Here is a 61877-nt window from a genome sequence, read left to right on the forward strand (position 1 = left end):
CCTACATCCATCCATCCATCCACCTACACATCCATCCATCCATCCATCTACACAGCCATCCAGCCATCCATTCATCCATCCAAACATCCACCTACACATCCATCCATCCATCCACCTAAACATCCATCCATCCATCCATCCATCCATCCATCCATCCATCCATCCACCTACACATCCAGTCATCCATCCCTCCAGCCATCTACGCATCCATCAATCCATCCATCCATCCATCCACCTACGCATCCATCCATCCATCCACCTACACATCCATCCATCATCCATCCATCCATCCATCCATCCATCCACCTACACCATCCATTCATCCATCCATCCATCCATCCATCCATCCATCCATCCATCCATCCACCTACCCATCCATCCAACCATCCATCCATCCATCCATCCATCCACCTACACATCCATTCATCCATCCATCCATCCATCTACGCATCCATCCATCCATCCATCCATCCATCCACCTACGCATCCATCCATCCATCCACCTACACATCCATCCATCCATCCATCCATCCATCCACCTACGCATCCATCCATCCATCCACCTACACATCCATTCATCCATCCATCCATCCATCTACGCATCCATCCATCCATCCATCCATCCATCCACCTACACATCCATTCATCCATCCATCCATCCATCCATCCATCCACCTACACATCCATCCATCAACCTACACATCCATCCATCCATCCATCCATCCATCCATCCACCTACACATCCATTCATCCATCCATCCATCCATCTACGCATCCATCCATCCATCCATCCATCCATCCACCTACGCATCCATCCATCCATCCACCTACACATCCATCCATCCATCCATCCATCCATCCACCTACGCATCCATCCATCCATCCACCTACACATCCATTCATCCATCCATCCATCTACGCATCCATCCATCCATCCATCCATCCATCCATCCACCTACACATCCATTCATCCATCCATCCATCCATCCACCTACACATCCATCCATCCACGTACACATCCATCTATCCATCCATCCACTTACTCATCCATCCATCCACCTACACATCCATCCATCCATCCACCTACACATCCATCCATCCATCCACCTACACATCCTTCCATCCATCCATCCATCCATCCATCCACCAAAACATCCATCCACCTACACATCCATCCACCTACACATCCATCCATCCATCTATCCATCCATCTACACATCCATCCATCCATCCATCCATCCACCTACACATCCATCCATCCATCCATCCATCTACACATTCATCCATCCATCCACCTACACATCCATCCGTCCATCCATCCATCCATCCATCCACCTACACATCCATCTACCTACACATCCATCCATCCATCCATCCATCCATCCATCTACACATCCAACCATCCATCCACCTACACATCCATCCATCCACCTACACATCCATCCATCCATCCATCCATCCATCCACCTACACATCCTTCCATTCATCCATCCATCCACCTACACATCCATTCATCCATCCATCCATCCATCCATCCACCTACACATCCATCTACACATCCATCCATCCATCCATCCATCTACCTACACATCCATCCATCCATCCATCCACCTACACATCCATCCATCCATCTACCTACACATCCATCCATCCATCCATCCACCTACACATCCATCCATCTATCCATCCATCTACACATCCATCCATCCATTCATCCATCCATCCATCCACCTACACATCCATCCATCCATCCACCTACACATCCATCCATCCATCCATCCATCCACTTACACATCCATCCATCCACCTACACATCCATCCATCCATCCATCCATATACACATCCATCCATTCATCCATCCATCCATCCATCCATCCACCTACACATCCATCCATCCATCCACCTACACATCCATCCATCCATCCATCCATCCACTTACACATCCATCCACCCACCTACACATCCATCCATCCACCTACACATCCATCCATCCATCCACCTACACATCCATCCATCCATCCATCCACCTACACATCCATCCGTCCATCCATCCATCCATCCATCCACCTACACATCCATCTACCTACACATCCATCCATCCATCCATCCATCCATCCATCTACACATCCAACCATCCATCCACCTACACATCCATCCATCCACCTACACATCCATCCATCCATCCATCCATCCATCCACCTACACATCCTTCCATTCATCCATCCATCCACCTACACATCCATTCATCCATCCATCCATCCATCCATCCACCTACACATCCATCTACACATCCATCCATCCATCCATCCATCTACCTACACATCCATCCATCCATCCATCCACCTACACATCCATCCATCCATCTACCTACACATCCATCCATCCATCCATCCACCTACACATCCATCCATCTATCCATCCATCTACACATCCATCCATCCATTCATCCATCCATCCATCCACCTACACATCCATCCATCCATCCACCTACACATCCATCCATCCATCCATCCATCCATCCATCCACTTACACATCCATCCATCCACCTACACATCCATCCATCCATCCATCCATATACACATCCATCCATTCATCCATCCATCCATCCATCCATCCACCTACACATCCATCCATCCATCCACCTACACATCCATCCATCCATCCATCCATCCACTTACACATCCATCCACCCACGTACACATCCATCCATCCACCTACACATCCATCCATCCATCCACCTACACATCCATCCATCCATCCATCCATCCATCCACCTACACATCCTTCCATTCATCCATCCATCCACCTACACATCCATTCATCCATCCATCCATCCATCCATCCACCTACACATCCATCTACACATCCATCCATCCATCCATCCATCTACCTTCACATCCATCCATCCATCCATCCACCTACACATCCATCCATCCATCTACCTACACATCCATCCATCCATCCATCCACCTACACATCCATCCATCTATCCATTCATCTACACATCCATCCATCCATTCATCCATCCATCCATCCACCTACACATCCATCCATCCATCCACCTACACATCCATCCATCCATCCATCCATCCATCCATCCACTTACACATCCATCCATCCACCTACACATCCATCCATCCATCTATCCATATACACATCCATCCATTCATCCATCCATCCATCCATCCATCCACCTACACATCCATCCATCCTTCCACCTACACATCCATCCATCCATCCATCCATCCATCCACTGACACATCCACCCACCCACCTACACATCCATACATCCATCCATCCATTCATGATCCTTCTTCATCTTCTCCCAGAAGATCCCAGGGCCACCTCTTGTTTTAGGATATTCCATAGACTCCATCTTACATTAGAAATGGTGAAGGATCAGCTTCTCGCTTCTGGATTTCTGCAGATCCTAATGTTTTTTTCATAATTTATAATCTGATGCTGACAACATATTGATAACATTCTACAGTACATCCTTCATGTAATGTTTGTTTTTTCAGTTTATCAGGATGAAATGAGCAGCAATATGGATTGATACTTTAGGTTTTATTTCCTGATCTAATCTAAGCTTCCCTTACTTTCCTATGTGGCAGCTTCTTCCTCTTTCCTCTGCTTCCATCCTCTCCTCTCTCATGAATCCAGTCTTCTAGCTTGTGCCTGTTTTTCTCTAAATCGTTTTATCCATGCAGCATGACTCACTCACACACAGTCACACACTCTCTCCGGCAGCAGAAGGACACATTAGCCCCTGTATGAACCGCCTGAGCACTGCCAGGATCAAGGGGCTGCACAACGCTGATAACACATTCTGTCTCAGGAGGCCTCAGTCAGTCCTCTCTGCTTTCAGGGTGCAGCGGCTCAATCGATCAGCCTGAAATATAGTTCTGTCAGAGCAGACGCCGGCTGAAAGGCACGGTCAGCGATGGGATGTTGCCAATGCCGTCAGAGACCCGAATCTCCCTAAAATAAAGTCAAATATAAATCTGAAGGATAAGCTTGAGAAACATCACTTCTAGCTGGTGTGACTTTATCAGACAGATCAGACCAGAATGTGAAAGCCTGGCAGTGCACTCAACAGGCTGCAGGGTGTACTGCAGCTTCACGCAGCTGCCGGATCTTTTGCTGTTTTCTGTATATCTGCTTACCTCTCATCCTCCTCGGTCCCACTAACCTATTGCAGATCCATTGTACATACTTCCCACAGCTACAGGGCCAACACTGTCTGATATCTTCATCCTCCCTCCTCTGCATCCAACAATCTCAGCCTCACCTCTAACTTTGTCTCCAACTTGACCAGTCCTTCTGCCAAACGCATTTCTAATCCTCTCTAGTTGGCCAGTGGTAACCTGATCCCTGGCAGGGGATTTGTGCTGCTACCTTATCACCCATCCTGTTTTTTTCTTGGGTTGTAGGATGATGAACTCTGTTGGCATGGGAGGAATACCTGGCAGTGCCATGCCTCCCATTGCTGTTCCCCGGGGTTGCTGCTCCCCTGCTTCACTGACAAATGTGGTTGACCCCATTGCTAGGTGTGACGCTGTCTTTAAAGAGCTGTGATTGGGTGAACAAAACAAATGGGCTCCCAGTAATCAATGGAGGGAAATAAACCAATGATAGAAATTAAAATGGATTCGGAAATGTTTAAATCATGATGATAAAACGTAGCAAAATGAAATTAACTGTGCCACAGCATCAACATTTTTGAACCTTATTTACATGCTCATCATTATATGATTATTATGTTTAGTCACCATGCTGGTCATTTTCCTACCTCATCTATTTGATATTAATGTGAATCTCCTTCTTTTTTAATGAGGTTTAGTTTGGTCAAATGTCCAAAACAAAACAGAGGAAAAAAGGTGGAGAAACGTGAAGTGAACAGAGGAGCAGAGCCTGCTGGTGGAGGAGAAGAGAGGAGTGTTAAAGGTAGATTTGGTTCTGGGATCACGGTGGGAACCAACAGACATTCCCAGTAGATCAATGCGTCGTTCCCTCTGCTTTCAGCACCAGCCTGGAATGTGAGCAGCTCTGGTTCCTGCTGCATTCAGAAGCTAGAGAGGAGATAGCAGCACCAGAGAACTTCTCCACAGACGGGGAGCGTTGGAGATGACCATTTAGACTGAGGCTGCTGACATCATGAACAATACAGCAGATATGATTCACCTCATTTACATCTTCCTACTCTGGATATAGACCTCAGATTATTGGACTGTTGGACACACTTTCTATTTATTTGTTATGTATATATACAGTACAGACCAAAGGTTTGGACACACCTTCTCATTCAAAGAGTTTTCTTTATTTTCATGACTATGAATATTGTAGCTTCACACTGAAGGCATCAAAACTATGAATTAACTCATGTGGAATTATATACTGAACAAAAAAGTGTGAAACAACTGAAAATATGTCTTATATTCTAGGTTCTTCAAAGTAGCCACCTTTTGCTTTGATTACTGCTCCACACACTCTTGGCATTCTGTTGATGAGCTTCAAGAGGTACTCGCCTGAAATGGTTTTCCAACAGTCTTGAAGGAGTTCCCAGAGATGCTTAGCACTTGTTGGCCCTTTTGCCTTCACTCTGCAGTCCAGCTCACCCCAAACCATCTCGATTGGGTCCAGGTCCGGTGACTGTGGAGGCCAGGTCATCTGGCGCAGCACCCCATCACTCTCCTTCTTGGTCAAATAGCCCTTACACAGCCTGGAGGTGTGTTTGGGGTCATTGTCCTGTTGAAAAATAAATGATGGTCCAACTAAACTCAAACCGGATGGAATAGCATGCCGCTGCAAGATGCTGTGGTAGCCATGCTGGTTCACTATGCCTTCAATTTTGAATAAATCCCCAACAGTGTCACCATCAAAGCACCCCTACTCCATCACACCTCCTCCTCCATGCTTCACGGTGGGAACCAGGCGTGTAGAGTCCATCCGTTCACCTCTTCTGCGCCGCACAAAGACACGGTGGTTGGAACCAAAGATCTCAAACTTGGAAACATCAGACCAAAGCACAGATTTCCACTGGTCTAATGTCCATTCCTTGTGTTCTTTAGCCCAAACAAGTCTCTTCTGCTTGTTGCCTGTCCTCAGCAGTGGTTTCTTAGCAGCTATTTTACCATGAAGGCCTGATTCACACAGTCTCCTCTTAACAGTTGTTCTAGAGATGTGTCTGCTGCTAGAACTCTGTGTGGCATTGACCTGTTCTCTAATCTGAGCTGCTGTTAACCTGCGATTTCTGAGGCTGGTGACTCGGATGAACTTATCGTCCGCAGCAGAGGTGACTCTTGGTCTTCCTTTCCTGGGGCGGTCCTCATGTGAGCCAGTTTCTTTGTAGCGCTTGATGGTTTTTGCGACTGCACTTGGGGACACTTTCAAAGTTTTCCCAATTGTTCGGACTGACTGACCTTCATTTCTTAAAGTAATGATGGCCACTCGTTTTTCTTTACTTAGCTGCTTTTTTCTTGCCATAATACAAATTCTAGCAGTCTATTCAGTAGGACTACCAGCTGTGTACTGTATCCACCTCCTGCACAACACAACTGATGGTCCCAACCCCATTTATAAGGCTTGAAATCCCACTTATTAAACCTGACAGGGCACACCTTTGAAGTGAAAACCATTTCAGGTGACGACCTCTTGAAGCTCATCAACAGAATACCAAGAGTGTGTGGAGCAGTAATCAAAGCAAAAGGTGGCTGCTTTGAAGAACCTAGAATATAAGACATATTTTCAGTTGTTTCACACTTTTTTGTTCAGTATATAATTCCACATGTGTTAATTCATAGTTTTGATGCCTTCAGTGTGAAGCTACAATATTCATAGTCATGAAAATAAAGAAAACTCTTTGAATGAGAAGGTGTGTCCAAACCTTTGGTCTGTACTGTATATATATATATATACTGTAGCCAACAGTCCAATAATTTTTCCAAATTAATCTTTTGAAAGCCTTTCACAGTCTGTAAATATTTAAATAATTTTGTTCTATATTGTTTGTAATGTTGTTCACTTTTTATTCATACTTTCATGCAGCTCAGCCATAGCTAAAGATTAGGGTGATGTTAAGGATGCCTTTACACCTTCAAGACCCGGAGCTCATCATCTTCTCATCTGAGGCAGCTGTGCAGCAATAAAAAGAGGCTCACAGCAGTGTGGACCGGGCCCTGTATTAGCAGGCCAGTCACAAATTGACCAAGGAGATCAAAGCAGCAAAGAGAAGCTACAGTGAGAAGCTAAAGAAAAGCTTCTCAGATGAAGATGCTTCTACTGTTTGGAAAGGTTTGAAAAACCTGATTGCCTACAGGAGACCTTCCCCCAATCCTGAGCAGAATCCTCACCTGGCAAATTAGTTGAATGGCTTCTACTGCAGATATGAAAAGCAGCAGTTCATACCTCAACCCAACTCCTCCACATTCAGACACTAATTCTTGCTGTACACCAACCACCCCGCTACCTTCAGACCCCCTGCCTGCACTTAGGATCTCAGAGGAAGATGTGAACAGGCTCTTTCAGCGCCTAAAAACAAGGAAGGCCTCAGGACCTGATGATGTCTCCCCATCATGCCTGAGAGCCTGCGCCAACCAACTGGCCCCATCTTCACCGAGATCTTCAACAAGTCACTGGAGCTGTGTGAGGTTCCCTCCTGCTTCAAACGCCAGGACATACACAGGTCAAGGGTCAGGAAAAGGGCAGCTAACATCTCTGCAGACCCCACACACCCTGCACATAAACTGTTTAGGCTTCGACCTTCAGGTGACGCTACAAAGCGCTATCTGCTAAAACCAGCCGCCACAGAGACAGTTTCTTCCTCCAGGCTGTTTCACTGATGAACTCTTGACAGTCAGAACTCCAGAACACCACCATGCATACTTGGACTGATCTCATGTTATATTCTATTGTAAAGTCAATTGTGTTTATATGTACATTTAAAAAGATATTATTTATTATTCAGAGCGAAGTGTACCAGAGTCAAATTTGTCTGAACAAACTTGACAATAAAGCTGGTTCTGATTCTGACCGAAGATAAATGGTCAAAATACCAGAAGAAGCATACAAATGTTTTTGTTGCTGTAATAAAAAATACAGTTTTTTTTATTATTTAAAGAGGTTATTATGGAGATGTGAATTAAATTCAAATGTGAAAAAAGAGGGAATTCGTTCATTGTACATTGTTTTATTATATTTTTCATCATGTCCAATCAGAAAACACTTTTCTGGTCGAATGAAAGTAAACATAACTCTACCAGGGGTATGAATAATTCTGGGTTTAACTGTACCCTAACATGCATGTTTTAAATGTAGGACACAGTCAGAGTATCCATATTTGCACATGGAGAACATCCCTCCTCCACACAGAAAGAACCTCATTTCACCGGCATGTAGTTCAACTCTTGACATTGTCCGAGTTAAAGTTATTCAATTTGCTGCTGGTCACAAATCCAGGTTTGAAGAAATCTGGGCTTTCTAACAGCAGTGATGTTCCTGGTGTTTAGACCTGTAGACTTCCTGTAGATGCTGATTCCTCTTCCTGTTTTTTCTTGTTGTGGTCTATGAGAAGCTTCGTTTCTGTTTTTGTGCAGAAAATTATTCTTTTTTTCTCCTACACTTTCAATACCAGGATCATGTGGTACACTAGCTTAAAGTGCCTGCCATGTGAACAAGAGATCCCCACAGAGCTCTTCATCTTTGAAGAGTTTCCTTGGAGACTTTCCTCTGGGTAGGATATCTCTGTATGGTGTTCAGTTTGAGGATTTGGGGTTCTGTGACTGGGTTAAGGAAAACAAACTGGCTATAAAACATCTCTTCTTTTCACTGTCTCAGTTCTATGATTATTACAGCAAAGATGACAATTCATCAGTGTCCTCAGGTGTTATAGCCTAATGTAAAACCAAGCATCAGATGATAACCTTGAAATTATACACCTCTTACCTCTTTTGGATGCCTGACATTGAAATATTTCATAATTAACATTTTTCTTTCATATAAAAGTGTATTTAGTGACATCTGTGCAACCCCGGGACCACAAAAAGAACCACAGTGTTATCATGTGGCCGGATTAGGACACTACAAAGTCATTTAACCCTCTGTGGTATCAATTATGATGTCTCAAGGGAAAGAGATCTGGGATCTTTTTGGATTAGTTGCCTTTGGGCCATATGGTACCATACAGGCGAAAAAGGGGAAAATAGAGAAACTTGTTTTCATGTTGAACTCATTTATTTCATAAATACATTCATTTGACCAGTTGTATGTTTGAGGATTAACCTTAATATTGAACAGCTCCAGATCTCTATGTCAGCCTAACATGATTATAAACTTTAGACATAAATATTTAAGACAGTGAAAAACTTGCTGTGTTCACAATTATTAAAGCAACTATCAGTCTGCAACTAAATGACAGATGGTATATCTCACTTGTTTATTTTTATCTGTCAAAAAACAATAAACTATTTAACAAATAAGCATTGCTGGCCTCAGTGACCAATATGACCACCCTCAGTCACAAGCCTCTGTTCATGGAGTTTTTGTGTTGCAGGATTCACGGCCTCCCACACTCTTCAGGGAGGTTGACTGGTTTCTTGTACTCGTACTAATCGTCTTCCGCTTTATCCAGGACCGGGTCGCGAGGGCAGCAGACTCAGTAGAGACACCCAGACGTCCCTCTCCCCAGACACCTCCAGCTCCTCCGGGGGAAACCCAAGGCATTCCCAGAGAGCGGAGAGACATAGTCCCTCCAAGATGTCCTGGACTGTCCCCTCGGCCTCCTCTCGATGGGACCTGCCTGGAACACCTCCCGAGGGAGGCGTCCAGGAGGCATCCGGTATAGATGCCCGAGCCACTTCAACTGGCTCCTCTTGATGTGGAGGAGCAGCGGCTCTACTCCGAGCCCCTCCCGGATGGCCGAGCTCCTCACCCTATCTCTAAGAGAGTGCCCGGCCACCCTACGGAGGAAGCTCATTTCAGCCGCTTGTATCCGGGATCTCGTTCTTTTGGTCATGACCCAAAGTTCATGGCCATAGGTGAGGTAGGAATGTAGGCCGACCGGTAAGTCGAGAGCTTCACTTTTTGGATCAGTTCTCTCTTCACCACAACGGACCGGCACAGCGTCCCAATTACTGTGGCAGCCGCACCGATCCGTCTGTCGATCTCCCGCTCCATTCTCCCCTCACTCGTGTACAAGACCCCAAGATACTTAAACTCCTCCACTTGAGGCAGGAACTCCCCTATAACCTGAAGAGGACAAGCCACCATTTTCAGGTCGAGAACCATGGCCTCGGACTTGGACGAGCTGATCTTCATCCCAGCCACTTCACACTCAGCTGCGAACCCCAGTGTGTGCTGTAGGTTTGGCTAGAGGGGGCCAGCAGGACCACGTCATCTGCAAAAAGAAGAGACGAAATCCTCTGGTCCCCAAACCAGACCCCCTCCGGCCCTTGGCTGCGTCTAGAAATCCTGTCCATAAAAGTTATGAACAGGACCGGTGACAAAGGGCAGCCCTGCCGGAGTCCAACATGCACCGGGAAGAGGTCCGACTTAGTGACAAAGGGCAGCCCTGCCGGAGTTAATGCCGGCAATGCAGACCAAACTCCTGCTCCACTTGTACAGAGACCGGATGGCCCCTAATAAAGGGCCCCCGACTCCATACTCCTGGAGCAACCCCAAAGGGCACCACAAGGGACACAGTCGAATGCCTTCTCCAGGTCCACAAAACACATGTGGACCGGTTGGGCAAACTCCCATGAACCCTGGAGTACCCTGTAGAGGGTGTAGAGTTGGTCCAGTGTTCCACGGCCGGGACGAAAACCACACTGCTCCTCCTGAAGCCGAGGTTTGACTATCGGCCGGAGTCTCCTTTCAAATACCCTGGCATGGGCCTTACCAGAGAGGCTGAAGAGTGGGATCTCCCTATAGTTGGAACACACCCTCCAGTCACCCTTCTTATGAAGTGGGACCACCACCCCAGTCTGCCAGTCCAGAGGCACTGTCCCCAACCGCCACACAATGTTGAAGAGGCGTGTCAACCATGACAACCCCACAACATCCAGAGATCCTGAAACCCTGCCACTATGGAGCTTTTTAACCACCTCAGTGACTTCAGCCTGGGTGATGAAAGAGTCCAACCCCGAGTCCCCAGCCTCTGCTTCCACCAGGGAATGCGTGACAGCAGGATTGTGGAGATTCTCGAAGTACTCCTTTCACTGCCCGATAATGTCCCCTGTCGAGGTCAGCAGCCTCCCACCCCCACTGTAAACAGTGTTGGCGAAGCACTGCTTCCCCCTCCTGAGGCGCTGGACAGTTTGCCAGAATCGCTTCGCGGCCAACTGGTAGTCCTTCCCCATGACCTCAACAAACTCCTCCCAGGCTCGAGTTTTTGCCTCTGCAACAGTCCTGGCCGCGGCACGTTTGGCCACACAGTACTGATCAGCTGCCTCAGGAGTCCCACAAGCCAACCACAGCCAATAGGACTCTTTCTTCAGCTTGACAGCGTCCCTTACTGCCAGTGTACACCACCAGGTTCGGGGATTGCCGCCACGACAAGCACCACAGACCTTACGGCCACAGCTATGGGCGGCAGCATTGACAATAGATGTTGAGAACATGGTGCACTCAGACTCTATGTTTCCAACCTCCCCCTTCAATCTGGTCAAAGCTCTCCCGGAGGTGGGAGTTGAATACATTCCTGGTTGAGCGCTCCGAGCGCAAGACGTTCCCAGCAGATCCTCACAATATGCTTGGGCCTGCCAAGTCTGTCTGGCTTTCTCCTCTTTCAGCAGATCCATATCACCACCAGGTGGTGATCAGTGGACCGCTCAGCCCCTCTCTTCACCAGAGTGTCCAAAACATGCAGCTGAAGGTCTGAAGATACTATAACAAAGTTGATCATCAACCTCCTGTCTAGGGTGTCCTGGCGCCAAGTGCGCTGATGGACACCCTTATGCTTGAACATGGTGTTCATTATGGACAATCCCTGATTAGCACAGAAGTCCAATAATGAAACACCACTTGGATTTAGATTGGGGAGGCAATTCCTTCTCGATTGCCTCTCAAAGTGTCACAGTCGTTTCCCACGTGGGTTTGAAGTCCCCCAACAGAATAATGGCATCCCCAGGAGGGGCAGTACGCGGCACAACCGACAGGGAAGCTAAGAAGGCCAGGTACTCCTCTCTACCGCTTGGCCCGTAGGCCGAAACGACAGTCAGAGACCTGTCCCCAACCCGAAGGCACAGGGATGCGACCCTCTCATCCACTGGGGTGAAACCCCAACACGAGACAGCTGAGGGGGTTAACAGGTTTCATTTACCTTAAATCCCCAGCTTAAGATGGAGCCACAAGTTCTCAAAAGGTCAGATGAGGAAAGTTATTACTTCTTCATTTTTACTGACAAGACACACAGTGGACTAATTCCCTGCATAAGGAGAGTATAAAAATATACTGACGTTTACCACTGCCAACATCAGATTAATCTTTGTTAGATTATGATAAATGGGATGCCTTTGAACAAAACACACATTAACAAAATTTCAAGCTGCCAGGATGATACTATTATTGTTCACTTTTGCCTCAGGGCAAGTTGTTTTTTAAAAAGCTTCTGTTACTTAATTTGGAAGCAAATTTTTTCTGAAATATTAGTGTGAGTTTATCTTTTAAAAATGAAAAAGGTCTGGAATTTGTTCATTTCTTTTACAATATCTGTTCTTAGGCCACATATGGTGGCCGGGATGTGCAAACCAACATTACAATATCTGAAACACTTTTATAGGTCCTGAAACAAATGCACATTTGAGAAAACACATTTACATTTTGGGGCTGCATGGTGGCACAGTTGGTAGCACTGTTGCCTTGCAGCAAGAAGGTCCTGGGTTTGACTCCCAGCCAGGGATCATGCTGCATGGAGTTTGCATGTTTTCCCCGTGCATGCGTGGGTTCTCACCGGCTCCCTCTCACTCCAGCTTCCTCCCACAGTCCAAAGACATGCCTGTTAGGGTAATTGGTCTCTTTAAATTGCCCTTAGGCGTGAATGAGTGTGTGCATGGTTGTTTGGGTCTTCCCCTGTGATGGATTGGCAACCTTTCCATAAACTGCTCGAGATGCACCAGCTTCCCTGCAACCCACTGTAGAAGAAGTGGTATAGAAAATGACTGACTGACATTTTAATTTCAAAACACAAATTTACACTTGAGAAAACACACAAGTCCTGAAACACATTTACAAATGACAGAATCTTACGGAGAGGGAACTTACCAACTCCGCTGCTGATCCGAAGGTGGTAATGGGTACGCTCATGGTGACCCAAGATGGACATCGAGTGGCGTTTTGCCCGTTTCCGGAACTACTCCTTCAGTTGTTTAGAGACTGGACTGCACTAGGTGTGGCAGTTGCATTTAGTCATCTTTAAAACATATTTCAAGTGCTAAGAGATAAACAATAAAACATGATGAATATATTCGGCAACATCGTAAAAGATAGATCGAAATGTCTAATGGGCTTTAATTTTGAAATTCCACATCACTCTCTTACAGCTGGTCTGGCACCCTCTGGCATCCTACCGGGTGCCAGCGTGTTTCTAAATAATTTATTTTATTTTCTGTGAGTAACATCACAGCAACCATTCATGATCCATAATAAACTGACTGTTTATGAAATGTCTCTTCATCATCCTTTCAGCACGTTATACATACACATAAATGAGTTTTAACGAAAATTCAAACTGAAAGACTCACCTCCACCCCCCGGCTGTCCTATGACTCCACCGTGCGTCTCTCCTCCATCCAATAAGCGTCAGATCCACATGTCTTCAATCAATCATCCTCCGAGGCTTCGCTTTTAAGGACTCCAGTCATGGATTTCCCGCTCTTCAGCTGATCTTTGACCCTCCCCCGCCTCACCTCCACCATCTCCCTTTCATACTCCACCACCAGTATCTGATCCCAAGGGGGGAAGACTTATCTAATTCTAAGCCTAAAACGTTAATTCAAGCTCATGTCATTCTCAGCATTCTTGCCTTCCTCCGGGGTCCGAGTGCCAAAGATATTAACTTTTATCAATAAACTTCTCTAATCGCCATCTTGTTTCTTATTGTGAGTCTTTTCAGGTTGAAATATTTAGAACATAGCTTCCATCTCAAGTAAATACAGCCACCTTATATTATGGGTCTATGGTACATTTTATTAAATAATAATGAATATGGACATCCTCACTTGAAAGTAATTACGGAATAACAGTCAATAGCTAATAACTATAATGGCAATCCCTTTGTCGATAATCAGCATTTGCTTTGGCAAAAAAAGCAGCAGCGGGCGTGGCAGCATCTTAAAGGCTATTACTGCTTGTCTGGCACCCTGTGGTGCCCTCTGGTGGCGGAAGGACCATTTCTGGTTGCTACTGTCACAAATTGAGCTGCTGTCTCTCAGACTCTAATGGTGCGTTCTTACCAAACGCGATTTCTGCAAATTTTTCGCCTCATTTGTGTGCTTTTGCCTGCTTCACATTCCGCGTGAACTCCGCGTTGGCATTCGGCAACAAGCGGCAACGCTTTGCCGCGTCATCAAATAGGAGGAGTTTCCATCTGCTGCTTGCTGGTTTCAACTGAACATGGCGGACATGGATTTCACGGATAATCACGGTGTTTTACCTGTGGAGAGCCAAAAAACGCCGCCGACGTCGACGTCCCTGGGTTCACCAGATTCTTCAGGGACGGGAACAGTTCAGAGAATACCACCACCTACTCCAGGAGCTGCGTCTGGATGACGGTCGATTTCAGCGGTACTTCCGTCTATCCAGGACCCAGTTTGACTATCTGCTGCCCCGCGTTGGGAGACGAATCGGCCTCCGGGACGCCAACTACCGGCGACCGCAGTGAAGCCAGCCCGAAGCCGGACACCGGACACTCAAGCTCCGCGGAGCCAGCGGCATCCAGCCCACGGCCGATCCGAGTCAGGCACCCAGATTTTGGCTAGCTGCTCTCTGTTGCTCCCTCTTCTGACGCGCGGTGGTTCACTAAGGACCGTCAATAAGTTTCCGAACCAAACAATCGTGAAAAATCTGAGTGCCTGAATCGGATCAACCGTGAGCTAGATGCCGCTAACTCCGCGGAGCTTGAACATCCAACTTCAAACTAACTTCACCGCGGTTTACCGGCACTGTATCCCCGCTGCTGAACGCCTGTCCATCTGTCTTCAGTAAGTAAATAAATCTCAGCTCAGTAAAAAAACAGCCAATTTTTAATGTCCACATCTCCTAAATTTAAGATATTTGTGCCTAAACATAACCAGGCCAGGTCCTTTCCGTACTTGTCTCAGTAAAAGTAATTAGTTGAGTCATACAACTCTGGCTTGCCGCACACCGCCACTATGATCTGGTCCTCCATCTTCACTGACAACCGCTTCTTCTCCGCTTTGGTCCTTCACCCTACGTCACAGCCACATCCAGTCCCTGATTGGTTGACCCGACGCGAATTTAGGAAAAAGTTCAGATTTTTCAACTCGTCCATGGTGCCGCTCCTCTCCCGCTTCGCGCGCCTCACCCTCCGCGCTGCACCCTCCGCGTCCTTCGCACCGCGCCGCGCCGCCCCGCTCCTGAACGCGCCTCTACATAGGGATAACATGTAAATTGGCCACTCCTTTCGCAGAAATCGCGTTTGGTGTGAACGCACCATGAGGACTGACCACACGAAAAACAAAACTACTCATATGTGTGCCACAAAACGGGCAAAACACTACTTAATTGCTGTCTATCTTGGGTCAATGTGAACGCTCCCATTATCACTTCCGGGTCAGGGTCGGAGTTGGTACATTCCCCTCTGTAAGATTTTGTCATTTGTAAATGTGTTTTGTGTATTGTTAAAGTGTTTTTTCAAATGAAAATTTGTCTCAGGCTTTGTAAAAGTGTTTCAGATTTTGTAACATTGATTTTTACCTCCCGGCCACCGTAACAAACTCCAGTTTTGAACACTGGCCCCTCTAGCGCCATCTTCTCTGTATAACACACCAAGAACGGATTTTGGACTAATATGCTTCAGTACAGTAATTCAAACTCTTTAATAAAGCAGTAGTATGATAATCCAACATTCACTTAGTTGTTTAACAACCTTAACATGCTGAAGACTTAAGTGAATGAAAGGTTTTAAACTCATACTGAGGTATGTTGCTCTGCAGGCCAGCACCTCAGAGCTGCTGTGTCCCTAGGGCAAACAAAACCGCTGCATTTCATCAAAACACACACAGCAACAGCACCATCTATTGGCACATTTATGTCACTGCCCTACATTTAAAGGGATGCGCTATGAAGATTTGACTGGCCAGAAGATGGTACCGTACAGAGTTAAAATGATTCAAATGTATTATAATTTGTTAATTTTGGTAATTATGTGACACCTGATAAAACTGTTGGTGGTTTATTGACTATATCATATCATGTTTATAAGACTAGACCTTAAGTTAGTTATGAGGACAGTAAAATTACGATGTTAGTGTAGATTAAATGGATAGAATGAGCTGCCAGTGATCATATAACTCAGAACTCTATTATTATAAGAGCCTCTGATTGGAGTAGAATCAGCCCAGACCAACAACAATAATAAACTAGGAATGTTTACCTGTCACCCGCCAACATTAAAGCACAAAGAAATTGTAACAGTTTAAAAAGTTCACAGTCTTTGATTTTTTAGTGGACATAGATGCTTTCTGGTGTTAGTGTCTCCCTTTGCCAATTGTGGTAAAGAGGAGCAAGCAGGAAATGATAACGAATCTACGGTTTTACACAGCTAGTGTTTATGACCCAGTTCACCTTATTCGGAACAACCTAAACAGCTTTTTAGTGACAGCAGCTCGGTTGCCATTCAGCTGTGCAAAATCAGCATATTAGAGGTGCCGAGGGCCTTTTCTAACACCAATGAAGTTAATTTCTAATCTAAAATAAATTTTATATTAATTAATAACGTAGTCTATAACAAACAAGCAAAATAGAGTAACATGTTACGTTTACTATTTTAAATTGACCCCTCCCATTGTCTCAGTTTGTCCAATCAGCGCTCCGGATGAGCTGGCATTAACTTGCCCGGAAATGCTTGTCAGAGCAGGCTAAGCTAAGCTAAACTAAGCTAGGGCTAGCAGAGTAGTCAACGGAGGTTTTCAGTTTAGCGGTCTGTTTGTTTCTTCTCTGATCCCGGCTCTGTGCTGTAAGGTGAGTCCGAGCTGCTGGAAGAGGACAGCTGAAAATAACATTAACCATTATTGTAGTTATCTGGGTCAGAGACCATTTCAGTTTTGCTGGTAATGTTTAAGGGCCCAGCGATGAGATTTAGCCTAAAATTGGTTGGTTAAAGTATTAAACAGGGGTTTGTCCTTATTTTTTCAGTAAATACACGGAGCCCAATCAAGATTTAGACTGGCTTTAAAGCCACTACGTTCGTTAGAGAATTAGTCTGGCTTCTGAATCAGAGTCGGAACAATCCAGAAACCTCTTGCTGGTGGGCTGTGGTTCTGGAGCTGAGGAAGGCTTTCAGGTTCCTGAGTGAGGTGCATTATCAGTCGGTCTTGGTTTAGGTTTATTAAAGTAACCCAGGGCTCTGGATCTTTCCCTGGTGATTACATTTGAACAGGGTGGTTCTGGAGTTGAGAGAAGCCTTCGGGCTCCTGAATGAGCTGCCACACCTCCCGTGAAATTCCCCTGAACCCACTCATAATCAAAGAACCGTTGACATCCCTGAAGAACAGGAACCCAGTTGTCTCAGTCTTACTGATTCTTCAGAACCGCATAACGATTTCATTTTGTGTCACACAGTTCTGCCTTTAGTCGGTGAGCGTTTCTACATGTTCATGTTTTTAGATGATCCAGACAGCTGCATTAACCATTTAACACTTTTTATTTCCAGTCGTTGAAAAAGTATTTGCCCCTTACAGATTTCTTCAGTTTTTGCCTTTTGTCCTACCTAAATGTTTCAGATCATCAAGCAAATTGTGATGTCAAGGAGCCACAACCTGCGTTAAAAACAAAAAGTTTTCTAACAATAATTTAATTTATTAAGGAAATTATCTCTCCAAACCAACCCGGCGCTCTGGGAAAAAGTAATTACCCCCCTGAACCCAATAACCTGTTGTTCCTCCCCTGACATTGTAGCTGGTACTGAGTCTTTAACATGACTGTAGAGGAATTTGGACCCACTCTGCTTTGTGGAATTGTTTTAATTCAGACACATTGCAGGGTTTTCCTGCATGAACGGCCAGTTTCAGGTCAGGGCACATCATCTCAATCAGAATTAAGTCCAGACTTTGACTAGGCTACTCTGACACGTTCATTTTGGATTTTATTAGCCATTTATAGATGGACTTGCCATTGAAGAGAAATGAAAATCATCATTCTGATGATCCCGTACTGATGTCATCGCCTTCCATCCTTTGCTGTCAGCAAGTAAAAATCTTCTGTTTTACTTTCCAACGATCGGGAGTCGCGTGTTAAGTTAGTGGTGCTGCACACGTCCATTAACCAGAGAATCGTCTTGGAGTGGATATACCACAGACCTTCTCTGCATACGTTCTGGCTCGCTGTTATCCAACATCAGTCAGCATCTACTGCTGTCTTCTAGATGAGTCAAGAGTTCTGAGACGATCATCTCTACTGAAAATAGCACTGAGCTGCTAACTGCTAGATGCAGTGTTTGGGAGGAATCTGGATTTAAAGTTGCCTCTTAGTTTTTGGCTTCAGTGAACTAGATGGGACTTAGCATTGTGGGTGATGGACATTTGCATAAGCACTTGAGTACATCTTAAAATTATTGTTAGGTTTCTTATTTGTGCTACTTAAGTTTTTGCTTTATTTTTGTGACTAGATGAACTAACATCTAGATATCTGGTTATGGTTGGTTTTAAGGACTCATAAAGTCAAGAAAATTGTAAGAGGTGTAAATACACTTTCACAGTTTTGGTATTCATATGGTCTGGGCATTAGCTTAGTTTTATGCAGCACGTTATAAATTCAATCAACAACTTTTATGTGGGTCAGGTCACAGGTGAGAGTCAGAATGTTCCTGAGACTGAACCCAAGATAGTTGAACATCCTCAAAGATCTAAACATCTGGAGAAGACGACAGTTAGAACCAGAGTCTGATGACCCAGTCCAGAAAAACTGCAGAGAATCGGAAGGTTTTCCACAGCTTCTCCTAAAGGAGGAATTGGTTCTGGTTGGAAATAACATGGTGCTTCTTTAGGTTCAGAGAGAAGCTGGTCTGCAACTAAGGATGCAGGGTAGATTCTGAAGTCATCGGATCAGGAATGGTTCCAAGCAAACTGGAATGAGAGAAAAATTTCAATATCTTTTTGATTTGCTCCTAAACTCAGCGATGGAGCCCTGGTGGATCCTGTCTCTAAGTCCATTTTCTCCCCGGTTCAGGAGTTGAGATGAGTCTGCAGTGGACGGCTGTCGCCACCTTTCTATATGTGGAGGTCTTCCTGGTTCTTCTTCTCTGCATCCCATTCATCTCGCCAAAAAGGTCAGTGCTTACCTGTCCTGCAGGTGAATTTTGTTTATATCGAAGCTTTCACAGATAAAAATCTCATAGTGAATAAACATTAAAGCAAGATTTTAATAAAAAGCAAATTAAACCATGCTAATAGTTCAAAACAAATACAGTAATGTTTAAAAGATCTTGAGAAGGACAACATTTGAATAGGAAAGTCTTCAGCTGCTTTTTAGATGGGTCCGAACCCTGAAGGCCACATTACAATAAAGGCTGCTTGTGCCACAGTAGAGGTCCAACAGCCTGGACAGATCTGCACCTTGGCACTACGGGAGGATTTTTGCTTTGAGGACCTGGGGCCTCCAGGTAGAGGGTGTGTATTTTAATTATTCAGTAATATAGGAAGGAACTGGACCATGCAGAACTCTGAAAGTTAGTCAGGATTTTAAAATGGGTTCTGAAATGATCAGGGAGTCAGTGCAAAGACATTCAATTCAATTCAGTTTATTTATATAGCGCCAATTCACAACACATGTCGTCTCAAGGTTCTTCACAACAGTCAGGTTCATACATTCCTATTAATCGTAACCATTGAACAGTTCAGTCAGATTCAGTTATTTTTTCAAATTGGATAAAAAGTTTTTCTATCTAAGGAAACCCAGCAGATTGCATCCAGTCAGTGACTTGCAGCATTCACTCCTCCTGGATGAGCATGTAGAGACAGTGGACAGTCACTGGTGTTGACTTTGCAGTAATCTCATACTGAGCATGCATGTAGCGACAGTGGAGAGGAAAAACTCCCTTTTAACAGGAAGAAACCTTCAGCAGAACCAGAACCAGGCTCAGTGTGAGCGGCCATCTGCCACGACCAACTGGGGGTTTGAGAGAACAGAGCAGAGACACAAAGAGAACAAAGAAGCACTGATCCAGGAGTACTTTCTATGGGAAGGAAAAGTAAATGTTAATGGATGTAGCTCCTTTAGTCGTTTCATCTAGAAAGAAAGAACAGATAAACTCTGAGCCAGTTTTCAAGGTTAGAGTCTGAAAGAGAGAACATAGAGTTAGTTACAGTAGAAGCTCAGTCAGTAGCCATGTCTAGGAGAGAGAAAGGGTTAAACACTGAAAGACAGGGCCATGTGGATCATCTGTAGAAGGTGAGCATTAAGTTGTTGCCAGCAGAAGCTTGGATGATGCCCCTCTCCAGAAAGGTGTCACAGGTAGACAGAGTCAGGCCAGGTGTAGCTTCTAGGAAGAGAAAAGAGAGAACATAAAGTTAAAAGCTGAAATAACAACAAATAATGCAGAATTAGAGAGTAGTATGAGAATGTAGAAGAGGGTGAAAGTGGTCATTATGTCCTCCAGCAGCCTAAGCCTATAGCAGCATAACTACAGAGATAACTCAGGATAACCTAAGCCACTCTAACTATAAGCTTTATCAAAAAGGAAAGTTTTAAGCCTAGCCTTAAAAGTAGACAGGGTGTCTGCCTCACGGACTAAAACTGGGAGCTGGTTCCACAGGCTTTAAAACCAGCAGTCTGTGGAACATTGACAGAAGAGTCAGTTGTACTAGAAAGCACAAGAGGGTTTTCACTGTGAGATAAAATTAAGTTAGAGAGGTGTTCCCTTTTGGACCCTTTACCTGTGTCCTGGTAACTGCGCCAACTGTCTTTAAATCTGGAGACACTTGCTGCTTGTCTCTTCTCCACCTGCGTTCTGCTCTGCGACATTCCTGTCTGAAAGCTCGAGTCCTGTCGTTCAACCAAGGTTCAGGTTTAGCTCGAGGCTGTTTGGTCTTTAAGGGAACCACAGTGTCCAGTACAGTTTGGCAGGATGAGTGGAGCAAAGAACTAAGCTCCTCGGCATCAGATGACCAGGTGGACAGAGGTGATGAAAAACCTTCAAAAACCGGCTTTCCATGGAGGGGTTAATGACCCGACATCTCCGAGCAGAAGTGCCAGTTTTACCAGCAGCATAAGCGAGAACAGTCTGGAATGTTACCGACATATGATCAGAAATGACAGAGTCACAAATTTCCAGCTTATACACAGGTGAACCAACAAACACCACAAGATCTAATGTGTGACCTTTTCACATGAGTGGAACAAAACCCACACTGCACCAAATTAACAGAATCGTTAAGGGTTAAAAAAATCTGTTACCAGAGGTTTATCTGGGCAACAAACATGTAATGTTAAAACGACCAACAATAAGGAAATGTTCATAACCAATTAAAAGTCAGAAAAGTCCCTAAACTGGCTCCCTGTAGCTCAGAGAATAGACTTTAAAATACTTCTGTTAGTCTATAAATCACTGAATGGCTTAACACCAAAATATATTACAGACTTGTTGTCAGTGGATCAACCACCCAGACCTCTCAGGTCTTCTGGCTCAAATCTACTCTGCAGAACCAGAACCAGAACCAAACATGGAGAAGCAGCTTTTAGTTCTTATGCTCCACTAATCTGGAATAAACTCCCAGAAAACTGTAAAAGCGCAGAAACCCTAAGTTGCTTCAAATCAAGACTAAAAACTTATTTGTTTAAAATGGCCTTTGACTGGGCCATCTAAACATTAAGTATTCAGTCCAATTTTCCTTTCGTTTTCTTATCCATCATTCTATTCTGTTTATTTTTTTAATTACCTCTGTTTGATTTTCTGTATCATTGTAATGTTTTTCCTCATGTACAGCGCCTTGATGCCTTGTTGCTGAAAAGCGCTAAATAAATAAACTTGACTTGACTTAATAGAATCCTTATTGTACTTAGATGGACGGTAGATGACAGGACACAGTAACTGGTCACAATGGTCCACCTCGAAGCCAAATTGGACCTGAATTGAACAAAATTCTAAGAATCCTCATGAATCCAACAATTTCTGGCGATTTGCATTATTCTTGGTCTGTGTGGAATTGTAGCATTGGTTTGGCTTGGCGACCAGGTCCAAGTCTGTTGCCTGATCAGAGGAACCATGTTCTCTGGGGCAAAAGATCAGACACTTGATCTTCTCGGAAGTCGGCCATTTTGGATTGAGTTCAATTCATGGCCGTTATTTCTTAACCAGTTTGTAATTGTTTTAGGAACTGAGGTAAATCAGACAGTTTTCAGAACTCTGAATTCTGATGAGATATTACAAAATGTATTAATGATTTGTCAAAGTGGCTAAATGTATGGCGGAAAAAGAAGTGGGTCCAAATCAGAGCCTTGGGTTTCCCCGTATATTGGATGAATCTGTTGGATGAATGTTGTGGTTTATATGCACACTGAAGCTTCTTTTTGAAAGGTAAAACCCTAAGTCCTGTTTGGCATGGGCAGTTTATTCATGTAGGACTGTTCAAACACAAAGCATTGCATAGTTGTTTGCAGAATATTGGAGGAATTAAATTAAAAATTTTGTTTCAGAAAGCTTTTTATGTTGTGAAATAACGATTGGTTTGGATTTTTGCAACCATTAATAATTAGTATTAATAATTATTAACAAAATCATCAAAAAAGTATGAATATCATTTTGAATACATTATATTTTAGCCAAACAAGTTTCGGACTGTCAGGGATTATTCTGTGAAAACCGGCCCAGTGCGGCGGTTTTATAGAACAATCGGTGAAAGAGTGAATTGGAGCTCCTGCTAGGCGGCATTAAGTTAAATCAAAGGTTCAACAGTGAGTGCAAATAACCCAACGTGAAGGTCTACCAGCTTCATCGGCAGTTATTTCTAGCCATTGGAACTTTTCTTTCCTTGCTGGATCGATGCCAGACCTCAGTTTCTTCTGTTTGTGAAGCCCTCCAACAGCAGAAATGACGTCCTTGTCTATAACTGATGCAGTGTTAGCAGTGGGGGCAGGCCCGTCATTTTGCTCCTCGTTGTTGGAATGACCGTCACCGCTACTGGGAAGAACGACGTGATATGTGGCCCCATATACCCACCTTTCGTAGCTGACATGATTTTAGAAAGCTTTAGCGTTAGCGGTCGCATAGGGTGAAAGGATGCGGATGCATTGTAGGCGACATAAAAAACACTTAGGGAGGGAGCCCAGATTTCAGTCAAAGGGCCAATAAGCTCATAAAAATGAGTGTATCGGCCTAATTTCAGCGTAACAGTGACAACATTCAGCCTAGCGGCCCGCTACACTGAAATGCACTGGTGAAAACCCTGCTGTAGGATTTGAACTAGGGTACATGTGGCCTCTCCGGGACGCAAATGCCCTCCTCTCTAACCACTAGGCAACCAATCCCACGTACTTATGCCCTGCCCTTGTATGCCTGCACTTGTATAGCTGTAGCTACAGCTGCCCTGGGACAGACTGATAGGAGTGGGGCTGCCATACAACCACCACTCGGCCCTCTGACCCTCGTCATGATTAGAGACGCTGTCTCTTCTGGAGGAATCTCTTGCTCAGATTTTGTTTCTGCAGAAACGCAGACAGGAAGGTTTAAGACAGCTAGTCTTAATACCAGCTGTTTTACAGCTGCCAGATGCACAAACAAAACATCACACTTAGCTTTTGGGATCCAAAGTTCTTAAAAGTAATCTAACTTAGCCAGCGAAGTCAGACATCCTCATGTGTTGACCCCTTTATGCTGCTCTAGTGAAGAGCTGCGGGAAGAGGACAAACAATGCTGCACAGTAGAGTTTTGTACTATCTGATCACTTTTCTGTTATCTTTGAAAGCATAATTTCCATCAACTCTTTTGCCAAAAATAAATTAAATAAATAAAGGACAGAGAAATTGAAACCTTTAACCAAGTTTACTCTTCCTTCTAAACTTTGTCGTGTAACTCAACTGGGTCAACTGAACTGAGAACTGGGTCTGGCTTTCTGGTACAGCACTTGGCTACTTTGGCTAGTTTGAGGCTCACCTGAAGGACAGGGACTTTTTGTGTCAGCAGGTAATTTTACATCACAGTAGATAAAGGTCATATGTGGGGTTCCCCAAGGTTCCATCCTGGAACCCTTTCCTATTCCTATTCAATGTGGACATGCTCCCCCCTAGTTCAGGTCCAGATAAGTTACTCTGACTATGCAGATGATACGCAGCTCTACAATAAATGTCTCCAGGTGACTATGGACCTATTCAAACATCGGGTCGAACCATAGAACAAATCAATGCGTGGATAAATTATAATTTTCTTTAGTTAAATAAAAACAAAACTAAAGTCATTATTTCTGGACCAAAGGAGGAGCAATCAAGAGTCAGAACACAGCTTCAGTTTCTACAGCTAGAAACTACTGATCAGGCCTGAAATGTGGTGTAGTGATGGACCTGAACCTCCAGAACCACATAAAGACAGTCACTTAGTCAGCCTTCTATCACCTGAAGAACATCTCCAGGATTAAAGGACTAATGTCCAGCAGGACCTGGAGAAACTCCTCCATGTGTTTATCTTTAGTGGAATTGATCACTGCAACGGTGTCTTCACGGGTCTGTCTAAAAGGTCCATCAGACAGCTGCAGTTGATCCAGAACGCTGCTGCCTGGTCATCACTAGAACCTAGAAGGAAGAGAACATCAGCCCAGTTCTAAAGTCCTTCCACTGGCTCCCTGGACCTCAGAGAATAGACTCTAAAATACTTCAGTTAGTTTATAAGACACTGAATGGCTTAGCACTAAAATAGATTAAAGATCTATTGCTGTTGTATCAACCTTCCAGACCACTCAGGTCTTCTGGTTCCAGTCTACTCTGCATCCACAGAACCAGAACCAACGTGGAGAAGCAGCATTCAGTTCTTTTAAATCAAGGTTAAAACTCAGTTTAGAGTAGCTTTGATTCTTCTATTTCTACTATGAACTGAAATATTAATCTCAGTCTGTAGTCCTGGTTTACTTTACCTGCCTTTATTCTACCACTGCTGTGGACCTTTTTTAGGTGTTTAGATGTTTTCATCATGCAAAGCAGCTTGAATGTCTTGTTGCTGAAATGTGCGGTACTAATAAGCCTGCCCTGCCTTTATTGGCAATTACAGAGACTTGGTTGTTGGAAAGAGATTTGGACCGGCAGGTGGCTGTTGACCGCTTTGGGACACCGGTGTGCCTGGATGCCGGTTTAGGTGTTTGTCTGTATGTAAATGTAAGCTACTACAAAAGTGTTTTAATCAGAGAAAGGCTGTGTACTGATATTGAACTGTTATCCATGACCCTTCACCTGCACTAACTGCTCAATGAGTTTTCTGAGGTATTTGCCTCTATGGTTTATGTTCGTCCCATAGCAAACGTGGATAAAGCTGCTGACGCTATACTGCAAGTAAGCCAGTCGCTGTTGTCCGTAACACCTGAGGTTCCAGTTTCAATTCTTGGTGATTTTAATCCTCGTTCTCTTAAAAAGACGCATAGATATTTGTTTCAGTTTGTCACGTGTCCCACCAGACTGATTAACACACTGGATCTTTGTTATGGCTCAATTAAAGGAGCGTTTTGATTACCCCCCTCCCACCCCCAGTTGGCGCTAATCACAACTGTGTCCAGCAGAGGGGAAGACCCATCGTTAAGATGATAAAGGACTGGACTGATGATTCCACCATGGCCTGCAGGTGGTTCCAGTTTTCAAAACGCTCCCATCCCAAGGCTCAGACCAGTGGCCCAGACTTCTTTAGTTATGAAATGTTTTGAGAAACTGCTGAAAAAAGGCAGTTTCTAACCCTAACCCTAAACCACATTTTAGATGAACGTAAATACAGTAAGTAACTCTTGAAGTTCATCAACAGAATGCCAAGAGTGTGTGGAGCAGTAATAAAAGCAAAAGGTGGCTACTTTGAAGAACCTAGAATATAAGACATATTTTCAGTTGTTTCAAACTTTTTTGTTCAGTATATAATTCCACATGTTTTAATTCATAGTTTTGATGCCTTCAGTGTGAATCTACAATATTCATAGTCATGAAAATAAAGAAAACTCTTTGAATGAGAAGGTGTGTCCAAACCTTTGGTCTGTACTGTATATGCTTCCAATAGGTCAAATTATCAGGCAGCATGGGATAAGTTTTCACTGTTACGCTGATGATACTCAGCTTTACTTATCCATAAATCCTGATGAACCCAACCAGTTAGATAGACTACAAGCAGGTCTTGAAGATATAAAAACTTGGATGACTTTAAATTTTCTGTTTCTAAATTCAGACAAGACAGAAGTTGTTGTCTTTGGACCGGAGTCTTTAAAAAAGAAACTGCTTAGTCAATCACTTAACCTGGATGGCATTAAATTGACCTGCGGTAATAAAGTAAAAAACCTTGGTGTTATTTTTGACCAGGACATGTCATTTAAATCCCATATTAAACAGGTTTCTAGGATTTCCTTCTTTCGTCTCCAGAACATTGCCAAAATTAGAAATATCCTGTCCAGGAGTGACGCTGAAAAACTAGTCCATGCATTTGTTACTTCAAGGCTGGACTATTGTAATTCTTTACTATCAGGATGTCCACAAAATGCAGTTAAAAGCCTTCAGCTGATTCAAAATGCTGCAGCAAGAGTTCTGATGAAAATTAAAGAGAGATCATATTTCTCCTATTTTAGCTTCCCTTCATTGGCTCCCTGTTAAATCCAGAATAGAATTTAAAATTCTCCTCCTCACATATAAAGCCCTTAATGATCTAGCTCCATCATACATCAGAGATCTGATTGGTCCATATGTTCCTAACAGAGCACTTCATTCTCAGACTGCAGGTTTACTGGTGGTTCCTAGAGTCTCTAGAAGTAGAATGGGAGGCAGATCCTTTAGTTATCAGGCTCCTCTCCTGTGGAACCAGCTCCCAGTTTTAGTCCGTGAGGCAGACACCCTGTCTACTTTTAAGGCTAGGCTTAAAACTTTCCTTTTTGATAAAGCTTATAGTTACAGTGGCTTAGTTTATCCTAAACTATCTGTGTAGTTATGCTGCTATAGGCTTAGGCTGCTGGAGGACATAATGACCACTTTCACCCTCTTCGCTACATTCTCATACTACTCTCCAATTTTGCATTATTTGCTGTTATTTCAGTTTTTAACTTTGTTCTCTTTTCTCTTCCTAGAAGCTACACCTGGCCTGACTCTGTGTCTACTTGTGACACCTTTCTGGAGAGGGGCATCATCCAAGCTTCTGCTGGCAACAACTTAATGCTCACCTTCTACAGATGATCCACATGGCCCTGTCTTTCAGTGTTTAACCCTTTCTCTCTCCTAGACATGGCTACTGACTGAGCTTCTACTGTAACTAACTCTATGTTCTCTCTTTCAGACTCTAATCTTGAAAACTGGCTCAGAGTTTATCTGTTCTTTCTTTCTAGATGAAACGACTAAAGGAGCTACATCCATTAACATTTACTTTTCCTTCCCATAGAAAGTACTCCTGGATCAGTGCTTCTTTGTTCTCTTTGTGTCTCTGCTCTGTTCTCTCAAACCCCCAGTCGGTCGTGGCAGATGGCCGCTCACACTGAGCCTGGTTCTGGTTCTGCTGGAGGTTTCTTCCTGTTAAAAGGGAGTTTTTCCTCTCCACTGTCGCTACATGCATGCTCAGTATGAGGGATTGCTGCAAAGTCAACACCAGTGACTGTCCACTGTCTCTACATGCTCATCCAGGAGGAGTGAATGCTGCAAGTCACTGACTGGATGCAATCTGCTGGGTTTCCTTAGATAGAAAAACTTTTTATCCAATTTGAATAAATAACTGAATCTGACTGAACTGTTCAATGGTTACGATTAATAGGAATGAATGAACCTGACTGTTGTGAAGAACCTTGAGACGACATGTGTTGTGAATTGGAGCTATATAAATAAACTGAATTGAATTGAATTGAATAGATCACTTGAACTGTGAGATCATTTTAAACTGGATTGAAACCTGACCAAACTGCCCCATGGGTGAGCCTCGTCTTCTTTGCTTTACATCCTTTGTGCTAATGACTATTGTACCCAGCATAACTCATGACTCAGCTGTTTTTAGCTTCCTGCATGAAGAGGAAATTCTGTTTATACGTTTCTTAAAGTTTTTTGTTTTTTTTGGGATTAGTCAGGATGAGCTCAAGCAGAAATCCATATGTACGTATTTGTATAAAATATAATTGTCTATAAATGTGTTTTGTTCAGATGGAGCAAGATCTTCAAGTCTCGGGTGGTGCAGACAATCGCTCTGTATGGAAACACTTGGTTCATGGTGGCCATCGCTATCCTCGTCTTCCTCCTCATCGGTACGTCAGCTGGGATTTGGTTTTTTTATGAAGCGGCTGCTTGGAGTTTGTCTCTACCTGAAATGGTTCTGTTTCTTTCCGGCAGCTGGGCTCTTCTGGTCTATATTTCAGTCATGTTGGGATAAATTATCCGGGTTCAGCTCCATTCACATGATCTAGTGTTTTCTGCATCCTGCTACAATTAGAATCACATGAAGGTTCTATTTCAAACTGAGAAAATACAGAAATCAGCAGAATCACAGGTTGAAGTATGAAGCTCCATCTTGCTGCATCCAGTTAAAAAGGAGCCTTTCTTCATGTTGTCAGTTTAACTCACTGCTGTTCCTCATTGCGATGTACTAGTTCATCCAACATCCTCAGACTAGAACCACTTAGGTCTCTCCAGGTTCATGGGTCCATTGTGTCCTCCTAAAGGAACAGATCTAGCAGGTCTGGGAATGTTGGGTTAGCAGTCACCTTTTTTCCTAAAATCGTATTCAGCTTAGTAGTGAAGATGATCTCGGCAGCAACAAGTTGGACTTAAGGTCTTGTTTTGTACCAGGTTGTTTAGTCTGTTTGTGTGTGTGTGTGTGTGTGTGTGTGTGTGTGTGTGTGCCAGATGCGTTTCGTGAAGTCAGGAAGTACAGCGTGACGGACAAGGTGGACGTGACCAACAACCCGACGGCCATCGAACACATCCACATGAAGCTGTTCAGAGCTCAGAGAAATGAGTACATCGCTGGCTTCGCCCTGCTGCTCTGCCTGTAAGACACACACACACACACACACACACACACACACACACACACACACGATGTTCTTGCTCCTCTTCATCAGTCATTCTGATGATCATGCACTCTGACCCAGAACATCTTGGAGCCAGTCCTCTGAGCCAGCATGAGGATCCACTGCAATCAGTATTGTACACAACGATTATATTTGTGATAGGTTGTGCGGCTGTGACATCATCAGTTTAAACCCTTTAACTCTGACCTTTGACCCCGGAACCAGTGTCATAATCAAAGAAGAAGTTAGGAGGAAGGTACAGAGCACCAGGAAGTCTCTGAGTCTTGGTCCAGACGTGGGCCAGTTTTAAAAGCAATGTTCCCCCATTATTGAGACGCGTAATGGGTCAGAACAGTTCTAAGGAGTTGCCTCCTCCACCCAGGAGAAACCTTTGGTTTTATGGTGAAAACATATGAAGCAAAAAGTGCAGAGGGCATCGATGAATGGGTTAAAGATTTAGATTTTCCTGCAGGGGGTTCGTTTCGTCTTACAATTTTACAAATAGTTGAAGTCATTAATTTCAGTCTGTAGTCCACTTTACTTTCTTGAGGAGGCTGTCATGTCCTTATGTGAAGCACTTTGAATTGTCTTGTTGCTGAAATGTCCAATACTAATAAACCTGAGTTGTCTTAATGTCACAATAATGAGAGACAACATTTATTGCTCTCTTCAAGATTGATTTTTGAAATTATGAGATGATTTGAATGGAGGCTCATCTTTAGATGTAGCCCTCACATACCCTCCATTTCTGCTACCTGTATGACCCCTTCTCTTTTCCAATGGTTATAATCAGTCTGACAGAGGGAGGTATCCCAATCCTTGTGGTTTTTAGTATAACAATGACCATCAGTGGGCTCTAGATGGATAAACTTTATCAGTGTATTATTTTACTTAGTACAGCTACACATAGCTCGTTCTAAAATGTCCAAACTCTTGACACTCAGTAGTTTAATCTAACCTCCCCAACAACCTGCACCATTCAAACCCTTTGTGAAGAGACTTGAGACGACATTTGTTATACTGTATAAATAAATCTGAATTGAATTAAATAGTTTAAGACAACAGTTTAAAGGAACATTCTACCAAATACTGAGATGGATGGAAACTTCTCTCATTATTCTAACATTTAGCAAAGAGAAATAATGTTGACCCGAACGGACCTGAACCAGGTTTAATGTCAGACAGCAAGAAGAAATGAAGTTTCTCTTTTAAACAGTGGATGTAAATATCTGGTTTCAACTTTATTAACCCATTATCTATTGTTATAAAGTGTTAGAATCTGAATGACTCTTTCGGGAAGGTGTCTTGGCCTGAAATACATGAATGGATGAGATGAAACATCTCAGCTCTTGGCTTCATGATCAAATTGAAAGGAAATTGGAAAGAGAACCGTTCCAGATGTTTTTTAGTTAATAAAAAAGAATGAATGGATTTCTGCAGACTGCCAGCAGGGGTCAGCAGCAGCAGCGCTGGCCCATCCTGCTCCTCAGCTGCTGTGTGACTCACTGAAGTGATGCGACATGTGATCCAGCAGCTGCTGTAACACTAGTTTAGGAGGAAGTTCTCCAGCGTTCCAGGTTTCTCTGTGTGGCTGTGATTCAGGAATTAACAGTCTCAGCCAAGAAGGGGAGACGTGGCTGGTGGAAAAGCTGGGGCTCCGGCAGCTGCTCGGATTATTTCAGGTCTGTGAAGTTACTGAAGACCATATTTGGATCAGAGCTGAGGAAACCCTTTCATTCCCGCTGCAGTTTGCTACAGTCCTGTTGGGAATGAGATGGATCAGGCTTCCAGTTTAGGGAAGGATCCTGATAAAGTGGTTCCTCTGACCTATAACCTTTATTTTACTTCAGTGAGCCAGCCTGCTGCTGTGTGTGATATGCCATTTATTTGGATCAAGTTCCATGTAACCAGACACATTACTGCATCAAACATTGATTCATCCGCCATTAAAAGTAGTTCCAACACTTTCACCTGTGTTCTGATCTTAAAAGACAATGACTGGAAGAAAACGGTGAAGACTGAACCGTCGACTCAGATAAACTGACATTTCTGTGTGTAAATGTCTTTATTGGATGTAAGGTGTTGTCTAAATATGCTCAGAATATTTCAAGTCGTCTCTGTACTTGCAATAAGGGACACTGGTCCTAACAGCTCCACAGAGCTAAAAGCATTAGCAGCTTGCCTTCTTCATAAAGAGGTCAGTTTTACATACATTCAGAGGTGGAGCAGAGGAACCTGCAGAACCCAGAGACATGTGGCGATGCAAGTCGGGTCAGAGAGCGACCGCTCTATGTTTGGACATTCACTGCTGCCGGGACTCGATTTGACTCCTTTAAAAATAGCAGCTGTAGCCGAATGAGAGTGAGTAAACATGCATCACAAATAAAGTTCAGGCTGCCAAAAAGTCCCTGAATGCATCACCGGGCAGATATGTACAACCTGCACATGTTCACAGCTTTGGTGTCACCTGATGCTGATGGTGGCCTCCTGGTGACTTCACTGAGGAGGTAAATTTATCTCCAGCTGCTCGGCTCTACTGCACATACAGGTCCTTCTCAAAATATTAGCATATTGTGATAAAGTTCATTATTTTCCATAATGTCATGATGAAAATTTAACATTCATATATTTTAGATTCATTGCACACTAACTGAAATATTTCAGGTCTTTTATTGTCTTAATACGGATGATTTTGGCAAACAGCTCATGAAAACCCAAAATTCCTATCTCACAAAATTAGCATATTTCATCCGACCAATAAAAGAAAAGTGTTTTTAATACAAAAAATGTCAACCTTCAAATAATCATGTACAGTTATGCACTCAATACTTGGTCGGGAATCCTTTTGCAGAAATGACTGCTTCAAAGCGGCGTGGCATGGAGGCAATCAGCCTGTGGCACTGCTGAGGTCTTATGGAGGCCCAGGATGCTTCGATAGCGGCCTTTAGCTCATCCAGAGTGTTGGGTCTTGAGTCTCTCAACGTTCTCTTCACAATATCCCACAGATTCTCTATGGGGTTCAGGTCAGGAGAGTTGGCAGGCCAATTGAGCACAGTGATACCATGGTCAGTAAACCATTTACCAGTGGTTTTGGCACTGTGAGCAGGTGCCAGGTCGTGCTGAAAAATGAAATCTTCATCTCCATAAAGCTTTTCAGCAGATGGAAGCATGAAGTGCTCCAAAATCTCCTGATAGCTAGCTACATTGACCCTGCCCTTGATAAAACACAGTGGACCAACACCAGCAGCTGACACGGCACCCCAGACCATCACTGACTGTGGGTACTTGACACTGGACTTCTGGCATTTTGGCATTTCCTTCTCCCCAGTCTTCCTCCAGACTCTGGCACCTTGATTTCCGAATGACATGCAGAATTTGCTTTCATCTGAAAAAAGTACTTTGGACCACTGAGCAACAGTCCAGTGCTGCTTCTCTGTAGCCCAGGTCTGGGGAATGCGGCACCTGTAGCCCATTTCCTGCACACGCCTGTGCACGGTGGCTCTGGATGTTTCTACTCCAGACTCAGTCCACTGCTTCCGCAGGTCCCCCAAGATCTGGAATCGGCCCTTCTCCACAATCTTCCTCAGGGTCCGGTCACCTCTTCTCGTTGTGCAGCGTTTTCTGCCACACTTTTTCCTTCCCACAGACTTCCCACTGAGGTGCCTTGATACAGCACTCTGGGAACAGCCTATTCGTTCAGAAATTTCTTTCTGTGTCTTACCCTCTTGCTTGAGGGTGTCAATAGTGGCGTTCTGGACAGCAGTCAGGTCGGCAGTCTTACCCATGATTGGGGTTTTGAGTGATGAACCGGGCTGGGAGTTTTAAAGGCCTCAGGAATCTTTTGCAGGTGTTTAGAGTTAACTCGTTGATTCAGATGATTAGGTTCATAGCTCGTTTAGAGACCCTTTTAATGATATGCTAATTTTGTGAGATAGGAATTTTGGGTTTTCATGAGCTGTATGCCAAAATCATCCGTATTAAGACAATAAAAGACCTGAAATATTTCAGTTAGTGTGCAATGAATCTAAAATATATGAATGTTAAATTTTCATCATGACATTATGGAAAATAATGAACTTTATCACAATATGCTAATATTTTGAGAAGGACCTGTACAAGACTTTAAATTAAACTACATTCAGCATAGCTGTTGAAAATCATTCATAAGAATAATATTTTAGTTTTAGTTATTTATTTTAGTTTGATCTGATGTTGGCCAGTGAAGGGATTTAAACATTTTCTGGGACACATTGGGTTAAAATTCAGCAACTTTAGGACCAAACCTGAGCAGCAGGCAGGAAACTACATAAGATGGTTTACTACAGCATCCCTCTCTAATCATGATCACAGCAACATGACTTTTATCCTCCTCACATATCTACATTGTGATGAATGTGGCTGGACATCTGGGAATGAAGTGTTGGAATATTCCTTTATCTTTATTTAGATGATTGCTGTGTTTTATGCAGAAATCAGTTAACAACGCTCAGAAGCACCATAGCAGAGGTTCAAGTTCCCACTTTGCATCCAAGGAGAGCTGGAGAAGTAATTCACCCTGATGTTCTGCTTCACACTCTTTGGACCAGCTTTCAGTGTCGAGAGCCCTCAGGGCATCACTTGAAGTCAACTCTGTCTGTAGAATCGATTTGGATCAGAAAGTGACTTTTCTCCCAGAAGATTGTTAGAGAAGCAGAAAGCGTTTACATGGCTGCATTTATTTCTACACGTGAGCTGCTTGAGGCTTTTTGACTGATTTTCGTATAACGATTTTAGCCGATTCTGATTTCTCTGTAAGGTCTGTAAATAATAAACTTAGCATAATTAATTGTCGCTCAGCATCATGTTTGAATGTAGCTAATTTACATGCTCATTATTTTGATTTGCTTATTACGTTTACTCTGCATGCTGGTCGTTCTGTCATTCTGCATCTATTTCATATTAATTCATTTCATATTAATATTAAATTCAGCGTTTTCCTGGGATCTCCTTCTCGATTAATGAGGTTTGGTTTGGCAAAACAACCAAAACAAAAAGGTGGAGAAAAGCGAAGTGAACAGAGGAGCAGAGCCTGCTGGTGGAGGAGAAGAGAGGAGTGTTAAAGGTAGATTTGGTTCTGGGATCACGGTGGGAACCAACAGACATTCCCAGTAGATCAATGCGTCGTTCCCTCTGCTTTCAGCACCAGCCTGGAATGTGAGCAGCTCTGGTTCCTGCTGCATTCAGAAGTTAGAGAGGAGATAGCAGCACCAGAGAACTTTTTGTTCACTTTTTATTCATGGTTATTAATTATTGTTTCTAGTATTTATTGATCCTTCCTAGTATCATCTTACTAGAGGTTGACCTTTAACCTGTCCTGCTGCTGAAACTATTTCATTTCCTCCTAGAGGGATGATAAAGTGAATCTTATCTCTATATTAATAATTATATGAATGTTCTAGAAGTTTCTGTTCTCATTGACTCGACTGTTTAGGAGGTGGATCTCTGCACCATGGAGCTGGTAGCGTTTTATTCATTTACTGTTGTTCATTGGAGGAGAAGATCTCTCCTTTCTCTCTGTCTTTCCTCCATCTTCTCTGCTTCAGACACTCTTAGGTTCACTAAAGGTCCTCCTCACTGCTCTGAACATCTCCTCACGTTAGGAGCTCTCTGAAGATGCTTCATGAATAACTTTTATCTAAACCAGGGAAATTCTTAGAATGACGTCACTAGGAGCTACTTTCAGGCTTTGGATTCTCTGGGAATATGCGCCCTGGAATTGGATGGCTTTATATTTCTTGAATTTTAGAGCAAAGATGACTGAAGTCATGCTTTTTCCATGAACATCAACCTTTCTTCTCTGGCCTTGTTTGAGAAACACTCACTAACCTGTGAAAATTGACCCCCCCATGAAACTAAATAGTCATGTAAAACCAATTGTTAAATCCTGCTTTTTCCAGTTGAAGCCCACACTGTCTTCTAGAAACCTTGAAACAGTTATACATGCTGTCTACTGAAAACATTTTAAATGTTTGAAATGTCTCAACAGTTCTGCTGGCTCTTACCTCTCTGACCTGCTGGAGCCATATTTCCCACAGCGCTCTCTGAGACCAGCAGATGAGATACTTTTACTGGTCCCAAGCACATAATACAAACTCAGAGGTGACAGCGCCTTATCAGTTAAAGGCCCAAAGCTGTGGAATGATACCGCTGCATGTCAGAAAGGCTCCCTCTGCCACTGCTTTTTAGTCTTGTTTAAAAACATACTTTTAGTCCCTGGCCTTCGACCCAAGATCAACCTAATGGATCTGCTGGTCTGCTGATACTGTATGAGGGAAAATGGTCAGATATGAAGGCATGGAAACAATTTTATAGCTAAAAAGTGTGTTTTAGGTTAAAACAATTAAATGGTCTTCTTCCATCTCCACAGACAGGCTTGAAAAGGAACCGTGGTGTCCAGCAGCTACAGGCTGAAGGTGACGGTTACCCAGCCTCTCCCTTCCTGTTAGTCACTGTTACATCATTGTCTGTCAGCACAGCGCTGGGTGTGTGTGGGACGTGCATTCCCCACCCCACACACACACCAGGGGAAGATGATCACTTATTACACTTGAAACCTTTCCGTATGCCTAAATGTTTAAATAAATCGGCACCAGAACTGTTCTGTGGGGTCAACAACAGTCTGTTCATTATTAGAACAACATCTGGACAGTCAGTGTCCTATTACAGGAAGCTTCACTTGGACCAATAAAACTGATAACAGATTTTAAACCTCTAGAGTTAGGAACTGGCTAAATGTGCCCCATTGTGCCTTTCCACCCTATATTAGATACATGTGATATGGATATTTTATTGCTGAAATGATCTTCCTGCTGGTATATTGTATATGTGGCCTATTGGCCATTGTTATTTGTACAGAACATCAGATATAGACCATGCTCTGGACAAACACCCACTACTTGGACTGTTTCAGGTTTTTAGTGTTTGACTGACAGTTGAGGAAGCTTGTCAGTAAAAACTGACAGCATTACATAAACCAAGGTTAATTTCTGAGAGACCAGTTTATACTGTTCCTGCTTAATGAAGATCAGTTGTTTGGATTTAAACTGTAGGACTGCGGTATGGTGCTCTGTTCATGTTTCCATGCTACAGACAGACCTTGTTCATGTTTCCATGTTCCAGACAGACCTTGTTCATGTTTCCATGTTCCAGACCGACCTTGTTCATGTTTCCATGTTCCAGACCGACCTTGTTCATGTTTCCATGTTCCAGACCGACCTTGTTCATGTTTCCATGTTCCAGACCGACCTTGTTCATGTTTCCATGTTCCAGACCGACCTTGTTCATGTTTCCATGTTCCAGACAGACCTTGTTCATGTTTCCATGTTCCAGACAGACCTTGTTCATGTTTCCATGCTACAGACCGACCTTGTTCATGTTTCCATGCTACAGACCGACCTTGTTCAAGTTTCCATGTTCCAGACCGACCTTGTTCAAGTTTCCATGTCGCAGACCGACCTTGTTCATGTTTCCATGTTCCAGACCGACCTTGTTCATGTTTCCATGTTGCAGACCGACCTTGTTCATGTTTCCATGTTGCAGACCGACCTTGTTCATGTTTCCATGCTACAGACAGACCTTGTTCATGTTTCCATGTTCCAGACAGACCTTGTTCATGTTTCCATGTTCCAGACCGACCTTGTTCATGTTTCCATGTTCCAGACCGACCTTGTTCATGTTTCCATGTTCCAGACAGACCTTGTTCATGTTTCCATGCTACAGACAGACCTTGTTCATGTTTCCATGTTCCAGACAGACCTTGTTCATGTTTCCATGTTCCAGACCGACCTTGTTCATGTTTCCATGTTCCAGACCGACCTTGTTCATGTTTCCATGTTCCAGACCGACCTTGTTCATGTTTCCATGTTCCAGACAGACCTTGTTCATGTTTCCATGTTCCAGACAGACCTTGTTCATGTTTCCATGCTACAGACCGACCTTGTTCATGTTTCCATGCTACAGACCGACCTTGTTCAAGTTTCCATGTTCCAGACCGACCTTGTTCAAGTTTCCATGTTGCAGACCGACCTTGTTCATGTTTCCATGTTCCAGACAGACCTTGTTCATGTTTCCATGTTCCAGACAGACCTTGTTCATGTTTCCATGTTCCAGACAGACCTTGTTCATGTTTCCATGCTACAGACCGACCTTGTTCATGTTTCCATGTTCCAGACAGACCTTGTTCATGTTTCCATGTTCCAGACAGACCTTGTTCATGTTTCCATGTTCCAGACCGACCTTGTTCATGTTTCCATGTTCCAGACAGACCTTGTTCATGTTTCCATGTTCCAGACAGACCTTGTTCATGTTTCCATGTTCCAGACCGACCTTGTTCATGTTTCCATGTTGCAGACAAACCTTGTTCATGTTTCCATGTTCCAGACAGACCTTGTTCATGTTTCCATGTTCCAGACGGACCTTGTTCATGTTTCCATGCTACAGACAGACCTTGTTCATGTTTCCATGTTGCAGACCGACCTTGTTCATGTTTCCATGTTCCAGACCGACCTTGTTCATGTTTCCATGTTCCAGACCGACCTTGTTCATGTTTCCATGTTCCAGACCGACCTTGTTCATGTTTCCATGTTCCAGACCGACCTTGTTCATGTTTCCATGTTCCAGACCGACCTTGTTCATGTTTCCATGTTCCAGACCGACCTTGTTCATGTTTCCATGTTCCAGACAGACCTTGTTCATGTTTCCATGCTACAGACCGACCTTGTTCATGTTTCCATGCTACAGACAGACCTTGTTCATGTTTCCATGCTACAGACCGACCTTGTTCATGTTTCCATGCTACAGACCGACCTTGTTCATGTTTCCATGTTCCAGACCGACCTTGTTCATGTTTCCATGTTCCAGACAGACCTTGTTCATGTTTCCATGTTCCAGACCGACCTTGTTCATGTTTCCATGTTCCAGACCGACCTTGTTCATGTTTCCATGTTGCAGACCGACCTTGTTCATGTTTCCATGTTCCAGACAGACCTTGTTCATGTTTCCATGCTACAGACCGACCTTGTTCATGTTTCCATGCTACAGACCGACCTTGTTCATGTTTCCATGTTCCAGACCGACCTTGTTCATGTTTCCATGTTCCAGACAGACCTTGTTCATGTTTCCATGTTCCAGACAGACCTTGTTCATGTTTCCATGCTACAGACCGACCTTGTTCATGTTTCCATGCTACAGACAGACCTTGTTCAAGTTTCCATGTTGCAGACCGACCTTGTTCATGTTTCCATGTTCCAGACCGACCTTGTTCATGTTTCCATGTTCCAGACCGACCTTGTTCATGTTTCCATGTTCCAGACCGACCTTGTTCATGTTTCCATGTTCCAGACAGACCTTGTTCATGTTTCCATGCTACAGACCGACCTTGTTCATGTTTCCATGTTCCAGACAGACCTTGTTCATGTTTCCATGCTACAGACAGACCTTGTTCATGTTTCCATGTTGCAGACCGACCTTGTTCATGTTTCCATGTTGCAGACCGACCTTGTTCATGTTTCCATGTTCCAGACCGACCTTGTTCATGTTTCCATGTTCCAGACAAACCTTGTTCATGTTTCCATGCTACAGACAGACCTTGTTCATGTTTCCATGTTCCAGACAGACCTTGTTCATGTTTCCATGCTACAGACAGACCTTGTTCATGTTTCCATGTTCCAGACCGACCTTGTTCATGTTTCCATGTTCCAGACAGACCTTGTTCATGTTTCCATGTTGCAGACCGACCTTGTTCATGTTTCCTTGTTCCAGACAGACCTTGTTCATGTTTCCATGTTGCAGACCGACCTTGTTCATGTTTCCATGTTCCAGACCGACCTTGTTCATGTTTCCATGTTCCAGACAGACCTTGTTCATGTTTCCATGCTACAGACAGACCTTGTTCATGTTTCCATGTTCCAGACAGACCTTGTTCATGTTTCCATGTTCCAGACAGACCTTGTTCATGTTTCCATGTTCCAGACAGACCTTGTTCATGTTTCCATGTTCCAGACAGACCTTGTTCATGTTTCCATGCTACAGACCGACCTTGTTCATGTTTCCATGTTCCAGACAGACCTTGTTCATGTTTCCATGTTCCAGACAGACCTTGTTCATGTTTCCATGTTCCAGACAGACCTTGTTCATGTTTCCATGTTCCAGACAGACCTTGTTCATGTTTCCATGTTCCAGACAGACCTTGTTCATGTTTCCATGTTCCAGACAGACCTTGTTCATGTTTCCATGCTACAGACCGACCTTGTTCATGTTTCCATGTTCCAGACAGACCTTGTTCATGTTTCCATGTTCCAGACAGACCTTGTTCATGTTTCCATGTTCCAGACAGACCTTGTTCATGTTTCCATGTTCCAGACCGACCTTGTTCATGTTTCCATGCTACAGACAGACCTTGTTCATGTTTCCATGCTACAGACCGACCTTGTTCATGTTTCCATGCTACAGACAGACCTTGTTCATGTTTCCATGCTACAGACCGACCTTGTTCATGTTTCCATGCTACAGACCGACCTTGTTCATGTTTCCATGTTCCAGACAGACCTTGTTCATGTTTCCATGTTCCAGACAGACCTTGTTCATGTTTCCATGTTCCAGACAGACCTTGTTCATGTTTCCATGTTCCAGACAGACCTTGTTCATGTTTCCATGCTACAGACCGACCTTGTTCATGTTTCCATGTTCCAGACAGACCTTGTTCATGTTTCCATGTTCCAGACAGACCTTGTTCATGTTTCCATGTTCCAGACAGACCTTGTTCATGTTTCCATGTTCCAGACAGACCTTGTTCATGTTTCCATGTTCCAGACAGACCTTGTTCATGTTTCCATGTTCCAGACAGACCTTGTTCATGTTTCCATGCTACAGACCGACCTTGTTCATGTTTCCATGTTCCAGACAGACCTTGTTCATGTTTCCATGTTCCAGACAGACCTTGTTCATGTTTCCATGTTCCAGACAGACCTTGTTCATGTTTCCATGCTACAGACCGACCTTGTTCATGTTTCCATGCTACAGACAGACCTTGTTCATGTTTCCATGCTACAGACCGACCTTGTTCATGTTTCCATGCTACAGACCGACCTTGTTCATGTTTCCATGTTCCAGACCGACCTTGTTCATGTTTCCATGTTCCAGACAGACCTTGTTCATGTTTCCATGTTCCAGACAGACCTTGTTCATGTTTCCATGCTACAGACGGACCTTGTTCATGTTTCCATGCTACAGACCGACCTTGTTCATGTTTCCATGTTCCAGACCGACCTTGTTCATGTTTCCATGTTCCAGACAGACCTTGTTCATGTTTCCATGCTACAGACAGACCTTGTTCATGTTTCCATGCTACAGACAGACCTTGTTCATGTTTCCATGCTACAGACCGACCTTGTTCATGTTTCCATGCTACAGACCGACCTTGTTCATGTTTCCATGCTACAGACCGACCTTGTTCATGTTTCCATGTTCCAGACAGACCTTGTTCATGTTTCCATGCTACAGACCAACCTTGTTCATGTTTCCATGTTCCAGACCGACCTTGTTCATGTTTCCATGTTCCAGACAGACCTTGTTCATGTTTCCATGTTCCAGACAGACCTTGTTCATGTTTCCATGCTGCAGACTGACCTTGTTCATGTTTCCATGTTCCAGACAAACCTTGTTCATGTTTCCATGCTGCAGACCGACCTTGTTCATGTTTCCATGTTCCAGACAGACCTTTTTCATGTTTCCATGCTACAGACAGACCTTGTTCATGTTTCCATGCTACAGACAGACCTTGTTCATGTTTCCATGTTCCAGACCGACCTTGTTCATGTTTCCATGCTACAGACCGACCTTGTTCATGTTTCCATGCTACAGACCGACCTTGTTCATGTTTCCATGTTCCAGACAGACCTTGTTCATGTTTCCATGTTCCAGACCGACCTTGTTCATGTTTCCATGCTACAGACAGACCTTGTTCATGTTTCCATGCTACAGACCGACCTTGTTCATGTTTCCATTTTCCAGACCGACCTTGTTCATGTTTCCATGTTCCAGACAGACCTTGTTCATGTTTCCATGTTCCAGACAGACCTTGTTCATGTTTCCATGCTACAGACCGACCTTGTTCATGTTTCCATGTTCCAGACAGACCTTGTTCATGTTTCCATGCTACAGACCGACCTTGTTCATGTTTCCATGTTCCAGACCGACCTTGTTCATGTTTCCATGTTCCAGACAGACCTTGTTCATGTTTCCATGTTCCAGACAGACCTTGTTCATGTTTCCATGTTCCAGACAGACCTTGTTCATGTTTCCATGTTCCAGACCGACCTTGTTCATGTTTCCATGCTACAGACCGACCTTGTTCATGTTTCCATGTTCCAGACAGACCTTGTTCATGTTTCCATGCTACAGACCGACCTTGTTCATGTTTCCATGTTCCAGACCGACCTTGTTCATGTTTCCATGTTCCAGACAGACCTTGTTCATGTTTCCATGTTCCAGACAGACCTTGTTCATGTTTCCATGCTACAGACCGACCTTGTTCATGTTTCCATGTTCCAGACAGACCTTGTTCATGTTTCCATGCTACAGACCAACCTTGTTCATGTTTCCATGTTCCAGACCGACCTTGTTCATGTTTCCATGTTCCAGACAGACCTTGTTCATGTTTCCATGTTCCAGACCGACCTTGTTCATGTTTCCATGTTCCAGACAGACCTTGTTCATGTTTCCATGCTACAGACCGACCTTGTTCATGTTTCCATGCTACAGACAGACCTTGTTCATGTTTCCATGCTACAGACCGACCTTGTTCATGTTTCCATGTTCCAGACCGACCTTGTTCATGTTTCCATGTTCCAGACCGACCTTGTTCATGTTTCCATGCTACAGACCGACCTTGTTCATGTTTCCATGTTCCAGACCGACCTTGTTCATGTTTCCATGCTACAGACCGACCTTGTTCATGTTTCCATGCTGCAGACAGACCTTGTTCATGTTTCCATGCTGCAGACAGACCTTGTTCATGTTTCCATGCTACAGACAAACCTTGTTCATGTTTCCATGCTACAGACCGACCTTGTTCATGTTTCCATGCTACAGACAGACCTTGTTCATGTTTCCATGCTGCAGACAGACCTTGTTCATGTTTCCATGCTACAGACAGACCTTGTTCATGTTTCCATGCTGCAGACCGACCTTGTTCATGTTTCCATGTTCCAGACCGACCTTGTTCAAGTTTCCATGTTGCAGACCGACCTTGTTCATGTTTCCATGTTCCAGACAGACCTTGTTCATGTTTCCATGTTCCAGACCGACCTTGTTCATGTTTCCATGCTACAGACCGACCTTGTTCATGTTTCCATGCTACAGACAGACCTTGTTCATGTTTCCATGCTGCAGACAGACCTTGTTCATGTTTCCATGCTACAGACAGACCTTGTTCATGTTTCCATGCTGCAGACCGACCTTGTTCATGTTTCCATGTTGCAGACAGACCTTGTTCATGTTTCCATGTTCCAGACAGACCTTGTTCATGTTTCCATGCTACAGACCGACCTTGTTCATGTTTCCATGTTCCAGACCGACCTTGTTCATGTTTCCATGTTCCAGACAGACCTTGTTCATGTTTCCATGTTCCAGACCGACCTTGTTCATGTTTCCATGCTACAGACAGACCTTGTTCATGTTTCCATGTTCCAGACCGACCTTGTTCATGTTTCCATGCTACAGACCGACCTTGTTCATGTTTCCATGTTCCAGACCGACCTTGTTCATGTTTCCATGTTCCAGACCGACCTTGTTCATGTTTCCATGCTACAGACAGACCTTGTTCAAGTTTCCATGTTCCAGACAGACCTTGTTCATGTTTCCATGCTACAGACCGACCTTGTTCATGTTTCCATGTTGCAGACCGACCTTGTTCATGTTTCCATGTTCCAGACAGACCTTGTTCATGTTTCCATGCTACAGACAGACCTTGTTCATGTTTCCATGCTACAGACAGACCTTGTTCATGTTTCCATGCTACAGACCGACCTTGTTCATGTTTCCATGCTACAGACCGACCTTGTTCATGTTTCCATGTTCCAGACAGACCTTGTTCATGTTTCCATGCTACAGACCGACCTTGTTCATGTTTCCATGTTCCAGACCGACCTTGTTCATGTTTCCATGTTCCAGACAGACCTTGTTCATGTTTCCATGTTCCAGACAGACCTTGTTCATGTTTCCATGTTCCAGACCGACCTTGTTCATGTTTCCATGTTCCAGACAGACCTTGTTCATGTTTCCATGCTACAGACAGACCTTGTTCATGTTTCCATGTTCCAGACAGACCTTGTTCATGTTTCCATGCTGCAGACCGACCTTGTTCATGTTTCCATGTTGCAGACAGACCTTGTTCATGTTTCCATGTTCCAGACAGACCTTGTTCATGTTTCCATGCTACAGACAGACCTTGTTCATGTTTCCATGCTACAGACAGACCTTGTTCATGTTTCCATGCTACAGACCGACCTTGTTCATGTTTCCATGCTACAGACCGACCTTGTTCATGTTTCCATGCTACAGACCGACCTTGTTCATGTTTCCATGTTCCAGACAGACCTTGTTCATGTTTCCATGCTACAGACCGACCTTGTTCATGTTTCCATGTTCCAGACAGACCTTGTTCATGTTTCCATGTTCCAGATGAACCTTGTTCATGTTTCCATGTTCCAGACAGACCTTGTTCATGTTTCCATGCTGCAGACCGACCTTGTTCATGTTTCTATGCTGCAGACCGACCTTGTTCATGTTTCCATGTTCCAGACTGCTGCGTCGGCTCACTACACTGCTCTCCCAGCAGGCCACACTCATGGCCTCCAATGAAGCCTTCAAGAAGCAGGCGGAGGGCGCCAGCACTGCTGCAGAGACCTACTTGGAGAAGAACAAGCAGCTGCAAGAGGTGACCCACAAACTCACTTCATCACTTTGTTTAAATGCATTTAGGTTTACCTTGAAACATCTTGATTTTCTGAGTAGCCTGCTGCTCTGTTTATCAGCATCAAACAACTGATTCAGTTAGAATCCCAGTCAGTTATACTAGGATAAACTCCTGGGTCCAATTCTAGTCAGGACTTCAATCTGAGCCTCCTGAATATACCTTCATGTTGGAGAAGTTTCAGTCTGTAAAGTTGGATCAGCACCAGAACAACAGAACCTGACCATCTTTGATTTCCTGCAGTTTATGTTCAAAACATCATCGGTGGGTCATTGAGGTGCTAGAAGCTGGTTGTTTTTCCACTGAATCCGCAAACGTTAATAATAATAATAATAATACGCTAATGTGGTGATGTTAGAGGTTGCGTTTGCAGAGACACTTGTTGACATGATGTTCTTCATGATATCAAAGTGTCTCTATGAACTCCAGAGCCAGTTAAGAACTGGTTCTAGCACCAGGTCTAGTTAGGAACTAGAACCTCTTTGTTGGGATAACTCTAAAACAGCAGTGGGTCAGAATCTCTCCCTAGATTTTGTGGAAACCAGGTGATCAACTCCAGAGTAAATGTATCTATGTTGTGCAACCTAATAAGTATCTTCAACTAGTTCCAAATAATTGGATGAAACTTTTTTTTCCCCTCAATAACTGGTTATAACCAATTATAACCAGTTATAACTGGTAATAACTGAAACTGATCAAGCTTAGACAGTCAGGAGGGGATTGAATACTTATTTCCCTCTCTCTGTGTAATTGCTGCAGAAGCAGTAAGTTGGATTTGTTCTGAGCAGCTGAAGTTGTCCCTGCTCCCTCAGGATTTGATCTGTAGCTGAGCGTCTGATTTCAGCTGTTTGTTTCATGTTCTGTACCAGCTCTATTACCATTAATATGATGGAGCATGAAGATGTGGAACCTGTTCTCTCCCTCCGTTCCGACTGTTTAGTTTTTTATTCCTTATCCTTGCTTATCCCATGATGGTTTAAAACGACAAGAAATAGCTCCAGCCAGCCCAGTTCCTAAACCCAGTTCCTAAATTCCTCTTTATTCCTGGATCTGATCCAGACTCTGACCTTGGTCTGGCTCTTTATTCTCTGACGCTTCTTCAGGAAATACAAACTCCCAAAGATGGTGGCCCATTTTTACACAGTCTCTGAGAGATGAAGATGGAGAGATCTGCTGCTGGAACTGAGCTTTAATATGATTGTTGATCTGGTGTCCTGGATTAAGATGAGCTCATTCATCTGAGTTACTCTCACAGATCCAAATTTCCCAACCAACACCTCACAGTCATGAGACAGACTCATCTTGCAACATTACATTCCTCAGTGGCAGTGAGTCAGATCTAGACTGCACTGATGAATTTATGTGCAGATATTTATTCATGGTGAAAGGAACCATACCCGGCTATTTGGAAAGTTATATATGTGTTGGAATGTTGATATAAACCTCCTTTAGCAGTCTGAATAACCTCCATGAGCTGCCTGTAGAACATTCTTCAACAGTGGAATAACCTCCTCTAGCAGCCAGCAGTAGTAGAACCTTCTCAAGAAGCCTGTAGAACCTCCTTTAGCAGTCGTTGTAACTATGGTTCTGTGAATTTCTGGATGACAACCAGTAGCAGTAAATAAAGTGACATGTCCCCTTGTGCTCCGTTCAGGTCAAGATCTGGTGTAAACACAGTCACATACGTTACACAAAGCCTACCTCGCTGCTGTGTCTCAAAATAACACCTAGGAGGCTACTTTCGCTCTCCTGGGATCTTCTTGTTTAGGAGAAGGTCTGAGTGACCCGTGTGACTGGCAGTCATCCAGAAATTCACAGAACCATAGTTACAACTTTCCATTCTGTTTCATACCTCCCTGACTGCCAGTGGCAGTAAACAAAGTGGATAGCTTGTGCCAGCAATGTCACAAGGAGCATTATACCCACCTATCACTCAGGAGGTAAAAGCCAAAGGCAGGACAGCCGAAACCAGTGTAAACCCGTGGGCCAAATCAAGGCGGTAGAAATGTGCACGGAGTCGCCCAGGATGCTGCTGCATGTTTCTCAGCAGCACACCCTCATCGCCGTCCAGGACATACAGGTCCTTCTCAAAATATTAGCATATTGTGATAAAGTTCATTATTTTCCATAATGTCATGATGGAAATTTGACATTCATATATTTTAGATTCATTGCACACTAACTGAAATATTTCAGGTCTTTTATTGTCTTAATACGGATGATTTTGGCATACAGCTCATGAAAACCCAAAATTCCTATCTCACAAAATTAGCATATCATTAAAAGGGTCTCTAAACGAGCTATGAACCTAATCATCTGAATCAACGAGTTAACTCTAAACACCTGCAAAAGATTCCTGAGGCCTTTAAAACTCCCAGCCTGGTTCATCACTCAAAACCCCAATCATGGGTAAGACTGCCGACCTGACTGCTGTCCAGAAGGCCACTATTGACACCCTCAAGCAAGAGGGTAAGACACAGAAAGACATTTCTGAACGAATAGGCCGTTCCCAGAGTGCTGTATCAAGGCACCTCAGTGGGAAGTCTGTGGGAAGGAAAAAGTGTGGCAGAAAACGCTGCACAACGAGAAGAGGTGACCAGACCCTGAGGAAGATTGTGGAGAAGGGCCGATTCCAGACCTTGGGGGACCTGGGGAAGCAGTGGACTGAGTCTGGAATAGAAACATCCAGAGCCACCGTGCACAGGCGTGTGCAGGAAATGGGCTACAGGTGCCGCATTCCCCAGGTCAAGCCACTTTTGAATCAGAAACAGCGGCAGAAGCGCCTGACCTGGGCTACAGAGAAGCAGCACTGGACTGTTGCCCAGTGGTCCAAAGTACTTTTTTCGGATGAAAGCAAATTCTGCATGTCATTCGGAAATCAAGGTGCCAGAGTCTGGAGGAAGACTGGGGAGAAGGAAATGCCAAAATGCCAGAAGTCCAGTGTCAAGTACCCACAGTCAGTGATGGTCTGGGGTGCCATGTCAGCTGCTGGTGTTGGTCCACTGTGTTTTATCAAGGGCAGGGTCAATGCAGCTAGCTATCAGGAGATTTTGAAGCACTTCATGCTTCCATCTGCTGACAAGCTTTATGGGGATGAAGATTTCCTTTTTCAGCATGACCTGGCACCTGCTCACAGTGCCAAAACCACTGGTAAATGGTTTACTGACCATGGTATCACTGTGCTCAATTGGCCTGCCAACTCTCCTGACCTGAACCCCATAGAGAATCTGTGGGATATTGTGAAGAGAACGTTGAGAGACTCAAGACCCAACACTCTGGATGAGCTAAAGGCCGCTATCGAAGCATCCTGGGCCTCCATAAGACCTCAGCAGTGCCACAGGCTGATTGCCTCCATGCCACGCCGCATTGAAGCAGTCATTTCTGCCAAAGGATTCCCGACCAAGTATTGAGTGCATAACTGTACATGATTATTTGAAGGTTGACGTTTTTTGTATTAAAAACACTTTTCTTTTATTGGTCGGATGAAATATGCTAATTTTGTGAGATAGGAATTTTGGGTTTTCATGAGCTGTATGCCAAAATCATCCGTATTAAGACAATAAAAGACCTGAAATATTTCAGTTAGTGTGCAATGAATCTAAAATATATGAATGTTAAATTTTCATCATGACATTATGGAAAATAATGAACTTTATCACAATATGCTAATATTTTGAGAAGGACCTGTAGTCACAATCCTGGCAGAATGGTAGATGGCAAATCTATTGGCCTACGTAATGTGCATGAGCGACCCAATGTGACAGCCTGTATTTGAAAAGTGCCTGCCCCCAGTTCTTCCTACCATTGCATACGTACACCTAGTTCAACTGCCGAACAGCACTTATAGCCGCAATGCACAGCTGCAGCGCCCAGACTAGGAACAGCAAGTTCTCCAGCCTCTGTTCCTCGGATAAGAACGGGGGAGGATAATATGCTCCACAGCCAGTAATGCGCCCCCATCTGTCTGCCTACCATTACAATGATTTTAATGCTGTTAAAAAGACATTGGAGGTACCTCAAAATGTCCTGCAGGGAACAAAAAACCGGGTCAACCCTGGTCACTGCACTATGTTGCAAAGCATCAGCCACAATAAGCATAAGCTTTCAATGTAGAAGGAGTCCAGGCATTCTGTAGTGTCTGGTGGATCTAAGTCTCAAAACTCTCTAGGGGCTGCCAGCTCCCTTCAGCGGCCACACTGTGAACTGAAAATGGCCGGGGACGGATGCCACACCTTTCTGTCCATCTGGGACAACAGGTCCCCTCTCACTGTAAGTTGCCACGGCTCCCTGTCCAACAGGTGGAGGAACATTGGAAACAAAGACTCTTATTGGCCACTCCAATGCCGCTAGGAGAACCCTCTGAGTTGATGAGCTCGCCCAGTAAAGAGTGGGCAGGATCAGCGGAAACGGTGGAAAGGCATACAGCAGCTCATTGACAAGGGCATCCATCCCTATCGGGAAGCTGGGCTGTACCAGGGAAAACCACAACAGACAATGCATCGTGCTCCCTGAGACATCGAGATCTACCTGTGCCTCGCGAAACCGATCCCACCATCTCCTCTTTACCACCTGAAGATGCAACCGCCAATCCCCTTGGTGGAGCTCTAGTGGGACAGGCAGTCTGCCGCAAAGTTTGACCTGCCTGGCAGGTGCATCGCCCTCATGGAGATGAGCTAAGGATATGTCTAAGTCCATAGTCTCTGGGCGTTCCTCAGGGACTGCAGTGACCGGGTTCCACCCTGACTGTTGACATGGAACACTGCCGACGTACTTTCTGTCTGGACGAGCACATGCTTGCCTTTGAGAAAGGGCAAGAAGTGCCTCGGTGCTACAGCCCTGGAGCTGCGGTTAATGGACCACACCTCCAGGAAATGTACAGTATGTGCAGCTGCAACTTTTGCATGACCCAAAGCGCCTGGACGTACCTGTATTGCCACACTGTTCCCCATCCCAGGGGCGATGCCAAGGGCAACCCTGTGTCGCAAGTACACAGCGTCTTTCCAGCAACAGGGAAGAGCCTCGCACCTGGGCATTACCCGCTTGTGTAACAGGGGGTCCGTGTGGCGGGCATTGAACCACCACTACAGGGGACAAAGATGAAGCAGGACAAGGGGTCTCGAGGCCGTGCCTGCCAACAGAATCCCCAACAATCTCAGCTGCACCTAAACCAGGGGTTGCAGCTCCCAGATGAAAAGACTCAAGCAGGGCCCAAATCCGGTCCATCTGCTCTGCGGTAGGCCGTGTCAGCATGGCTACTGAATCCAGGGCTGTTTGCTGTGTTCGGGCTCAGGGAACTCTTTTGCAAATTCACCGTCAACCTCAGTGCCTGGAGATGGGCCCTGGTTGTTGCCAAACACGCTCGTGAACACCCAAAGAGCCAGGCACGGGCTGAATGGCAGGACCACAAACTGGTAAATATGCCCTGAAAGGCAAACAGCAGGTACTTCCCGTGTTCCGGATGGATGGGAACATTGAAATATGCGTCTTTCAAATCTATTGAAGAGACCCCTGAAATCCAGCGTCAGCCGAAGGGAAGTTTTTTCTTTGGTATGAGGAAATATGTCAAGTAAAACCCGTCGGCCTGCAAATGTGGAGGCATGACGACTATGGCCCTTTTGTCCAGAAGCGTTTGAATTTCCTGCAACAAAACCTGACCCTGTGCAGGTGCTGTTACTGATGTCATCTTGACCCCTGTTGGTGGTGGGGGGCTAGGGTAGACCTGCAGCTTTTAACCTTGGGACATGGTTGTTAACACCCACACATCTTGGCAATGGGCCTCTCAGTGGTTCTAACTAGGCGATGACCCAGTTAGAACTAAGCTTCAGCTGTTGGACAAAATGACTTACGTCTGACTCTAGTATACTTCAGTAGACAGAGGAGATCATTGTCAGTACAAGGAATGAAATGTGCCCAAATCTTGCTGCTGCAGAACAAGCCCAGATCATCAGTCCTCCACCTCTGTGCTTGACAATATGAGGCGTTTGTGCTGATCTGCTGGATTTGGTTTCTTGCAAACATGGTCTTGTGCATTATGGTCAAACGTCTCTACTTTGTCATCTGTCCAAAGGACATTGTCCCATAGATCTTGTTCTCTAGGATTGTGTGATAGGACATGGAGTGTAATGATGGATTCCTTGAACCGTGTTGGAATTCCCAGAAGACCTGACCTCAAAGGCCTTTCACAGAAGGGTGTGATATGGATCTACACACCGGATGCCCTCTGATTTATCTGGTTCTCTGATTTCACTGCAGCGCTAGCTCTAGGTGACATACAGCAGTGTGTGTGTGTGTGTGTGTGTGTGTTCTTGTACTTGTTGCTGAGTGAGAACCATTTTTCGTATTTTTATCGCAAAGTGAGGACATTTTGACAAAGTGAGGACATTTTGACAAAGTGAGGACATTTTCTTGGTCCTCACTTTTTCAAATTCCGTTCTTGGGACAGGGGTTAGGTTTAGGACTAGGGTATGAATTGAGTTATTGTTAGTGTTAGGGTTAGGCACTAAAAATCAAGGAAAATGAATGGAAGTCAATGGAAGTAACCGACAAGTCCTCATAAAGATAGTAAAACACGGATGTGTGTGTGTGTATGCATACACATTGGCATGTTCTTGCTTAGTGTTGCGTGTTGTAGCAACATGTCTGCACAAGGACGAAGCACCTGCTGGTGTCAGCGTGATCCCCATCACTCAGGGGAACTTCTGCAGTTACATGAGGAACATCTCCGGACTCTGCGCTGCAGCTGGCAGGACAGAGACACGGAACTCTCCGGCAAAGCGAAAGGTGGAGGAATCTGTTTCTACCTTAACAGTGGTTGGTGCAACGACGTGACAGTGATTCAGCAGCACTGTTCTCCAGACCTGGAATCCTTCATCATAAACTGTAAGCCTTTCTATTCCCCCCGTGAGTTCGCTTCGTTCATCCTGGTCGGTGTTTACATCCCGCTGCAAGCTAACGTGCAGGTCGCACAGCGCATGCTCGCCGAACAGATACTGAGTGTGGAGCGGACCAACCCGGACTCCTTAGTAATCGTCATTGGCGACTTTAACAAAGGTAATCTCACCCACGAACTCCCCAAATATAGACAGTTTATAAAATGTCCGACCAGAAAGGACAACATTCTGGATCACTGTTACACCACCATCAGAGACGCTTATCACGCCGTCCCACGTGCTGCACTGGGCCAATCCGACCACATCATGGTCCACCTGATTCCTGCATACAGGCAGAAACTAAAGCTCTGCAAACCTGTTGTGAGGACGACAAGGAAGTGGAGCAGTGAGGCTGTGGAGAATCTCCAGGCGTGTTTAGGCTGTACAGACTGGGATGTGTTCAGGACTACTACCAACAGTCTGGACGAGTACACAGAGGCTGTGACTTCCTACATCAGCTTCTGTGAGGACAGCTGTGTACCATCATGCATCAGGGTGAGTTACAACAACGACAAACCCTGGTTCACAGCTAAACTCAGAAGGTTAAGACTGGATAAGGAAGAGGCCTTCAGGAGTGGGGACAAAGACATATACAGAGAGGCAAAGTACAAGTTTGGCAAGGCAGTGAAAGAGGCCAAACGACTGTACTCTGAGAAGCTCCAAATCCAGTTGTCAGCCAACGACTCTGCGTCTGTCTGGAAAGGGCTCAAGCAAATCACCAACGACAAGCCGAAAGCCCCCCACTCCATCAACGACCGACGCCTCGCCAACGACCTGAACGAGTTCTACTGCCGCTTTGAAAGACAAAGGGACAGTCCTGCAACCATCCCCCACGACACCCCCCAACAGCTGCAGCCACAATCCACCACCCCCACTTCCCCAACCTCAAGAGGGGCCTTGGCACCTCCAACCCCCACCCTGAAGTTCCCCCCCACCATCCCCCTACCCACGCCGAGGACGGCTCTTTCCATCCAGTAGAGGGACGTCAACAAACTCTTCAGGAGACAGAACCCCCGGAAAGCTGCTGGTCCGGATTCTGTCTCACCAGCCAGCCTGAAGCACTGCGCTGATCAGCTGTCTCCAGTCTTCACAGACATTTTTAACACCTCACTGGAGACATGTCATGTGCCAGCCTGCTTTAAGTCCTCCACCATCGTCCCTGTTCCCAAGAAGCCAAGGACCACAGGGCTTAATGACTTCAGACCCGTCGCCCTGACCTCTGTGGTGATGAAGTCCTTTGAGCGCCTTGTGCTCTCACACCTAAAAGACATAACCGACCCCCTCCTGGACCCCCTGCAGTTTGCCTACAGAGCCAACAGGTCTGTAGATGATGCAGTCAACCTAGCCCTTCACTTCATCCTCCAGCACCTGGACTCCACAGGAACCTACGCCAGGATCCTGTTTTCGGATTTCAGCTCTGCCTTCAACACCATCGTCCCAGTTCTGCTACAGGAGAAGCTCTCCCAGCTGAGTGTGCCCGACTCCACCTGCAGGTGGAACACTGACTTCCTGTCTGACAGGAAGCAGCGCGTGAGGCTGGGGAAGCACGTCTCTGACTCTCTGACCATCAGCACCGGTTCCCCCCAAGGCTGTGTTCTCTCTCCTCTGCTCTTCTCCCTGTACACCAACAGCTGCACCTCCAGTCACCAGTCTGTCAAGCTTCTGAAGTTTGCGGACGACACCACCCTGATCGGACTCATCTCTGATGGTGACGAGTCCGCGTACAGATGGGAGGTGGACCATCTGTTGGACTGGTGCAGCCAGAACAACCTTGAGCTCAACGCTCTAAACACAGTGGAGATGGTTGTGGACTTCAGGCAGAACCCAGCCCCACCTGCCCCCATCACCCTCTGTGACTCCACAATTGACACTGTGGAATCTTTCCGCTTCCTGGGAACCATCATCTCCCAGGATCTAAAGTGGGAGCCAAACATCAGCTCCCTCATCAAGAAAGCCCAGCAGAGGATGTTCTTCCTGTGGCAGCTGAAGAAATTCAACCTGCCAAAGACTATGATGGTGCACTTCTACACAGCCATCATTGAGTCCATCCTCACCTCCTCCATCACCATCTGGTACGCCGCTGCTACAGCCAAGGATAAGGGCAGGCTGCAGCGTGTCATTCGGTCTGCTGAGAAGGTGATTGGCTGCAGTCTACTGTCGCTCCAGGAACTGTACACCTCCAGGACCCTGAAGCGGGCAGGGAAGATTCTGGCTAATCCCTCCCACCCTGGTCACAGACTCTTTGAAACTCTCCCCTCTGGCAGGAGGCTGCGGTCCATCCGGACCAAAACCTCACGCCACAAGAACAGTTTTTTCCCATCTGCCACCAACCTGGTTAACAAAAGCCCGGAAACCACCTTGACACTCTCCCTTTCCCCCACACCCCCCCTTTTTTGCTGACCTGTAACTCTATGCGTTACATTAACGCTCAGCTTGGACTCCTGCTTTACTTGTACAATGATCACCTGCACTGTTGTATTGCTCTTGCATCTTATACTGCTCTACATTTACTCTCACTCACTTAAACCTGTGCACATATATTTATATTATATTGTAGATATGTTTATACTGTTTCATTTGTACTGTATTGCACCAACTACGCCAAAACAAATTCCTTGTATGTCCAAAAACGTACTTGGCAATAAAGCTTTTCTGATTCTGATTCTGATTCTGTGGTCCAGAGCAGGAATTGTGAGGAGAGAAAAGACCTCTACAAGCAGAACAGAGACATGTTCCTGTTCATATCCATGGCACACCTGAAGGAAGCTGAGAGCTGCTGTGGAGGGAGATATCTTTGAGCTTATTTTGGAAGTGGACATCATTTGATTGACTCAAAGATCTGGTTCTGTGTGAGCAGCTAAAGGTCGGTAAAGAAGCTGACTCTTTAGAGCGATAATGTTGTAATCAAGACCACCTAACTCCAAACTGAGCTGAGACCAGAACCAGAACATACCAAGACAGGACCAAGATTTTGAGAGAGGTCAATGAGACCGTTTTCAGAATCATTGCTGTAATTATATTAAAGTAGGTGTTTCTGCAAACTAAAGAAAATCTGACTACAGCTCATTAACAAGCTAGCCTCTTGCAGGTCCAACTGGTGCACCTAACTGGAAAGGTTACCTTTAGGTAAACCCAAACTTCTGTTGAGCAGAACCTGAACAACATGCATATTAGAAAAAGGTACACTAGCAACAGAGATATTTAAAAACTTTAGAGGATTGTAAAGCAAAGGCCATTCAGGAGTTTGATGTGGCCGCAGCTGGTCCCGGAGCTTCAGGATCCACCAAGCGCAGACGTATCCAGAACATGGGCTACAAATGTTGCTTTTCATGGCCAAGCCATTCCGGAACCAGAGACAACGTCTGAACCACCGTACAACGGGCAAAGGAGAAAAAGAACTGGACTGTTTCTCAGTGGTCCTAAGTCCTCTTTTCAGATGAAAGTAAAGTTTGGAAACCAAGGTCCCAGAGTCTGGAGGAAGAGTGAAGAAGCCCAAAATCCAGGTTGCTTGAAGTCCAGTGTGACGTTTCCACAGTCAGTGATGGTTTGGGGTGCCATGTCATCTACTGGTTCTGGTCCATGGGGTTTTCTTAAGTCCACAGTCAACCCAGCCATCTACCAGGACATTTTAGAGCACTTCATGCTTCCCTCTGCCAACAAGCTTTATGACGATGCAGATTTTATTTTCCAGCAGGACGTGGTACCGACCCACTCTGCCAAAGGCACTAAAAGCTGGTTCAGTGACCATAGTGTTACTGTGCTTAGTTGACCAGCAAACTAGGCTCACCAGAAACTCATAGAGACTCTATGGACCTTCGTCAAGAGGAAGATGAGAGACACCAGAACCAACAGGGCAGATGACCTGAAGGCTGCTACAAATGCAACCCGGGCTTCCTGAACACCTCAGCAGAACCATGCTGCATTGATGCAATAATTCATGCAAGAGGAGCCCAGAACAAGTACTGAATGAAGACATGTACAGAACCTGGACATACTATTCTGTAGGCCCACATTTTGGGATTAAAATCTTTTTAATTGGTCTGATGTAATATTTGAATGATTTTCTTTAGTAACTGTGACCCTGAATCATCAAAATGATCTCAAACACTTGAAATATAATCCACTCTGTGTGGGATGGATTCACCTTTTGAATTGAAAAGCTGAAGACAATTACCTTTCGATAAAGATGTCATTTAAACTGCAGCTGTAATATTAAGTCTGCAGAGACTGACTGAGGTCTGAACTCAGGTTTCAGGTCCAGCTTCAGGTTGATGTCCTGTTGCTCTGCAAGTTTCCCTGCAGATTAAAATGGCCACAGGCAGACTACTTAAGTTGTACAACTGAAACCTTTTACCCAGGAAGCTCCTGGTCCCTGCTGCACCTCCAGATGGATTCCTGCTCATTCTCATGTTAAAGTTTCTCTTGTTTTTAAGCTGAAGTAAATGAAGTTTTGCATTATAACTGAGTATGACTGAGAACATGCACAAACACTTGCTGTACATTTAGGTCAAAGCTTATAAATCTGGATGTTAACTCACAGATTTTTGTGTTTCCCTCAGAAACTCCTCGAGGCTGGAATCGAGTTACCAGAGGCCGGGAAGAAAGGAGTAGGACTACAGGAGGAGAACAAGAGTCTGAAAGAGGAGCTGAAGACCCTGAAGGAGCAGCTGCAGGACACCAAGAAAGGTGAGAAGGAGAAGAGAAGAGGTGATGAATCTATGAGAAGGTTTAATCTGACTTATGATGTAATGTTGCGATGCAGCTCTACAGAAGTCGGACAGCGACGTGTGTGCAATGAAGAAACAGGCCGAGAACCTGACTGTGGAGTACGACAGACTGCTGGAGGAGCACAGCAAGCTGCTGGTAAAACTCTTCAACCTGATCCCGTCCGGTTATTATTCCCAGGACATGGAAAACTTTAGTTTCTGTAAACGTCCTCCTCAGTGGAAGGTCTTCAGCTGGAGGCACAGACATGAATCAGCTGTGACCCATAGCAAACCTGATCTCAAAATGAGCTGTTTATAAAGAGCAGAAACTCGTTTTACTGTGCTGTTATCTTTCTGCTGGCAGGTAGCGTGTTCTGCCCTGTTCTTTGACTACAGGCTAAATGTTTTTACTGCCCTCTTCTCCGTCTGCAGGCAAGCAGCGACAAGAAGTCAGACTGAGCAATAAGCTTGTTTCCAGATCCTGTCATCTTTATCGCTGGCCTCTGAAGATTGCAGTTTCAACTTCGTCATCCTGCTCAGTGATCTGATGAAAGGTGACACACTGCGCTGTGATTGGACGATCTGTCTGAAGTCTTCTTCTGTCTCTGTTTACATCTCTGTACCTGAGAGGTTTCTGTTTGTTTTTTTTCTCTCTCTCTGAATCGCTCTGATTTCTATGTCTTTGTCTTTGAAACAACATTTCTGGTCCTCTAAAGGAAAGTGACTCCTGCAAGAAAAGATGAGCTTCATTCCGAAACAAAAACATCAGCCGTCATGCTTGGAACTTTGCACGTTCTGCTTTAAAATGAACCAAAAAAAATGTAAAACGTCCTTCCGTCTAAAACTGTTGTTTCCTTTGATGGTTCTATGGTTATGACTGTTTGTTTGAAACCGTTTCTGTCTTCACTTCAAACCATAAACGGAACCAAGCTCATCTAGTCTCAATTCTGGATCAGTTTGGCCTTTGAAACATAACGGTTTTTCTGATTTATTGATCAGATTTTGTTTTGGAGGGAAAAATATATAATAAACTTGTGGATATGGAAGGGCATGTGTTCTGTTTGTTTCTGTATCCAGCTCCTGAAAGTCCATTGATCATTGGTTCTGGTGTTCTGGTGCTGCAACTTCTCTTTTACTTGATGTTCATTTCTGTTTTATTCATCAAGAATAAATGAAAAAATTTGCTTCAAACAGTTCTGTTTCTGATCCAAGAACATCTTCACTGAAGGTTTGAAGCGCTGGATTTTAAAATGATGGATTTTCTATTTAGGATTTCAAAATATTTCACAGCAGTTGAAAAAATATATTTGTTTCAGTTCCATGCACACACTCATTCACACCTAAGGGCAATTTAGAGAGACCAATTTACCAAACAGTCACCTTTTTTGGGACTGTGGGAGGAAGCCGGAGTACCCGGTGAGAACCCACGCATAATGTTTTTTTAATTTAAACTAAATGTCAGGTATAATAAAGATAAATTAGTGTGTACCATAAGATGTTTCAGAGAGGAACAGGACATAAAGGGGTTGCTGTGTTTATTTTTAAGTATTTCAATAAATGTCAACATCTCTGCATTACAGATGTGAACAGATGAGCTGATGGAAAAACAAAAAGGCTCAAAACAGAAAAGGGAAACTTCAACTTATCAACCTTTCTTCAGTGTTTCATGTTAAACATAGCCGCCCATCTAACTCCTCCTCTTTGTCTCCATGAAGCAGCTGTTGGTGCTAACGTCAGCCCGTTTTCAAAAACCGGTTTGAGCTGCTCTGCTGAGCTTCTGCTGCAGCTCAGCTTTTACAGTCGACCCAAAAGCCTCGCCTCTGAACCCTCCGACAGGTTGACCATGACCTAGGACAGGAACCTTTTGAGGCCTCAAGTATTTCAGGCTGCAGACTTGCATGCAGCTGCCATCTTTTCTGTAAAAACAGGGTCAGCTTCACATGTTTCCACCCTACACTGCTGAGGGAGATTTACACCCAGAACCAGAAATTCCAATGAAAGACCAATACAATTTCCAGTACCATCAGGACATCCATGAATGCTTTACATACATACATATTTTCATTTATTGGCATATACATGCATGCATAATTATAGACTTATTAATATATGTATACATACATAAAGAATGGTCATTCCATTCAGCGAAGCTGGTCTGATTAGGTAAAGCATATTGCGTAACTTCCTGTATTTTCTGTTGCAACTGTAGGATCTATTTGGTGTTTCAGACAATATCAATTTCATCTAACTTCTCTTAACTGTGACATTTCTGACTTATTCTAACATATAAGCACATTATAACACTTGTTCTCTGTTGCTGCCCTTGGTGATTGGGAACACTTCATGTTTCAGTTTCTCTTGGTGTGTTTAAAGGTTGCTAGCTTAGCATTACCTCTAACACTAGCATGGCTCGGTGTTTCCCACAGTGATCGTCTCTTGCTGAGTCCTCCTCTCTCCTGCTTTGTGTGGCAGATGTTTAGTTATTCCTCTGCCTCCTTAATTAATAATCGTACCTGTAATAAATGGAGCTTTGGAGGCTCGGCTCCCAGCAGTCTCAGGCCGGCTGGGTGACGCTACATAGAAGTCATAGTCCTTTTGTTTTTCACTGTGTCCTGTCCAGCAGAGTAACATTTAGAATTGTTTGAGTGCCATGAAGCCCAACAGATTTACTTTCACAAGAGCATAACAGGCTAATTTGCTATATATATACAGGTCCTTCTCAAAATATTAGCATATTGTGATATAGTTCATTATTTTCCATAATGTCATGATGAAAATTTAACATTCATATATTTTAGATTCATTGCACACTAACTGAAATATTTCAGGTCTTTTATTGTCTTAATACGGATGATTTTGGCATACAGCTCATGAAAACCCAAAATTCCTATCTCACAAAATTAGCATATTTCATCCGACCAATAAAAGAAAAGTGTTTTTAATACAAAAAACGTCAACCTTCAAATAATCATGTACAGTTATGCACTCAATACTTGGTCGGGAATCCTTTGGCAGAAATGACTGCTTCAATGCGGCGTGGCATGGAGGCAATCAGCCTGTGGCACTGCTGAGGTCTTATGGAGGCCCAGGATGCTTCGATAGCGGCCTTTAGCTCATCCAGAGTGTTGGGTCTTGAGTCTCTCAACGTTCTCTTCACAATATCCCACAGATTCTCTATGGGGTTCAGGTCAGGAGAGTTGGCAGGCCAATTGAGCACAGTGATACCATGGTCAGTAAACCATTTACCAGTGGTTTTGGCACTGTGAGCAGGTGCCGGGTCGTGCTGAAAAATGAAATCTTCATCTCCATAAAGCTTTTCAGCAGATGGAAGCATGAAGTGCTCCAAAATCTCCTGATAGCTAGCTGCATTGACCCTGCCCTTGATAAAACACAGTGGACCAACACCAGCAGCTGACACGGCACCCCAGACCATCACTGACTGTGGGTACTTGACACTGGACTTCTGGCATTTTGGCATTTCCTTCTCCCCAGTCTCTTCTCCCAGGAGAGGAGGATGAAATAATTATGCCAAAGAAAAAAAAAAATTACCAGTCCGAAGAAGCCACCGATCCCCAACGAAGAGAAGCCAGCCAGAAGTGTGCAGCAACAACCAAGAGTGTGGCACCACTCCAAAAAAAAAAAGAGCAGACCAACCAACCCAGTGCACCAAGAATATGCCGCAAAAGGAGGGCACACAACCAACATGGCAGAGCCAACAAAACTCCCAATTCTGATACCCCCCAGGCCAGCACCGGATCACAGTCACAACCAGGCCAATGGAGCATCAAACCACACCCCACATCAACACTGAGGCGGCCAATAAGCCACACATGACGCAAAATGGCAGGCCCACCCAGCTGCAAAGCACCAGCCAGCATAAGGTAAGGTAAGTTTATTTATATAGTGCTTTTCAACAACGAGACACTCAAAGCGCTGTACATACAATTACAAAGCAAATAAACACAGATACAGACACAGAAAAACAAATCAAATGATAAAATCAAACAACAGAGGTAATTTAAAAAAGTAAAATAAAATAAAGAATAGAATAGAATAATGGGCAAGAAAATGAAAGGAAAGTTGGACTGAAAACGCAACTAATAATGTTTAGATGACCCAGTCAAAGGCTGAGAGTTTATTCCAGATTAGTGGAGCATAAGAACTAAAAGCTGCTTCTCCGTGTTTGGTTCTGGTTCTGGTTCTGCAGAGTAGATTTGAGCCAGATGACCTGAGAGGTCTGGATGGTTGATCCACTGACAACAAGTCTGTAATGTATTTTGGTACTAAGCCATTCAGTGATTTCTAGACTAACAGAAGTATTTTAAAGTCTATTCTCTGAGCTACAGGGAGCCAGTGTAGGGACTTTAGGACCGGGTCGATGTGCTCCACTTTCTTAGTTCTAGTGAGGACATGGGCAGCAGCGTTCTGGATCAACTGCAGCTGTCTGATCCACTTTTTAGGCAGACCTGTGAAGACACCGTTGCAGTAATCAATTCTACTAAATATGAACGCATGAATTAGTTTTTCAAGGTCCTGCTGAGACATTAGTCCTTTAATCCTGGAGATGTTCTTTAGGTGATAGAAGGATGACCTTGTTACTGTCTTTATGTTCCTCTGAAGGTTCAGGTCTGAGTCCATCACTACACCCAGGTTTCCAGCCTGACTGGTGGTTTCTAGCTGTATTAACTGAAGCTGTGTGCTAACTTTTAAACGCTCTTCCTTTGGTCCAAAGATTATTACTTCAGTTTTGTTTTGATTCAGCTGAAGAAAATGTAGGCCCATCCATGCATTGATTTCTTCTAAGCATTTACCCAGCGCTTGAATGGGTTCATAGTCACCTGGTGACATCGTAACGTATATCTGTGTGTCGTCTGCATAGTTATGATAACTTACATTGTTGTTTATTATAATCTGAGTTAGGGGGAGCATGTACAGGGGTTGGACAATGAAACTGAAACACCTGTCATTTTAGTGTGGGAGGTTTCATGGCTAAATTGGACCAGCCTGGTAGCCAGTCTTCATTGATTGCACATTGCACCAGTAAGAGCAGAGTGTGAAGGTTCAATTAGCAGGGTAAGAGCACAGTTTTGCTCAAAATATTGAAATGCACACAACATTATGGGTGACATACCAGAGTTCAAAAGAGGACAAATTGTTGGTGCACATCTTGCTGGCGCATCTGTGACCAAGACAGCAAGTCTTTGTGAAGTATCAAGAGCCACGGTATCCAGGGTAATGTCAGCATACCATCAAGAAGGACGAACCACATCCAACAGGATTAACTGTGGACGCAAGAGGAAGTTGTCTGAAAGGGATGTTCGGTTGCTAACCTGGATTGTATCCAAAAAACATAAAACCACGGCTGCCCAAATCACGGCAGAATTAAATGTGCACCTCAACTCTCCTGTTTCCACCAGAACTGTCCATCAGGAGCTCCACAGGGTCAGTATACACGGCCTGGCTGCTATAGCCAAACCTTTGGTCACTCATGCCAATGCCAAACGTCGGTTTCAATGGTGCAAGGAGCGCAAATCTTGGGCTGTGGACAATGTGAAATATGTATTGTTCTCTGATGAGTCCACCTTTACTGTTTTCTCCACATCCAAGAGAGTTACGGTGTGGAGAAGCCCCAAAGAAGTGTACCACCCAGACTGTTGCATGTCCAGAGTGAAGCATGGGGGTGGATCAGTGATGGTTTGGGCTGCCATATCATGGCATTCCCTTGGCCCAATACTTGTGCTAGATGGGCGCGTCACTGCCAAGGACGACCGAACCATTCTTGAGGACCATGTGCGTCCAATGGTTCAAACATTGTATCTTGAAGGTGGTGCCGTGTATCAGGATGACAAT

At 44.4% G+C, this 61877-nt stretch overlaps 1 protein-coding gene across 2 annotated transcripts; it reads left to right on the top strand.

Annotated features, from left to right (window-relative positions):
- Positions 1-17055: 17055 nt before the first annotated feature.
- On the top strand, positions 17056-57073 carry bcap31 (B cell receptor associated protein 31). 2 transcript variants are annotated; one of them, XM_047382778.1, is made up of 8 exons: positions 17056-17197; positions 19403-19502; positions 28517-28617; positions 29216-29360; positions 44221-44356; positions 55881-56007; positions 56084-56184; positions 56460-57073. In XM_047382778.1, the coding sequence occupies exons 2-8, from the start codon at positions 19411-19413 to the stop codon at positions 56484-56486; spliced, it is 729 nt and encodes a 242-aa protein (XP_047238734.1). In that variant the 5' UTR covers positions 17056-17197; positions 19403-19410; the 3' UTR covers positions 56487-57073. The 2 variants fall into 2 exon arrangements, with proteins under 2 accessions (XP_047238734.1, XP_047238794.1); XM_047382838.1 differs by having other exon boundaries at positions 17067-17197; positions 19351-19502.
- Positions 57074-61877: the final 4804 nt, after the last annotated feature.

This window comes from Girardinichthys multiradiatus, chromosome 1 (assembly GCF_021462225.1).
Source record: "Girardinichthys multiradiatus isolate DD_20200921_A chromosome 1, DD_fGirMul_XY1, whole genome shotgun sequence".
In the NCBI taxonomy this organism is placed as follows: Eukaryota; Metazoa; Chordata; class Actinopteri; order Cyprinodontiformes; family Goodeidae; genus Girardinichthys; species Girardinichthys multiradiatus.

Bases quoted from the DNA above. Each gene is read 5' to 3' on its own strand.
- bcap31 (XM_047382778.1), top strand. From the start codon at position 19,411: ATGAGTCTGCAGTGGACGGCTGTCGCCACCTTTCTATATGTGGAGGTC. The intron at 28,618-29,215 runs GTACGTCAGCTG...TGTGTGTGCCAG, and splicing joins CCTCGTCTTCCTCCTCATCG to ATGCGTTTCGTGAAGTCAGG. The intron at 44,357-55,880 runs GTGACCCACAAA...TGTTTCCCTCAG, and splicing joins AGAACAAGCAGCTGCAAGAG to AAACTCCTCGAGGCTGGAAT.